We start from the raw sequence: 72,089 nt of genomic DNA, 5'->3' as shown, positions 1-72,089 counted from the left end.
GCTGACAGGCTAAGAAATGCTACTATGCCGAACGAGGTAACTTCAATAATGCAGGAGGCGCTCGATGAGCTTAGGCCGGAAAGAACTGCCAGAAGTAAGGGAGTCTACTGATGGTGCGAGGAGGTAGGGAAGCTACGTAGCAAGTGCCTTACAGCAAGAAGGCGACTGCAGATGTTAACAGGTGGTACAGAACACGAAGTGGCTGAACGAGGCAATGCAGCATTTCACATGGCAAAGGAGTAGCTCGAGTCAAAATTGGCAGAATGGAAGAATGTGGCATTGGTCATGGCTGGCAGAAGAAGGCTTGACCCTCATCGTTTTCCGAGTCGGTGAAACTGATGTTTCGACCTCCAACAAGGTTAAGTACCTTGGTGTTTGGTTGGACAGGCGGAGGATTTTTTTGAGCACATTCGGGAGGCGGTTAGCAAGGCTAGGAGGACAATTGGTGCCGAAACAAAGCTAATGAGGAATCGTGGCGGCCCATCTACCAGCAAGAGCAGACTCCTCGCTTCTGTGGCGTGGTCAGTCTGTTTGTACCGGGCTGCCGTATGGATTAGAGCCGTTAGCCGCAGGCGGGCCAGTGAGCTCCTAGATGGGCTGCAGAGAATGCTTGCCTTGCGGATTGGTTGTGCGTGCAGGACGGTATCCAGTGAGGCGGAGTTTGTCATTTCCGGAGTGTCACCCTTCAGTCTCATGGTGGAGAAGCGGGCTATGAGACAGCGGGGTACTTGGCCGAAGACGCGCGTACATGGCTTATCAACCAGTGGCTGGAGAGATGGAAAGAGTCGAGGACAGGTGAATGGACCAGATCACTCATCCTAGAAATTAATGTCTGGATGAGGAGGGTTCGGAAACCTGTCTTATGAACCGACACATTTTTTTGAGTAGCCGTAGCTGCTTTGGGGCATATCTTCATAGAACTGGGACTGGCATAGGGCTTCTCCCCTATGCCAGTATTGTGGGGTCGTTGACTCCTCAGAACATGTTGTGCTATGGGGTGGGCCATGGCAAAATGTAAGGCGCCCAGCAATGGATGAGTTTGGGGAGTTAAGAATCGGGAATGTATTCCCTAAGATGCTTGCCTCGGAAGCAGCGTGGAGGGGTATAACTGTCATGGTTGAAGCTATTGTGCGTGGAAGAGAGGCAGAGAACGGCGAGTAGGAGTACCTCTCACGGATCGCAGTTGATGAAGTACTCTTTTTCGGTCGGGGCTTGTATTTTATTGTTGTGTATTTCGTTATTATGCTTGTACTGTATATATGTAGATATATATAGTTGAACGAGATTAGTTTCTGTATGTATTAAGTGTATTGAATTTTATGTATATAGGTGATGTTGCATCGTCGATATTATTTATGTGTTTTGTGTATTTTATTAATCATGCCTACATGTATTATGTAGGCGAGTATTTGGGTCAGGGCTTATGTTGTTGTGAATTTTATTGTTTTATTGTTGAATATAGTATGTTTGTCGTAGTGGTTGGGGTAAAGATACTACCGGTCTTTTTATGTAAGAAATTACTTTCGGGAGTAAGTTAAGTTGTTAATCCATGTAAGGGGAAAAAGAGTGGAACATAACATTTTCAGTACATGAAAATTTTACTGAAAAATTATTTGCAACTGTTTGGCTAAATATTATTCGTATTTGCCGAGGTGGTGACCTCTTGCAAAGTGGAGACTGAGTTAAGCTTGAAAAGCGGGTCCGGTCTCTACCTGTACAACTGCAAAAAGAAGAACAAAAAATCTTGAAGAGTAGCAGGCTCAACTGGTAAACCCACTAGGTTGGTCTACTGATTAACTCGTCATCCCAAAACAGTTGATTTCGAAGTCAAAAGTTCTAAGGTTCAAATCCTAGCAAACGCGGCAAGAATAATTTTTTTACAAATTTGAATACTAGATAGTAGTTGCCACTAGGATACCAGTGTTCTTTGGTGGCTGGGATTTAATTAACCATACATCTCATGAATGGTCGACCTGAGACTGCACAAGACTACATTTACATTCATACATATCATCCTCATTCACCCTCTGAAGTAATACCTTACGGTAGTCTCGGAGGCAAACAGAAAAAAAATAACCCTGAATTAAACGTTTACATATAATATATATATATATATATATATATATATATATATATATATGTTGTTTATATTCTAATATAACAAAACAGGCATATAACAAAACAGAATTATAAACGAGTGTTGCGCTCTAAAGTAATAAAACATATTATTACATTTGCTATTTAAAAATTAAAGAGATAAAACATTTATTTTAATAGAATGTAATAATATTAAAAATTCCTATCTTAAAAAACAAAATTTATAAAAAAAAACGAATAATACACGTGTAATAACATATTATAATAAATTATAATATGAAAAACAAGTTTAAATTTAATATTATATTATCATCTAATACGAAGAGGATAAAGCAGCTTACTCTTTAATATCAACGCATCACTTTATATTTAAATGACTTGAAAATAATGACGTGATATTTAATAATTAAAGGTCCGATGTTTACTTTTATATAAAAGAGGTCATGGTTTTAAATGGACTTTTATTCAAAATCGGTAATAGATCTTTAATAATTAAAAATAAATTGTTTTTATTTTTATGTAAAGTATCTGTTTTTGAAACCGAATGAATTATTCAGTTTTAAGGGGTTGTAAATGTGTAAAACCCCCCAAATTACAAAACAGTTTATTTCATTATATTTTTGTACTAAATGTTTTAGGTAGATTTCATAAGAAAGCTACAGATTGTAATGGGCACCATGATTTGACTTCCGGAAAATTTCGACATAATTTCACGTTTCACATCCCCCAGACTCCAAAACTACCGTTAGCTCAAAAATATAATATATATATATATATATATATATATATATATATTTCACTTTCTTGTGGATATGATAACTGCCGTAAGTTTGCGCCAATCACTTTCAAATATTTCCTTAAAAATAACTCGTCCAAAAATCTCGGTCGAGTTCGTTAACGGCCAAAATCGGAGCATGGGAATGATTATTGGGGGGGGGGGGGCTTTTTTGAAAAAAACAAAATATTGCTACAACTTTCTTGTAAAATAAAATATCGAATTTGTTTAAAGTTCCTACTATTCTTTGGTTAAGGCCTAAAATTTATTTAATAAAATGATTTATTAAAGTTTTTTGTTATCACCAACCATTGGCCTAGGGGTGGAAAAAATTGAGTTTTGAAGACAAAAAAAACATCATACCTCCCTCAAGAGACATAGTATTGAATCGGTTTATAGTGGTCTTTAGTCATCTAAAATTTGTTTCTAACCTTTGTTTGAAAAAGTTTTGATATGACCAACCCTTACGGCAAAGGATGACCAAATTTTTGCTGAAATTGTAAGAAAATGGGCTTTTCGAATGCTAAACATGTAAAACTTTTTTTCACATGGAACCATTTTCGTATTGAGTAAATTTGAAGTTTTTCTTAATTTTATGGTGGGAATATTTTTTATCCCCTACTTAGCACCGGTGAAATCTACCTCCGCCTTCCGGAATGCCGAAAGGGATATTTTTTTATCAAAAGAAATAATAAAATAATAATGATTTTACTATACTGTAATTTATATTAGGTAGTATTTTGTAAAGGAAACGTAAATATATTAACCAATCATTTACATATTATGCATTCTTTTGTACTTATAGGTACTTATATAATTATATTATACCAGATATGTTTATTTTATTATATAGGTACTTATATACTTCTTTTGTATAAGCATCTATAATTTAGAGATAAAATAAATTATTATATTTAATTTAAGATTAAGCGTGTTACAAGGACATGAATTACCTAAAACTTTTTATTATTTAATTTCATACCACTTCATTTTTTTAAACTTCTTATTAATGAAATAACTTTTTCATATTTTAGTATTCAAGTAATCTTTATTTAAATTAAATTTTTTAACTTATTTAAATAGAATTTTTGCTAGAAAATTATTTCTTCTAGAACAGAATTATTTACGAATTATTCGCATCATTAATACACAAGTGTTTACTTCTCTTAATGTCAGAGGGAGTACAGTATTTTGATGCCGGTTTCTACGTCAGAGGGGAATTGGATGTAGCTACTATTAGGACGGTCGGCTACTACCACTTCCCTCTTTCAGTCTACGTGGCTGAATTATTCATGTTCTTCTTAAACTGGGGAAGCGCCAGCGTTAGATCATTAAACTTTCCTCCATTTTATTTTAAACTAGATATGTTAGTCAGTGATTAATAAAAAAAATAAATAAATAAAAATAAAATATAGTTTTCATAATGAAACAAGAATTTAATTTTGGAAAAAAAGTAAAATACTTCTAAATGAATTTTTTCCTACATTCTTCCAGAAATAATTTTCAAAATGATTCCTGATCACAAAAAAATTAACTATAAATAAAAGTGAACCATCCATTTTAAAATATTCCTTTCTTTTTCTGTTTTTAGCCTCTGGACTCACTGTGAGATATTACTTCAGAGGTTGAATGAGAATGACACGTATAACTGTAAATGAAGTGTAGTCTTGTAGAGTCTCAGATCGACCATTCCTGAGATATGTGGTACCAAACAACACCGGATCCACGATTTAGCATTCAAATTCTTATAAAAGTAACTGCCTTTACTAGGATTTGAACATTAGAACTCGGTTTAAATTCTGAACCATTTAAAGTGAAAGTAAAAAACCTTTAAATTAAAATATGAATTTTGTAAACCCTCTATTCTACTAGTTATTATACTATTTTTTGCGAATGGTTTCTTATTAACAAATAAGAAATAAAATTATTGTGCGAAAATTTTAAACAGTCTAAAGTAGAGATATATTACTAAGTTTTTTATTAAATAATTAATTAATTTCGGAAGCCGTTTTCCAATGAAAAGCCGGATTATTTATAAAAATTTTACCCAAGAGCACTTTGGGTAATACTACACTCAAATTTCACTTTTTGGCTTATGAGAATCAAGATTTTAGCGTGGTATGATTACAGGGAATAAAATAAGATTGTAGTTTTTTATCAACATTATTGTTTTAGAAATTTTCAAAATAAAGGTTGCTATGAAATATACCTCCCCTATGAATCATGAGACCTTGCCGTTGGTGAGGGGGCTTGAGTGCTCAGGGATACAGAGTAGCTGGACCGAAGGTGCAACCATATCGGAGAGGTATCTGTTGAGAGCCAGACTAAGGAATGATTCCTGAAAGAGGGCAGCAGCTCTTTCAGTAGTTGTTAGGGGCGTGAGTCAGGACGACTTAAACGGCCGTATCAACATCACTCAGTCCTCTGAGTACTGCGCAGCTGAAAGCAATGGAAAACTACAGCTGTTTTATTTTTCCAAGAAAATGTGGCTCTGCATTTTCAAAAGCAATAATGGAGGCGCCTTCCTTGGTAAAATATTCCGGAGGTAAAATAGTTCCCCGTTCGGATCTCCGGGTGGGGACTACTAAGGAAGGGGTCACCAGAAAAGTAAAAAATAACATTCTACGAGTCGGAGCGTGGAATGTTAGAAGCTTAAAAAAGGTTGGTAGGCTAGAGAATTTAAAAAGGGAAATGGATAGGGTAAACGTGGATATAGTAGGAATTAGTGAGGTTCGGTGGGAAGAGGAAGGCGACTTTTGGTCGGGTGACTTTAGAGTAATTAACTCAGCGTCAAATAATGGGCAGGCAGGAGTAGGTTTCGTGATGAACAAGAAAATAGGGAGGAGAGTGGAGTATTTCAAGACGCATAGCGATAGAGTCATTGTAATAAGGATAAATTCAAAACCTAAACCGACAACGATTGTTAACGTCTATATGCCTACAAGCGCCCATGATGATGATGATGAGGTAGAATGTGTATACGAAGAGATTGATGAAGCAATTAAACACGTAAAAGGAGATGAAAATTTAATAATAGTTGGAGATTGGAATGCAAGCATTGGAAAAGGCAAGGAAGGAAATATAGTGGGTGAATACGGGTTGGGCAAAAGGAATGAAAGAGGGGACCGACTTATAGAGTTTTGCACGAAGTATAATTTAGTAATTGCCAACACCCAATTTAAAAATCATAATAGAAGAATATACACTTGGAAAAAGCCAGGCGATACTGCAAGGTATCAGATAGATTATATCATGGTTAAGCAAAGATTTAGAAATCAACTCGTGGACTGCAAAACTTACCCTGGAGCAGACATTGATAGCGACCATAATTTGGTGATAATGAAATGTAGATTGGGGTTTAAAAACCTGAAGAAAAGGTGTCAGATGAATCGGTGGAATTTAGAGAAGCTTGAGGAAGAGGAGGTAAAAAAGATTTTTGAGGAGGACATCGCTAGAGGTCTGAGTAAAAAAGATAAGATAGAAAATGTAGAAGAAGAATGGGAGAATGTTAAAAAGGAAATTCTTAAATCAGCAGAAGCGAACTTAGGCGGAATAAAGAGAACTGGTAGAAAACCTTGGGTTTCAGACGATATATTGCAGCTGATGGATGAACGTAGAAAATATAAGAATGCTAGTGATGAAGAAAGTAAAAGGAACTATCGGCAATTAAGAAATGCTATAAACAGGAAGTGCAAACTGGCGAAAGAAGAGTGGATTAAAGAAAAGTGTTCAGAAGTGGAAAGAGAAATGAACATTGGTAAAATAGACGGAGCATACAGGAAAGTTAAGGAAAATTTTGGGGTACATAAATTAAAATCTAATAATGTGTTAAACAAAGATGGTACACCTATATATAATACGAAAGGTAAAGTCGATAGATGGGTGGAATATATTGAAGAGTTATACGGAAGAAATGAATTAGAAAATGGTTTTATAGAGGAAGAAGAGGAAGTTGAGGAGGATGAAATGGGAGAAACAATACTGAGATCTGAATTTAAGAGAGCATTAAAAGATTTAAATGGCAGAAAGGCTCCTGGAATAGACGGAATACCTGTAGAATTACTGCGCAGTGCAGGGGAGGAGGCGATTGATAGATTATACAAACTGGTGTGTAATATTTATGAAAAAGGGGAATTTCCGTCAGACTTCAAAAAAAGTCTTATAGTAATGATACCAAAGAAATCAGGGGCAGATAAATGTGAAGAATACAGAACAATTAGTTTAACTAGTCATGCATCAAAAATCTTAACTAGAATTCTATACAGAAGAATTGAGAGGAGAGTGGAGGAAGTGTTAGGAGAAGACCAATTTGGTTTCAGGAAAAGTATAGGGACAAGGGAAGCAATTTTAGGCCTCAGATTAATAGTAGAAGGAAGATTAAAGAAAAACAGACCAACATACTTGGCGTTTATAGACCTAGAAAAGGCATTCGATAACGTAGACTGGAATAAAATGTTCAGCATTTTAAAAAAATTAGGGTTCAAATACAGAGATAGAAGAATTGCTAACATGTACAGGAACCAAACAGCAACAGTAGCAATTGAAGAACATAAGAAAGAAGCCATAATAAGAAAGGGAGTCCGACAAGGATGTTCTCTATCACCGTTACTTTTTAATCTTTACATGGAACTAGCAGTTAATGATGTTAAAGAACAATTTAGATTCGGAGTAACAGTACAAGGTGAAAAGATAAAGATGCTACGATTTGCTGATGATATAGTAATTCTAGCCGAGAATAAAAAGGATTTAGAAGAAACAATGAACGGCATAGATGAAGTCTTACGCAAGAACTATCGCATGAAAATAAACAAGAACAAAACAAAAGTAATGAAATGTAGTAGAAATAAGAAGCCGTAATAAAAAAGGTAGTCGGACAAGGATATTCCCTATCACCGTTACTTTTAAATCTTTACATAGAACTAGCCGTTAATGACGTTAAAGAACAATTTAGATCCGGATTAACAGTATAAGGTGAAAAGATAAAGATTCCACGATTATCTGATGATATAGTAATTCTAGGTGAGAGTAAAAAAATTTAGAAGAAACAATGATATTCATGGATTAAGTCCTACGCAAGGACTACCGCATGAAAATAACCAAGAACAAAGCGAAACTAATGAAATGTGGTAGAAATAATGTAGATGAACCACTGAATATAAAAATAGGAAGAAAAATGATTACGGAGGTAGGAGAATCTTTTTATTTAGGAAGTAGAATTAGTAAAGTTGGATGAAGCAGGAACGATATAAAATTTCGAATAGCACAGGCGAAACGAGCCTTCATTCAGAAATATAATTTGTTTACATCAAAAATTAATTTAGACGTCAGGAAAACATTTTGGAAAGTATATATGTTTGGAGCGTACTTTGTATGGAAGTGAAACTTGAACGATTGTAGTACCTGAGAAGAAAAAATTAGAAGCTTTTAAAATGTGGTGCTATAGGAGAATGTTAAAAATCAGATGGGTGGATAAAGTGACAAATGAAGAGGTATTGCGGCAAATAGATGAAGAAAGAAGCATTTGGAAAAATATAGTTAAAAGAAGAGACAGACTTATAGGCCACATACTAAGGCATCCTGGAATAGTCGCTTTAATTTTGGAAGGACAGGCAGAAGGGAAAAATTGTGTAGGCAGGCCACGTTTGGAATATGTAAAACAAATTGTTAGGGATGTAGGATGTAGAGAGTATACTGAAATGAAACGACTAGCACTAGATAGGGAATCTTGGAGAGCTGCATCAAACCAGTCAAATGACTGAAGACAAAAAAAAAAAAAAATGAAATATCATCTTCGTTACCATAACACGGTATAGATCTTAGTCCTGTTCCGGCATCCTAGCGCTTTCTCTATTGTTCTCTCTCCTTCTTTCATAACGAAGCATAGTTAAGAGTCTGTTTGGGAATTCTTGAATCCTCCATTCTTCCTACATATTCCTTTCATTGCTTTTTTGTTATTACATCAATTATGGAAGTAGTATAGAAATGCCTTCTAACATCCACAATGGATATTCTGTTCCTTCTGGTTACACCTTTAAGGCCATTTAAGGAAATCATTTTGGTGGCCTGAATAAAGCTTAATTCATTTTTACTTAAAACCCAAGCCTCAGAGCGATATAACAGATAGAATTAGGGATCGTGAACTTCTCTACCTGTGAGTAGGTACAGAAATGGTCTTGTGCAACTTTAACATTGTTTCTTTTGTAGCATTTCTCCTTATAATTTGATCAGGATCTTACTTGATGATCAAATTCTAATTCCTGACGATGAAGAGAACTTGTGATAATCCATATTTTTTTTCAGAATTGTTTGTCAAGATTATAATTTATTTATATCTAGCACAAAGAATAAATTCAAAGCATCTTACGAAAAAATAATGTGAAATTGAAGATAGTACTTAACGGCTCAATTATTGAGCGAGGCGGTGATTTCAATTGCTTAAGTTCTCGACTAATTTTTTATAAAAAGATTGTATACAAAAAGATTGGTCATTTTCAGAGTATATGTGGAAAAATTACTAGGAAAATGGCGAAAAAACTCGCAAAAACCCGGATATTTTAAATTGTTATTGCATTTCAAACTTTCTCGTCCGATAATGAAACATGGACTCTTACAAAGAGGCTTAAACAAAAGTTGGAACCAGCTGAAATGCGATTTATACTGAGAATAAAGATTGCACAAGAGAGGAGTGGATTAGAAATGTAGATATCCGGAATGACTTAAACATAGCATCAGTGAGAATTGACTGTTACCGCAGAGAGTGGAAAAATCATCTTCAAAGAATGTATAACAGTTGAATTCAAAATAAAAAATGATTCTGGAGTAAGTCTAGAGAAAAAGGTTTACAAAAAGCTATCCCTTGAAGAGAAGAAGAAGATAAGGTTAGTTTTCTATAGCAATTAAAATAAATTTAATTTTACTAAATATATTTGTATTAAAATTGTTAATATTATGCGATTGAATTGCTAACATTAAATCCACAGGACATCTGGAAGGGAAGATACCGAGAATGCGTCCCTAAGTTCAGAGTCTTTTTTTAATACTTTCTATCTCTTATATGTAAATAGAATTATTATGAGGAGAAATTATCCTGACAAGATTTTACGAACTTCCCATGAAGCTCTCGCTACTTAAATTGTAAAAATAATGTGGTCAATATATATTCCATATAACTAAATTATTAAGTATTTATACGACGCACATTTACACACATTAAAAACTCATTATAGTTTAAACACCCGCTATCATGTATAATGAGATGAGTTAAAAAAAGTTACATTAGCCACTGTAGTTAATCACATAGTTCCACGAATATTTAAAATTTATAGTTTTAAAATATCTTACTCTTTACATCATTTTTACAACTTAAAGATTTTCGCAATAATCTACTCCGCACACTATAACATTTTACCAGTTTCAAACTTTATTTAAATATTTAAGTTTTTAAACTGAAATTTCATAAAAATTTATCTTAGAACTTCAAAATGTTAAATTTGAATCGCTTTACATTTTCTCTGTGATAATGATAGAAATAAATGATTTGGACGGTTTTTTAGCCTTGACTGGTACATGGCACTGAAACATTGTGTCTTAAGTTGTGAGGTCTTTACTAGTAGAAATGTTGATAAATCTTTATTGTTACCAGAAAAACTGGGAATAATAAAGAATGCTTATTATTATTATTATTTTATTCCAAAACCTCTTTATAATTTCAACGTTATGTTACTAGTGATTTTTTTGCAACTGGATACAGAAAACCAAAAGTTTTGTAAAATAGTTTTATACAGAAAAAAGAGGCAACTTAAAGATAATTTTGACTTCACTTCTAGAAACCAATCCATTCAACTAAATTTAAGATGTAATTCTTTCTTCTTTGTTCCTATGCGTAAATTTTCAAATTCAGCCGTTTATCTAGCGTTAATCATGCAAATCTCATCTATCTTTTATAGTAGTTATTCAATATTATTACTTTGGAAGTGGCACTCAACAAACTGATATGGTTGGAATTAGAAATATTAAATAAAAAATTATTTTGGTTTGTTCGTGAGAAATATTTTGGATTCCCTATCCTTCGTTCATCTTACAATACTTGTCAGACTAACTAGTAGGGAAACGCCTACTAGTTGGCGATGCGTACAGGCAATTCGATACGGTTGAACACACATTGTTTAACTGTTTTACATGGGAGGAGGCTAGGAGGGAAGTGCTGGCTACTCTTGGTGCCATAACACCGGATAATGTGATAGAGATAATGTTGCATAGCCCTATAAACTGGAACCTAATTGGTAGGATGGTGGGTAACATTTTGAAAAGGAAGACGATTTCGCAAGTTGAATAGGAAAGGGTGGTACACAGTACGGTAGTGTAGGGTGTGGCTGGATAGCCTTGTTCATGAGGAGTGCGATGCTGAGGTGTCGCACTTCCGATGAGTAAACGGGGACTCCTGGGGTTAGTAGGAAGGTAAAGCGTAAAGACCGAGTCCCGATCGGAGGTCCCCTGTTTGGAGGACTTCTGATTTGAGGTAGGTAATTAAAGACCGAGTCCCGGTTAGGGGACCCTTGATTTGAGGTAGGCGATTGAAAGGACCTAGTCCCGGGTGACCGGGTGGTACCCCATGTTGGGAACGGCATAGCCGATTCCGGCATGGTCGCCCGGAAGGTTAGAGGCAATGGCACCCCTAGAATCGAGTGTGCTTCCGCGGCGGGCCCGGGCCTAGGGGAATGGGAAAAAAAGCCGCCTAATGACACTCTATATGACTCTCTCCGATAAAGTGAATTGACCTTCCACAAAACTAAGGCTCCACGAGGCGAATTCCTGCTAGACCAAAAGGGACTAACACCGAAAAGCCTTCAGCGGATAGATTGAAGGGAAGTCACATCGAGTGAAAGACGCACGTATCTTGCTAATCTCCTAAGAAATAACCCGAGTAAAAAATACTTTTCACAAACAAGACCTGCAAAGACACAGCAGCAAAGGACTGATGCTCAGGATCTGCAGTAAAAAGAGGGATAAAACATCCCTCGACATTCTTGCGTTCAGTTTCCCTCGTGAGTAATTAAAAAATAATTCGTTTCGTCGCTATTGAATCACTGTTCTAAGAATTAATGAAAATATTCACGTCAAAGGAACACTTTCACTTAATCAAGGCTAAATTTTTAGATTCGAATTTCGTCTATTTTATGTATAAAATGGTAGTGGCTTTATACAGTAAGCCTACATTTTATTAAGGATACAATTAAGTTGGCAGCATTAAAATAATGATGATTTACTTTCGGATCAAGTTAATTTTATTTTATTAATGGCTGGCTCTGTGTACACAAACGTCTACCAAACCGACTCCAGATTCTCTCTTATCCATTCGTTGACATATATAGACATCGTATGTATGTATTTGATAACAAAATATCTTATTTTTTATAAGTAAAAGCAAAGAAAAGTCTCATTAGCGAAAAGAAAATCCCCTTAAAACCAAGTGTTATACGTAAAAAAGTGTATGCAATAAAAAGAAGCTAATAATAATTTTGACTTCACTTCTAGAAACCAATACATTCAACTAAATTTTAAATGTAATTCTTTCTTCTTTGTTCCTTTGCGTAAATTTTCAAATTCAGCCGTTTATCTAGCGTTAATCATGCAAATCTGACCTATCTTTTATAGAAGTTATTCAATATTATTACATGTGAGTTACTTTGGGAAACATTTGTCTTTCCCATCAAAATTTGACATGATGTGTTTCTTTGTTGTATTAATTTTATCTTAATACAACATTTTGTAAGCTCGCTGTTAATTCGTAATTTCATTCTGCTGCAAATATTTTACGTAATCTTTTGAAATACGGGAAGGATACTTCTTATATTACTTTTAGAGTTGTTTTATCTCATTCAGTTCCTCCTTTATTTTTAGTCTATCAATAGATTCATTTTTTCTATGGAAACACATTGTAATTTAAAATTATTGTAAGATTATTAAACTTTCATTAAGGAAATTTCGTCCCGCTTTATTTTTTTTATAAAAGGAATTAATTCTACACGTCTTAATTTTTGATTTTTTATAAATATTTTGATGACATGTAATATGCATTAGAAGAAAAATATGTGAAAAAAGTAAATTACCGATCTACAAATAAGTGAAATTTCAGCCATTTGTGAGATTAGAAGTAGCTTTTGTAAGTTAGATAGACAAATTAAATTTATCACTACGTAATTTCCAGTGCACTAGATGTAAAAAAAAGCTCTTGTTCCCTGTTTTATTAAATTTATTTTTTTCACGCATTAAACTAATTTTACTCTTCCAATTTAATCAATGTTATGCTCTGAAGACCATTAAGTATATAAATATCTAATTCATTTTTATCTACAAAAAGTTTCTCTGGTTATAAAAATATCTAGGGAGATGAAAGACCAATAGAAAAATTTAATTTGGATTATACAGGTCGCCGACGCAAAATTCCTATCGATTTATACGGAGGTTTTTTTACTTGAATTATCTGTTTATCAATTTCTGGAATATAAATCGGTGAAGAAATGTGGCTGCCCTTATATTTCGATATATTAAATGTCCCTGGAGATTTCAAACCCTTCTGGGGCGTTTGCCATCTTAAACTCCATGTTCCTAACGAATTTAATGTCAACTGATTGAATCATACACACAGTTAATTACTGTCATAAATTTTAATAAAAAAAAATTTAATCAAATCCCCTGTGAATTTTTATAAAAATGAAAAGCATAAAATCTATTTCTGATCTGTTGATAAATTTCTTTAGTGTGACGGTAAAAAGGAAGATTTTTCACATATTCTATGTTAATGATAAATCCTTCTGCTGCTAATGAAGTTAATAAAACAAAGATATGATTACGGTATACGAAAATCAGTTTTATCTGGACGTCTGAACTTTTAGCTGAAAAATATTAATCTATAAACATTAAGCTGATGATTTGAAGCTGACAAATTTTCCTCTACTAATTTAACAAACAATTTTCCTCTACACTTTCAAATAGATATTCTAATAATTTTATGAAACACATTAAAACCCGATTAAAGATAAAATATTACTGAGTTGATATTTTATTTATAATGTATGACCGGTTTATAAACTTTACTCCAACATACACTTTTGAATGAAAACAGAACCAGGTCTTTATTTTTGGTTTGCTTCGCATTTCTCCTGCCACCAACCCATTCAGTTGCCCTAAAGCATAACACCAAATGTCTGTGCCAAAAACGGCAACTGAGCCTCGAATAGTTTAGCGACTAGTATCTAACATAGCTCCTAGAGCTTACCTAACAGCGTTGTGCCATATACCATCGGCTTACGTATCCCAACCGTATATATAAAATATATATATATATAATTATGGTTTCAGGCTGAATTTATGACAAGGGTTAAATTTTTGAAACAGTTAAACTTTATTTATTTTTTCTGAAATTCAAATTTACTGATTCTTTTTACAAATGTGCTTCAGTTTACATATTTATATATTCCTTCTTTTAGTGATTATAAGCTCACGCCCAATTGGAATATATATATATATTTTTTTTTCATGGTGAGGAGGTGTTTATTTTTGTATAAATGAATTATTTGACGAGTAATCGGGATTCAAACTCGGAATCCTCATGTTCTTTTATGATGATTATTATTTTACTATCAAAATGAGCATTCAACTTTTCATTCTTTTATTATAGGTTTTTCGAATTCTCCCTTTTCGAATTTATATGTAAAATTTTAGTTACAATAGAAAGATCAGTAAAAGTTTTAATTCATCTATCAACAAGAACAATCTTTATTAATTTCAAAATTAAATTTCTGGTAGAATTGAATTATTTTGCTCCATGAAAATATTAAAATATTTCCTACACAATCATAAGATAAAAAAAAAATAAAATTAAGTAATGAAAAAAAGAGGAATTTCATTTTATGAAAAATTATAGATTCTGATGAATTAAAAATATCCTTACATATTATCGGTTTTCTTCCTGGGAAATTCAACCACTTAGAGACTTATTCTTAGCAAAAGAGGAGTAAAAGACCAGAGTGAAAATGATATTTAACCTATAATATTTTAAATCCCGTCAGAAAATAAAGTACCCGTGTTATCGGCTTAAATAGCAGGTTACATTCGATAAAATACCAAATTTCTTGATTGCTGGACAGCATTTCCTTTGGGATGGCGTTAGAATAAATACCGCGAAATGGTATCCTTGCTACAATAATTAATAACCTTACTTTTACTTAAGGACAGATATTGAACTGTTTTATGTATTTTTTCTAAATTTTATTTTAAATTATTTGTTTTTAATTATCGTTTTATACATGATTTTTTATGTAATTTGACTAGGAAAAATTTAAGACTTATTCAGAAATCAAACTCAAGACCATTAATCTAGAAGACAATGTATCACTCGCTAGAACGAATGTCCGGCTTATCTGATTAGATAAATAATATAATATAATTAAATTTTTTTAAATTTTAACCATTATTTAATAACTGTCAAGAAAGTCTTACTTTTATCGCTAAAAGAACTCTTGTTATTTATATTTGAATAAAAATAAAATTTGACGATTTTTTCCTTTTTCTTTGCTTTTTATTTTCCTGGTATCATAACTCCAGAGGTACGCTGCAAGTAGAAAAGTACGGTAATCAGTGAAAAAATGGGGTATGAGTTTTTTCATTTTTAGACGTTTCATGATTCAGCAACCCCATAAAAAATAAAAATGGGGGTTAATATTCGTACGTACGTATATGTGTTAGTGTGTTTAAAGCTTAATAACTTTGACTGGATAAACCGATTTTGATGAAATTTTATACAAACTTATGTTTACGAGAAAATTTTTGGTTAAATATATCCAGCGCTGTGGAAGGGTTTTTAGAGGTTAATTTTCTCAAACTTTTGCAAAACTAACCTATTAACATAACATATTATATATTAAGTTCAGTACTTGGATACATGCGTATCGTACCATTTAAGAATAATAAAATTGCCTCAAAATTCCCCTACCTTTCCCAATAATCGAAAAAAGATATACTTTTATTTATTGCAAATTTAAAAAAAAAAAAAATATCTTTTTAGGCATAGTAATGGTGTAAGCGACACCCAAAAAATTCTCTGGGATCAATATTGGGCGTGGGAAAGCCGATCAAATTTTTAAAACATCGATTTCTTTTTTAATTTTTCAAAAATTTTTTGATTTTATTTAAACTTTTAATAGTATTAAAAATTTAAATAATAAACTTTAATAAAACTATAATAAAATTTTATCATAATTCACCCCATCGTCCAAAAAAAAATTAAATAACTTTTTATTGGTTGTAAATCTTTTAGTGAAATATTTTTTAGTTTCGCTAATTTAACATATCAAAAACCCATCTAGGGCACTTTAAAAATGTGTGAACCACATCGTCATCTTGCTCACAATATCTAGGGATCTCCCTCCTTCTCTTTGCGTGGAGGTAGACATTGAACCACCAATGTCCTGTCAGCCACTGGGTCGTCCCAAAGTCCACCTCTCAGTGCCCTCTGTTTAACCAGGTCCTGATGTACGGAATTAAGCGATGGGTTCATCTGCCCTGTTTTATTTTATGTTTATAAGAATAAAAAAAAAAAATCTTGGAAAGTTGTTTTGGAGCGGGAGCAGAAAAAATAAAAAATACCGATGTTTAATTATTAAAACATTTTTGGTATATTTAAACATATAATGACAATTTTACAATAAAACTTCATCATAAATTACCGCCACCCCAAAAAAGAAATCTTACATAACTTTTTCATGTGTAATTATTTTTCCAAAAGGGGAAAAATATTACATAGATATATTATATTACATTATTATTGGATATATTTATAGATAAGAATAAATAATATACAATACAGGAAAGTATTACAACTTTATTATTAGGTGTTTTTTTTTTAATTTTAATAATTTTTTAATGGTCATTTTTATATGGTAGCTTAAAACTAATATCATTAGGGTCTTTTAAATTTTTCTTCAATAAAAAAATGAAGTTTATTTAATTCTTTATTTAGTATTGTGGGCGGAGATTGGAATGCTAAGCATCCTCTCTTAGGATCTCAACTAATTTCGCCTAGAGCCAGGGCTCTGATCTTCGGATTGCAACCTGCCTACCTACCGGCCATCGAATCCTAATCCTAACGAGATCCCCGACCTGTTGGACTTTTTCGTATTCTCGGGAATTTCGTGGATATACAACGAACTTGATAATAACTTCGATTCGACGTCTGATCACTCAGCTGTTTTGTTAGAAGATTAAAACGGCTACATGTTCAGGACCTTTTTTTTCATTACCGTTTTACGTTGGAGAAGGGACAATCTGTTACTAGACGCCCAGTAGCTCGTAATACTGGGTGTGTAGGGTTTCCCGCCTATGCGGGGAAAAAAAATGTAGGGGAAAAAATCCTCTTCCCCTACAGCACGTGATGATGGTAGCACCACATGTTATGCCATCATCACCATGCTTGTCTTCGGGAACTCTCGGAATTGTTCTCAGGTGATGGCTTTCACCATCCCTCGGGGGCACCCAGCAGCGACGATCCTGTTGGTTTTTAATAGATAAAAAAAAATATATTGTTTTTTCATTATTATACGAAAATTTATTCAGGTCTTTCAAGTTTTTTGGTAGGCTTAGTTTAGTGATACACTCTGATAACTGAAACACTGCCATGAAACCTGTAAGAAATGTCAAACCATAAATTTCTATTTTAAGTATTTTTAACTAAAAACGTGAAAGAATGACACATAGTCAAAAATAATTTATAAAACTTTTTTTAAAATCTAACCTCTAATTTCTATTTCGTTTCTTAAATGATCATGTAGATACTGTGAAAAGATACATAAAAAATACCGGGTTTAAAAGTTACATTCTATGAATCAAATGAATAAATTAAAAGGTAAATTAAACTAAATTATTTATTTATATTAGGAAATTTTTCATATTTACGATATTTTTACAAAATACGTTCAAAGTGAGCGCCCTGTGCAGAGTTGCAAGTTTGCGTTCGACAGATCATATAAGAGTAACCTTAACAAAACGTTGTTGTCAATACCGTTGATTTCTTGTTGAATTTTCGCATTCAGATCATCGATACGGAGGGGATTACAAACTTTATTCTTCAAATATCCCAAAGTAAAAGATCGCAATTAAACAAATCGGTGAACACGAAGGCCACCATTCTCTGCTAACCGTTTATTATTCTGTAAAAGTAGCACAAACGCGTGCTAGTGAATCATTTGGTGCGTGACACGTTTCTTCGTCTTGTTGGAAGAAGCTTTACTCTTTTTTCTATTAACTGAGTGTAGAATTCTTCAAAAATTGTACGTTATATTTCTACATCGACACTCCGGTCAACAAATATTGGCTCTTCTATACGATACTAGAAACTGCACCATACACCATACACCGATTTTCTTATTGTGAAATATTGGCACTCAAACATCGTGTGAGCATATTCAGACACAAGACATGTTTTGGTTGTGCGAATTAACGTAATCAGAAATAAAACAGTGCCTTGTCTGACATAAAATACAACATCTAGTCTGTCTGTCCATCAACAATGATCTTAAAAAGCCAGTTGCAATATTTAAGACGATTTGGTTTGTCTCTTCTCTTAAGTTATTGCATTGTTGTTACACGATACGATTTCAAACTTAAATCATGAAGGATCTTACACCTAAGATGAGTATTTACACCGCTTTATTGTGGTAACTAAGTACAGATTTTTTCGGTTTGGCTGAAGTTCTTATTTGAGTATCGGCTATGATGACCTTTGGTTTCCGAATGGAAGGTCGTTTTGTGTTTGAAACTAATAAAAGAAAACTAAGCACTGAAAATAAAAAAAAATCATTAAGAATAAAACCCCTAACAAAAATTTACGTGCATTATAAAGCCAAAACAAAGATCATATTTTATAAAAAGAAGGAAAAGAAAAGGACCAAATGGATAAAACAAAATGAATTAATAATAACAAACTAATCACTAAGTAAAGGAATTCCTATCTATACAAGCTAGATGAAGCTACCCTATACTCCAACTGATCTGCTAATTAAAGCGTAGGGTAAAAAACGCTGTTTTAAACCAAATTATGTTTGCTACTCTTTGCTGGGTTACTGACATTTTGAAATATTTGACCTATTTTTTGAAAATATTGAGAGCGCAACTTCCGCTATAGCAACCATTTCTTCGATTGAATGAGACATATAAGAAAACACAAATGAAAAGAACGAAGTATACTGCACTGAACAATGAACAGTTTATTATTTCAATAAATTATAGTAGGAATATACACAACTGCCGGCCTCCTGGCGCGAGTGGTAGCGTCTCGTCCTTTCATCCGGTGGTACCGGGTTCGAATTCCGGTCAGGCATGGCATTTTCACACGCTACAAAAACGACAATTTTTCCTCTGAAGTAATAACTAACGGTGGTTCCGGAGGTTAAAAAAAAAGGATTATACGCAATCAATAGTGATGCTAGTAGTTGCAGCGTCAGTAGTAGTAGCGTTAAAGGTGTCACAAACAATTGCAGTTCGAATCAGCTCGATCCGGTTTAATTGCTCACCCTCTATAAATAAATATATAAATGACAAAAATATATATATATATATATTTTTTTTAATAGTAATAATAATAATAAATTTTAATTGACAAATAAACAGCATTTACGAAACACTATAAAACAAATAGATTTGACTTCGTTTTTGGAATAACAGTAGACATTTAAAGTAAAATTGCAAACATTAATCCTTTAGAAAACTACATCAGAGAGCGTAAATTTAGCTTATAAGCATCTAAACCACTTATTCAGATGTCCCGCTACTGCTCTTATAGGTCGGATAGATCTCAAGAAAGAAAAAGTTAGCATGATCCTTACACAATTTAGATATCTTTGTCCATGAATAACATTTGAAGGAGAGGATAATTTTTTACAATTTTCATGATTGAAAACTTTTAAAAAAGAATTGTTAATACATTTAAAACTAAAATAGGTTATTGATTGTTGGTTCTCTACCGTTGTCCAGCAATCAAGTTTCTGTATCTCTGTCAATAAAGTTCCTCATGTATCTAATTCCTGTTTATTATTTCTATTTAAAAAAAACGAAACTGTTTCTAGAGGCTATTTTTGTGATAAATTTCAGGCAATGCTGGACTACAACCGATTTCTTGACGAGTAATCCTCTAAGTTAAACAAAAATTAACCTAATTTTCCTTATGTATTAATACTTGTTTTAATAACTTAAATATTATTCTTATATTTCGAAATAAAGAAATTTTAAGATAAATTGGGTGTAAACAAACGTGTAGAAATTATTTTGGTAAAAGAATTAGTACGTTATGACATGTTTGAGACATCTAAAGGTTAGTTAATCTGGTAAAGAGAGGAAGCGTAGAAGGTATAACTGCAACGGGAACAACGGTTAGAATAAAAAAAGAAAATATTGTAATTAAAGATGTAGAATGTAAAAAATTATGTTGGAATTAAAAATTAACGCTTAACAAAGAAAGAACAACAAAGTAGCGTAATTAATAATGTTTAAAAAATAATAAAAGTTGAATTTTAATAAAATATACAGCGAAGATAAATGATTATAAATTACGGTTTACATTTAATTTTTTTTCTTGTACTTAAGTGATTTACTTTTTTGTTAAAATACTACATGCTTTTCCTGTTTAGCCTCCGGTAACTACCGTTTAGATAATACTTCAGAGGATGAATGAGGATGATATGTATGAGTATAAATGAAGTGTAGTTTTGTACATTCTCAGTTCGACCATTCATGAGATGTGTGGTTAATTGAAACCCAACCACCACCAAAGAACACCGGTATCCACGATCTAGTATTCAAATCCGTGTAAAAATAACTGGCTTTACTAGGACTTGAACGCTGGAACTCTCGACTTCTAAATCAGCTGATATGGGAAGACGCGTTCCACCACTAGACCAATCCGGTGGGTTGTTAAAATACTACTGTCTCTCCTTCGTAATAACGATTGTTTGTAATTCATTTTTACAAGCTAAATAAGAAATTGTTTATAATAATAATAATTACTCTGAGCGACTAATTAATCTCAAATATTGAATACATCATAGCTATCTGACTGAACCAAACCAAAGAGTTTTTATAACTGACTGAAATAACTATTAAAAGAAAAATAGCCAAAAAAAATGGAAAACTTTTATACCAGAATTTCGCGAAATGTACGAGGACAATGATAAATATCGATTTCTTGGAAATGAAAAGCTGGGGTTTTTAGATTATTTTGCGCATCTCCAACAAGAAAATGTCTCATTACTTTTCACAAATTTTTTTTAAGAAGAATTTCATGAATGAAATAAAATTTACGTAGAATTTTTAAAAATTAAAAATTTTATGTCTAATAGAAAAATATTACTTAACAGTGTTAAAATAAGCAAAATCTTGGTTGTTTTTAAAAGCAATCCACCGGGTTGGTCTAGTGGTAAACTCGTCGCAAATCAGCTGATTTGTCGAAGTTCTCAGGTTCAAATTCTAAAGGTACTAAAGGTTCTAAAGGTACTTACTTTAATCCGGATTTGAATACTAGATCGTGGGTACCGGTGTTCTTTGGTGGTTGGGTTTCAATTAACCACACGTCTCAGGAGTAGTCAATCTGAGTTTGTTCAAGACTGCAAATTTACCGGTACAGTTACACTACACTGATAAGTCGCTAATAACTTTAATTGTTGGTTGTTAATTAAAAAAAAAAAAAATGTTATTAAGTGAAAATAAGCTTTAAATCATCGGTATAACATGACTATTTAATCGTTTGTATTTTAAAACACTAAAGTACGTAAGCATTCATCAACGAGAAAAAATGTTATTTATGAATTTATTTTTATCAAATATTACGCAAAAACTTATAATAAATATCAATTCATACTTCTTTCAAATTTTATTATAAAATAAAATAATAATATTAATAATAAAGTAGTACATTTTGATTTGTAATGAAGTACGTTCACAAAAAATTTCTTTGAAGTAATGTTTTAAAAAACCGACACTCTATATAGAAATAAATAATAATAAAAATAAAAATCACAACATTAAGAATAAAAATTATCAGCAAATATCAAATGTACGACTCATGAAAGGAACTCCCTAATAATTTTATTTTGAAAGAAGTAACGAAAAAAAAATGAAACGTCGTTCATAATGAAAGGAAAATAACGAGTGTATGATGAAAGCTGATACTGGAGGGCGCAAACATCTTGACAAAGTGGCAACCGATTTAATCTGGCCCTCGTTTTCTCCTTTGGAGCACCTCCACCAATACCCGTGCGTCACAGAATGAGAAGAAACGCCCTAAGCCGATCAATACATCAGTGAAATTTTTCCTGTTCCTCTGTATGGAATTGTAAGATGTCCTTTCTATAATACAGGAGCCGTTCGTTAGAATGTCATAAAGCCCATGTAACAAGGTATATATATTGTACGAAAAACACGCCAAAAAACAGAAAAATATAGTGAATTTCCGTTCATATTACAAAACACATTTTTCTGGAACCACAAATATCTTAATAAAACATTCGTCTTAAAACTCGCTGTAAAGTACCTATAAATTTATAATAATCTATACAATAAAAGAAAAAAATAACTTGTAAGAGTATAACATTTCTACACTTTATAAGTATTTTTTTTAATAAAACTTTGTTTTTTTAAAATATATTAGTATGAATATTTTAATTCATGAAATAAACTGATATTTCACGTATATTAAACGTATATTTCAAATAAGGTTTTACATGAAAATTTAATCTGAACGTAAAAACGAAATCGATGAATTACAAAACAATTTCATTGAATAGCTCAAAATTTAATTAAAATCATATTATCATTAAAAACAAAAAAACTGAAAATATTAATAATTATAATTTTTATATCTTATGGATTTTAAGATTAATTAGTTTAGAGACCAAAGTTTACCCGATAGCTTCGTAGCTGAAGGTTGATTTTTCAATCACGGCTCTTTTTGTAGGATACCCCTCAATGAACCAAATACCAAAAGACACAATGAGTTTTCATGATCCCGCATCATAATCGTCACCTAACAGATGTTTTTTGTGTACCCACTTTACTCATGATCAAGTGTGAGGAGTAGAGATATCTGGTGTGAGTGGTATTCTTTTTATCCGTGGTTCACTACCTGCGCACTCTTTAGTCCCGCTCATCCAGGACTTGGATAGAAATGTGAGTGTGTCTAATTAAGAAAAAACTGTTCAGTAAAACCCTTCTCCGAAAAGATACAAACTGTCTGTAGTATTATATTTGTTAATTCAAGCATTCAATTTATAAAACTTACAATTAAATAATAACTAATAAACTTACAATTAATCCAATGAATGATTTATTTTTTAATAAAAAAATAAAGAAACGAAACAAAAAAAAAATGTATTACAATATTACTATAATTGCTAGTTAAATAGTAAAGAGTATTTCAAGATACCGAAAACTCTTATAAACAATATAATAAAATAAATAAAATTTTAACTATGTTGACTTATTTGATATTTTGAAATCCTTAAGTCATCTAGGGCAAACTAGCTTAGCTCGAGACCGGTAGAAAACAGCCCCTCATTTTTATAATGAATGTTTCTGTAACTTCTAACAACCATTGATCGGTAGGGCAGGATGAATTACTATTTAGAATCCAATCAGAAATTATACATTTTTCCCTTGTAAAGATATTGAACAATAAAAATCTTTAAAAGATTTCAAATATTTCGATAAATAATTGGTGTTTAATTGCATTTTAATTAATTTATAAATACAAACTTGCGATCTTTATTCGGAAGATTCTGAGTTCGAATCTTGGTCAGAAACAGAATTTTACATACGCTATAAAATCTCCATTCTAAATTCTCACGTACAAGGTTAGGTTCAACCTTATTGGTCAACAAAAATATTAAATTTTTAATGTATTAAATTCTATAAATTCAGCAGTTGACTTTTGGATTACTTTTAAAACCTTAACTTTTTACTTTCGACGAGAATGATCAATAATTAAAAAAAACAAACTGTTTTTGAAAGCTTAGAAATTTCCTTGTTTAGAATTTGTTAATAATATTAAGAACGAAATTCACGAGATAAAATTATTTACAGTATCAAAATTATTTTAGAAAAAATAATCCGGACCGTATTTATAAGAAAAAATTAATATTTCATATACGCGTAAAATGTAATATAACATCTAATTATTAATTAACAATAACCTGCTCATACAAGTAAATTTATTTTTGCTCAGTACTAATGGGTGTACTAATAAACTTCCCGTTTATTCAAATCTACTTTTAACATGACTTCTTTATAGACTTTGACGATTAACTACAAATGTAAAATTACTATATAAAATAATAAAACTAAATGAAATTTTCGTTGATATATAATGCATATATAAATCTGTATAATGTACTCTGCAACTTATTAACTGTATTACTTAAACCTTTCATTATTAAAACTTTCATTATATTTATTAATGAAAATAAAATAATAAATCTAGTAAAAGTTAAAGATAAATGTAACGTTAATGATACTTTAACGGATTTTTGGTAGATCTGCATAAACACATAAATAAATAATCTTTTATTCTAATCTGTACTTAATAATACATTATAAAGATCACTTCATTATAACATTTCTATACATTGGGTTGCTTGGCATTTCTCCCGCCACCACTCCATTTGGTCGCCTTAAGCATAAGACCGAATGTCTGTGCCACAAACGAGAACTGAGCCTCGAACACTTTAGCGACCAGTATCCGAAATAGCTCCTAGAGCTTATCTAACAGCATGAGCGGACTAAGAGCGGTGCCATACACCACCGGCTTACGTGTCCCAGCCACTCATTTTTTATATATTTGCTAAAATGGGTAGGCGCACCCGTCAACTACTAAAAATATATATATAACATCCATAAATTAAAATTTAGTTCGTCTAGACAGGAATTTGCTGCCACGCCTAGGTCGCTGAATGCCAGCAAGTACCTGTCCACCACATTAAAGCTCTTGGAGCCTTAATTGGCTGGTGGTAGCCATATATCTCTAGGTTAGCTTCACACAGCAGTGCGGTAGAAGTCTTTCTCCTTAGGTAAACTAATCAAGTCGGTTGAACAAAGCAACCTCATCTAGGAACTCCCACACTGTCCGATTATGCGGCTCTCGCTACATTGACCGCTTGTGAGGCCAGTTTTCTCCTTGACCTCTAAGTTCCAGGGTGGCCCCCTCCACCACAAGAGTAGGGCAGTCCAATATCAGGTGTTCATTTGATTGGACCTTCCCGCAGAATCACAGCTCATCAGCCGCAAGGTGGAACCGAAACGGATATTGTTTTAAATTAACATGGTTGGTGAGCACCCGGGCACCCGTTACCCCTTAAAAAAAAGCATACCATCACCCAGATCTTGTATAAACTTAAACAAGGATCTTCCCTTAGTCGTGGTGTCCTATTCCAGCCTCCATGCTTCCATCGCGAGGTTCTGCAGCCTCTTCCGCAGGCGGGATATGGACAACTGAACGAAATTTAAATCCGGTGCATTGTGATCATCGTTCCGCTTCGGTACTGGCCCGGCTTCAAACCGCATTACAAATACCTGGCCTCCCGGCCTCTTCGCAATCTCCACATGGCTGCCCGAAACTTTCAGCAATAAATCGATTGATAGAGCCTTTCCCAAAACGGTAATAGCCTCTTAGGAAGTTTTTTTTTTTAGAAACACCAGTGCATACAATTAAGGCTCTGGGCTGGGCACTCCTTAAATTTTCAACAACTGCTCTATTCATATACAACGTATGCGCCCAAACGGGCGCCGCGTATGAGGTCTTGCTTTCGAAGACACCTCAGTACACCATGTATATTTGACGGCCCATCATTATAACATACGAGATCTGTAAATAAAGTAACGAGACTAGTTCAGAAAAACTTTTTATTTACAATTTAATTAAACATGGACTCTGTTACCTTTGCATTAGTTCCCTTGGGAAGCCGCGCAATGCTCGAAACGGTTTTCCCACTCTTCACAGCAATGTTGGAACTCAGAAACCAGAATCTCCTTCAGTTGGTCGCTTACATTCTTTTTTATGTTTTCTACTGTTCCAAAATGGTGTCCTTTGAGGTGTTTTTTAAAGTCAGGAACAGGAAAGTCTCAGGGACTCAAGTCAGGTGAATAAAGTGGTTGAGGAACTATAGGAATGTTTTTCTTTGCCAAAAATTCATTAATTGAGAGTGCAATGGGACAAGGTGCATTGTCATGATGCAAAACCCAGTAGTCTTTGATGGCTGGTTTCACGAGGGTATCTCTTTTCTGCAATCTTTCAAAAATTTCTCGGTAAAAATATTGATTTCCAGTCTGTCCTGTAGGCAAAAACTCTTTATGGAAAATGCCATTACCATCGAAGAAAAAAAGTAGCATGGTTTTAATTTTTGCTTGTTCATTTTTGCTTTTTTGGGACGTAGTAAGTATGAAGTGTGCCATTTTTTTTCTGGAGTTGTTTTTCTGACTCAAATATCCAAGATTCATCACCAGTAATAAAATTTTTTAGAAAATCAGTATCAGTTTTAATTCACCCTAGATCGTGGTACACTTCCACCCTGTTGTTTTTTGTTCAACAGTGAGGTTTTTTGGGACCAATTTTGCACAAACGTTTTTCATATCCAATTCGTTTGTCAGAATTTCATGGACTGCGGTACAGTTAAAATTCAATTTTTTTATAATCATTCTGACAATTAATCGCCGGTCGTACCGTATCAAGCCACTGATTTCCTCAACATCGTCGTCACTTTTTGACGTTATCGGTGTTCCAGAGCATGGATCGTACGCAACTGATTCCCGGCCATCTGAAAATGCTTTAATCCACCTAAAAACTTGAGCTCGTGCAGAGCGTCATTTCCATATGCCCTTTTCAATTTTGAAAACGTTTCAGTAGCATTCTCACCACGTTTAACACAAAAGTTGATTGCACAACGTTGCTCATAATTGTATCACTAATTTTTGTAACGCACAACAAACACTCGTTTTACCAAGTGTGTTTACGTCTCACGTGGCAAAAACGGACTAAAAATATTAATACCTAATATAAATAAGCTGTTTGTATAACCATATATTTACTAGTACTTTTACAGTGTTGCCACTTTGGCTGCCAAAAAAACAACTTTATTTACAGACCTCGTAAATTAAAAGCTGACAACGATGTTATTATACTTTCCTGCATTGGTTATTTATTTTTATATAATTGAGAAATAACGACATAAAAATAAACCAAAAACTATTTTAAAGAAACAAAAAAAATCGATACTTTGCCCGGCTTCCCACCAAAAAAATCCTTTTTTTTGGCCGTTTGCATTATTAGTTTTTGCATTATTAGCTTAGGAAATCATAAAAAAGATTCGGTTAAAACAATATGCAACAAATAAAAACATACTTTTACTATTTTTTATAAATGGTTTTTGTACTTTATTGCATTTAAAAATACAAAACATTTACTTAAATTTTATACATCATTTACTACGCAAATAAGAATAAATAAGAATGTTAGTATATAACGTTTTTCATAATCTACATTTATACTTTACACTCATACATTTACACTTTAATAAAAATTATAAATTATTAGAAATTTATTCTTCGATTTTTCATTTTCGCCTTAATATCTAAAACAAAGATATTACTACTGTTAATCCTGATCCATCCAATAATTCAATCACTTCTAGATCGCAATTTCAATTTAATGTCTTTACGCACCAAATAAAATACTCCGCTTGGGAGACAGATTCAGAACATTTATTATCATAATACATCGCTAAGATTCTTAGTTCATTCACTTTTCTAGGACTGAACCTGACAAAAGAACCTGAAAACCTTTTGAAGATTCTTGGAACTCCGTCCACCTTCCTACCCAGGTGTTTGAAATGCGATAAGCAAGTGCTGGATTTTTGGCTTGTCGGAAATCCCCAATAATTAATTATTTTTATTAGTATTGCGTCAGAGTGAGCGCGGCGCTCACACGTCGAGTAATAGCATTCTCTTGCAGAGTCGAGTAACGCGGGTTAAGGTAAATAGACGGGTATTAATAACTAGGGACATGATTATGTACCCAATTTATCTCAAATTTTATGAAAATACTTTTGAGATGTTATACATTACGAAAATGTAAAATACTAAAAATGGATTAACTTACTAGATTTAATCCCTGAATGATAAAGTCTAATAACTTTTGGGCGATGGGAGACTGCATCCCGCATCGCCAGAAATTTTTGTGGGGGCTATAGCCCCTTTAGCATTCCGCTCGCTATGTGCGTGAATATATCTTTCTTAGCTACAAAATTTTTAATTAATATTTGTACAACCGTAAATCTTAAGTTGTAAATTAATCAATTGTATAAATATATATATATATATATATATATATATATATATATATATTTCATAGTAATTAATTATTAGAATATAAAGATTTTGGATAATATATTATATTTTAAATACAATAATAAAAAAAATCGGCCTTAGAAGAAATATTTTTAACAACAAAATTATTTACTCGTAAATTTACTTATTGTGGATAACAAGATATTTATTTGTGTATAAGTATATAAAACGTTTATGCAGTATATCGTATATTACAGGTTTCAAAAAACAATATTCAAAATAATAGCGGGTCATCAGACAGTAATTTAAATATCGTCCAAAAGAATATGTAACAGCAGTTACGTTACTTATCATAAAATAGATTGATTGTAATTTAACATTTAGTATTTGAATCTAATTTTCAAATTGCCAGTACAAGGTCTCATAAAATGACTTCAAACGCATAAATTTACTCGTTATTCTGTTAAATAAACAATTGTACTTTTCTATCTAACGCTTAGCAGAGCCGTAGGTGTAGAAGGAAAAGTATTGTAATCGGTCCAATTTGGGCATATGCGGTTTTCACGGGATCTTTACGTTTTGACACCTAAGGAAAGCACAAAAACTAGATAGAAATTATCCGGATGTTCGTACGTACATGTGTATGTACGGTGTCGCTCTATAAAATCACCTTATATCTCCAGAACTACATGACCGATTTTGACCAAACTTGGTCAAACTACTTCTATATACGGGTTATTGCTGTCAGTAAATGTTCAACTTAAAATGTCGAGGGGGTGAAGCTGTAGAGCAAGATCAGTATCTCGAGGTTTCGCCTAATAAAAATCTTATTGTTTTAGGCACTTTGTTAACAATTGAAAAATAATAATATTTCAAAAAAAAAGTTTCCAAAAATCGCACCCTATACCAAAGAATGCTCAAGTAAACTACTGGCTAAGTGGGCATACTGCGTCATTAGTATCCCCGCTAGAGTGCTACCCTAGCACTCCACAAGGAGCGCTAGGGTAGCACTGACGTACAGCTGCTGTGGCCGTCTGCTATGTTATGATTCACAAGTGAGTCGTAGAATTACATAAATGAATAATGTAATTACATAAATGTAATAATCTATTTAAAGTGGTTGCAAGTACCGCCATACCTGCTCAAATGAAATACCGTTTGCGCGCGCGTTTTAGATGAATCATTGAATTAAATTAACAAAAAATATTATATTTAAATGAAATGATAAATATATTAAATTTAGTTGTATCTGTATCTGTGTGTAAACCGCACATCAGAAAAACCCTGCGTGACGAGAAAGTCCTGCAACTCTGTTGTCAGCTTTTTACTTCCTTGTACGAAATAAAGGAAGTATTGTGATCGCGAAAAATTATGGTTTTCAGATTTCAACTGATATATATCCACTTTGACCAACCCTGAATCCATTTCGGCTAGTTTCGGCGTGACATCTGTACGTACGTATATATCTCGCGTAACTCAAAATCGATTAGCCGTGATGCTGAAATATTGGATTTAGACTCTTGTAATAACTAGTTGTGCACCTCTCCTTTTGATTACAATCGACTGAACCAAAAGTGCCCAAAAACCCGTAAATCCAAAAACATTTGGATTTTGGACTTTCTCTTAATTGCAGTAATAAGCCATCATTGAGAGCTTTTCAATAATATTTCATAAATGGTACTTATTTTCATTGGTTCCAGAGCTATAGCCAAATAAAATTTTAATTAATGAAATATTTTGATCTCACAAGGGGAAGGCACATCAGTTCGAATCAGACTTCATCTCCTTTCTTTTTTTAAAATCTTTTTGTTAATTTAAATACATGCTGATTTAATAATAATTATTAACCTAGATTGTAAAACGTTTTTACGATGAATAATAATTCACTAATAACAAAAAAATGAAAAAAATATCATAAGTTATTAATGAAATAAAATTTTATGTACTTTTGCTTTTAAAATAATGTGTACACACTTGTATGTAATTTACTAGGCGTACAAGGAAGTCATCTGATGTCCACATCAAATTATTTTACAAACAATTTTATATTAAAAAAAATTAGTGTTTGAAAAAAAGGAATTTGAATTTGAATTAGAGCAGATTTATATTTTTTTTATTTCACAGATTTAGATAATATTTTGTAATTACGGTAAACTCTACCAGGAAATATGATTTAAAAATTATTTTACCTTCATAATATTTTATTTAACCGGAATTTATCATATTTTATTTATTTTCAATTTAAAGGTTTTTGTGGTAAACTGTAAAAAAAAGAAAAGTAATAAATTCCTTACAAACTAGAACTGATACATCTATTGCTTTCACTTAGCAGTAAATAAAAATTCTACAAAAATACTCGTATAAGCATTTAACTTTTTATTTCATTGTTAAACAACAGTTGGAGACCAGTATCAAATAGTTTTTTAAATTTTAAATAAATTTGTCGTTTATGCATATATATATGTTACAGTCAAAGGCCGATTTACAGTCATTCCTAGGTTTGACTAGTCAAACCTGCAGATTGACTAAGCTTCGTAGACAAAGCTGAAAACAGACTTTTTCTTTCGGCCTCTGGCTAAAACGCTTTTAGGCAATCCTAGGAGCGACCAAATCGACCATTCAAAGTTGAAAACTCATCAGACAATCAGGTTTGTCATTAAATACTTAACTGACAATGTTTTTTGTCTTAATTTCACATGTTTATTGTTGAATCAGTAATGTTTTTTTATTTCATATATCTCCTGGTATAAAATGAAAAGAATAAATGTAAAAATCGGCCTTTGACTGTAACAAATACAACAAACTAAATTCTGCCTTTAAAATTCCTAATAAACTGTAATCGACCGATTAAAGCTCGCCTTTATGAGAGCCAATAGAGGAAAATTTCGGGCAACATTCACTCTACATTATTTCTGGTGGCAGATATAAGAGTGAACGTTATGTTTCCAAAAATACGCCTGATTATTTTTTACTAGGAATGTGACATTTCTTTTTTAATTCAAATATATTTTCATGAGCTCTACAATTTTTCCAATCTAATATACTTTTTCGAAGTATTTGTAATTGCTCAGATATTTGTTTGTTCGAACAAATGCAACAAAAATGAAATTTATTATTGAATAAAGTGAATTTTTTATATTCGTTAATGTTATATGTAGTGTTATATTACATTAATAGAGTTTGGAGACAATTGGACAAATTACAATAGACATTCACTTTCTTTCAAAGTGTAATAACAAAGGCAATATATTAGCTTTATTATAGGGTCCATTGATATTTGTTTGTTCGAACAAATGCAACAAAAATGAAATTACCGGATTCTATTAAAAACGTTCTGCAAACTGAAGAAGATTTAGATAACGCACTTGAATCAGTAAAACAACATAACAAAGAATCTGACTGTGAAACCTCATCGGTAGAAGATACAATGGATAATGTAAACGAAAATTCTTTGAAGAATAAAAATTAAGAAGTTGCAGGAGCATCATCAAAAGAGCAAGCTTCCGTATCTTCGTCTGTGTCAGATGAGAATTTGAATGTGAGCACACAAAAAAAAACCGTGTATTATTTTAACCGACTTTTACATTTTTTATTTATTTTTTTATTTTATTTGCAGAAAACGATTAACCAGTTTCTTTTTTTTAGTGTATGGTGCGCTGCATTTGTCAAAAGGAGAGCTTTGGAGCACACAATTTTAAAAAATGTGGGCAAAATGTTCATATCATGTGTTTCGATAGTACACTCACTTCAGATGGGGAATACGGAAGTGAAGTCATTTTCATTCGATGTGCAAAAAAAGTACACATAAATATAAACAAGGAAAGAGCTATCGATGGACTTAAAGCTCAGGCTGCTGTGATGAAGCAAACATCTCAAAATAAATTTCCTACGGTAGAGGCTGGAAAATCCGTCACTATTATTATCGTGAGTGTCGACTGGGGTAAAGGAGATTCTCGAAACGTCCTCGGTGTAGTTTTAGAGAAAACAGAAGAAGGTTTTCATAAGCTGGGTACCAAACGAGGAACTATCAACACACGTTTCACAAGGAACCAATTCCTGGAATGCAAAGAGACCATCATTAATATTAGTGATGTGCCTGATATTGAATTATCATTAAGAAACAAGTACCAAGGATTCAATGTTCGGAGGTAAGGGATTCATAAAATGTAATTGCAATAAAAGATGGAATTCTAAAATGAGCAAATGCAAAAGATTAAACGTTTTGTGCAACTCAAAATGTCATAAAGCGACTACTTGTAACAATAAGTAGAGTTCAGCGTCCTAACTATTGACAGTTTGCTTTTCAGTTGATATCAAAAATTAGTTTGTTATTACTTAGAAATATAAGTCGATTGTACTAACACAGAAACAAAAGTTTCGTTGAATAAATGAGATACTAACAATTTTTTACATTTATTATTTTCATTTTATACCAGGAGATCTATGAAATAAAAAAACATTATTGATTCAACAATAAAACATGTGAAATTAAGACAAAAAACACATTGTCAGTTAAGTATTTAATGACAAAGCTGATTGTCTGATGAGTTTTCAACTTTGACTGGTCGATTTGGTCGCTCCTAGGATTGCCTAAAATCATTTTAGCCAAAGGCCGAAAGAGAAAGTCTGTTTTCAGCTTTGACTACGAAGCTTAGTCAATCTGCAGGTTTGACTAGTCAAACCTAGGAATGACTGTAAATCGGCCTTTGACTGTAACATATATATAAATGAATGTTTGTTTGTTTCTCTCTTATGTGTTCCTATACCATTCATCCGATTGCGATGAAACTTTGGTGAGTTGTACGCACGCCCGCAAAGGTTTCTGAGTTAGTTTTGACCCGCTAGGTGACACTGGGGTCGAGATATTTCGAAAAATTGTATTTATGGTCCGATTTGGTTCATTTTCAGAATATGGGTTACATGGAAAGAAATGACTGCAAAAAATTGAACTCCTAGATAGCACTGGATTAAGATATTTGGAAAAATTGTATTTATGGATCGATTTGGCTCATATTCAGAATATATATTAGTTACGTGAGAAGAAATATTTTTGCGAAAAATGGAAAAGAGAAAAAGGGAAATAGGGAGAAAGGGAAAAAGGGAAAAGGGAGGAAAAAAGGAAGAAGGGAAGAACGGAAAAAGGAAAAAAAGGAAGAGGGAGAAAGGAAAAATGGGAAAATGGGAAGAAGGAAAAAAGGGAAAGGTTAAATTTTATGAAGTTTCGTAATGTTCAGTTTTGCAAATATTCATTTGTGTTCATTTAATCTATATGTATACATATACTCAAAATAAATATACACTCAAATCTAGCAGTAGCGAAGCATTGCCGAGTAACAAATATTTTTATGAGACTTTGCAGTCGTAACAACCTTAAATGATTAAAATTTTATTCATGTACGATGATACCTATTAGTTTTGTTTAAGGCTCATTTGTGTTATATTTCTTGAGACTATCCGACTTGCATAAGAGGCGTGGTGGGCGTATTAATTAGAAGTTTACATGCTTTTAAAGGTATTCGCTCTTTGTTGCCATTCCCTAACAACAACAGTTTGTAAATTTTACTACAATGTTTCGTAATTATTCTTTTCTTGTCAATTAATATTCATTATTATTATTTTTTTCTTCGTTTATTCGTATGTTCTTCTTTTTTTATGAACTAATTTCGCAGTGTTTACAGCTGTTCACTTAAAAATCGCAATAGACATCTAGGTTTAGCTTTTAATTACATTTCTATAAAGGGTTTTTAAGGGTAACTTTGTTTCTCATTTTATTAAACATGGTTATATGTTTTACTTTCCCGTTTATTACACATTAGACCTGTAAATATTTTGTATTATTTATAACCAACCAAGTAAATACCAATTAGGATTCGTTTTGCGATAATTAGGTCAAAAACACAATAATGTTAAATATGAAATGTCGTTGTACGTTTATTAATAGCGTTTTTTAATTTAAAAATTTATAAAACATTACAGTAAGCGTAATTTTGTAATATAATTTTTTAAATTAAATTAGTTATTTTTTATGTGCACACCGCTACAATTAAAATAATGTAATACAAATCAAATTATAATTTAATTAAATTCTATATGTTTGACTTTTAGAAAGGTGTCCAATTATAATCTTTTAGATATAACATTTTATAACCTATCAGATTACGAACTACGCGTAACAGTTATTTTTGAGGAGTATTAATTTTGTTTAGTATAGCCTCAAATTAAATTTTGTGGTTGTAAACCCTCTTTGAAGGGTTTAAGGTTTATGTTGTATTTATCTTTCTTGAAATATTTTTATTTAACTAACCTCTAAAAACGGAGTCCAAATCTGGTTTTAAGATTATGTGAAATCCGGATTTGAGGTTTCACTGGTTTAGATGTTTTAATAAGATTTACGCAATGAAATTACTATTTCATTCCGCTTTCTATTGCCGGTCTTCGAGGCTGATTGATAACTTCTCTACCTTCTATCCGGTAAGTTCTGGGTTCGAATTTTTTCTTACGGTATTTTTTATACACTACAAAATTTATACTATTTCATAAGTTACTGTAACTGGCCTCCTCTATGAATCATGAGACCTTGCCGTTGGTGAGGGGGCTTGAGTGCTCAGGGATACAGAGTAGCTGGACCGAAGGTGCAACCATATCGGAGAGGTATCTGTTGAGAGCCAGACTAAGGAATGATTCCTGAAAGAGGGCAGCAGCTCTTTCAGTAGTTGTTAGGGGCGTAAGTCACAATGACTTAAACGGCCATATCAACATCACTCAGTCCTCTGAGTACTGCGCAGCTGAAAGCAATGGAAAACTACAGCTGTTTTTTTTTCCAAGAAAATGTGGCTCTGCATTTTCAAAAGCAATAATGGAGGCGCCTTCCTTGGTAAAATATTCCGGAGGTAAAATAGTCCCCCGTTCGGATCTCCGGGTGGGGACTACTAAGGAAGGGGTCACCAGAAAAGTAAAAAATAACATTCTACGAGTCGGAGCGTGGAATGTTAGAAGCTTAAAAAAGGTTGGTAGGCTAGAAAATTTAAAAAGGGAAATGGATAGAGTAAACGTGGATATAGTAGGAATTAGTGAGGTTCGGTGGGAAGAGGAAGGCGACTTTTGGTCGGGTGACTTTAGAGTAATTAACTCAGCGTCAAATAATGGGCAGGCAGGAGTAGGTTCGTGATGAACAAGAAAATAGGGAGGAGAGTGGAGTATTTCAAGACGCATAGCGATAGAGTCATTGTAATAAGGATAAATTCAAAACCTAAACTGACAACGATTGTTAACGTCTATATGCCTACAAGCGCCCATGATGATGATGAGGTAGAATGTGTATACGAAGAGATTGATGAAGCAATTAAACACGTAAAAGGAGATGAAAATTTAATAATAGTTGGAGATTGGAATGCAAGCATTGGAAAAGGCAAGGAAGGAAATATAGTGGGTGAATACGGGCTGGGCAAAAGGAATGAAAGAGGGGACCGACTTATAGAGTTTTGCACGAAGTATAATTTAGTAATTGCCAACACCCAATTTAAAAATCATAATAGAAGAATATACACTTGGAAAAAGCCAGGCGATACTGCAAGGTATCAGATAGATTATATCATGGTTAAGCAAAGATTTAGAAATCAACTCGTGGACTGTAAAACTTACCCTGGAGCAGACATTGATAGCGACCATAATTTGGTGATAATAAAATGTAGATTGGGGTTTAAAAACATGAAGAAAAGGTGTCAGATGAATCGGTGGAATTTAGAGAAGCTTGAGGAAGAGGAGGTAAAGAAGATTTTTGAGGAGGACATCGCAAGAGGTCTGAGTAAAAAAGATAAGATAGAAAATGTAGAAGAAGAATGGGAGAATGTTAAAAAGGAAATTCTTAAATCAGCAGAAGCAAACTTAGGCGGAATAAAGAGAACTGGTAGAAAACCTTGGGTTTCAGACGATATATTGCAGCTGATGGATGAACGTAGAAAATATAAGAATGCTAGTGATGAAGAAAGTAAAAGGAACTATCGGCAATTAAGAAATGCTATAAACAGGAAGTGCAAACTGGCGAAAGAAGAGTGGATTAAAGAAAAGTGTTCAGAAGTGGAAAGAGAAATGAACATTGGTAAAATAGACGGAGCATACAGGAAAGTTAAGGAAAATTTTGGGGTACATAAATTAAAATCTAATAATGTGTTAAACAAAGATGGTACACCTATATATAATACGAAAGGTAAAGTCGATAGATGGGTGGAATATATTGAAGAGTTATACGGAGGAAATGAATTAGAAAATGGTTTTATAGAGGAAGAAGAGGAAGTTGAGGAGGATGAAATGGGAGAAAAAATACTGAGATCTGAATTTAAGAAAGCATTAAAAGATTTAAATGGCAGAAAGGCTCCTGGAATAGACGGAATACCTGTAGAATTACTGCGCAGTGCAGGGGAGGAGGCGATTGATAGATTATACAAACTGGTGTGTAATATTTATGAAAAAGGGGAATTTCCGTCAGACTTCAAAAAAAGTGTTATAGTAATGATACCAAAGAAATCAGGGGCAGATAAATGTGAAGAATATAGAACAATTAGTTTAACTAGTCATGCATCAAAAATCTTAACTAGAATTTTATACAGAAGAATTGAGAGGAGAGTGGAAGAAGTGTTAGGAGAAGACCAATTTGGTTTCAGAAAAAGTATAGGGACAAGGGAAGCAATTTTAGGCCTCAGATTAATAGTAGAAGGAAGATTAAAGAAAAACAAACCAACATACTTGGCGTTTATAGACCTAGAAAAGGCTTTCGATAACGTAGATTGGAATATAATGTTCAGCGTTTTAAAAAAATTAGGGTTCAAATACAGAGATAGAAGAACAATTGCTAACATGTACAGGAACCAAACAGCAACAATAACAATTGAAGAACATAAGAAAGAAGCCCTAATAAGAAAGGGAGTCCGACAAGGATGTTCCCAATCTCCGTTACTTTTTAATCTTTACATGGAACTAGCAGTTAATGATGTGAAAGAACAAATTAGATTCGGAGTAACAGTACAAGGTGAAAAGATAAAGATGCTACGATTTGCTGATGATATAGTAATTCTAGCCGAGAGTAAAAAGGATTTAGAAGAAACAATGAACGGCATAGATGAAGTCCTACGCAAGAACTATCGCATGAAAATAAACAAGAACAAAACAAAAGTAATGAAATGTAGTAGAAATAACAAAGATGGACCACTGAATGTGAAAATAGGAGGAGAAAAGATTATGGAGGTAGAAGAATTTTGTTATTTGGGAAGTAAAATTACTAAAGATGGACGAAGCAGGAGCGATATAAAATGCCGAATAGCACAAGCTAAACGAGCCTTCAGTAAGAAATATAATTTGTTTACATCAAAAATTAATTTAAATGTCAGGAAAAGATTTTTGAAAGTGTATGTTTGGAGTGTCGCTTTATATGGAAGTGAAACTTGGACAATCGGAATATCTGAGAAGAAAAGAATAGAAGCTTTTGAAATGTGGTGCTATAGGAGAATGTTAAAAATCAGATGGGTGGATAAAGTGACAAATGAAGAGGTATTGCGGCAAATAGATGAAGAAAGAAGCATTTGGAAAAATATAGTTAAAAGAAGAGACAGACTTATAGGCCACATACTAAGGCATCCTGGAATAGTCGCTTTAATATTGGAAGGACAGGTAGAAGGGAAAAATTGTGTAGGCAGGCCACGTTTGGAGTATGTAAAACAAATTGTTGGGGATGTAGGATGTAGAGGGTATACTGAAATGAAACGACTAGCACTAGATAGGGAATCTTGGAGAGCTGCATCAAACCAGTCAAATGACTGAAGACAAAAAAAAAAAAAAAAAACTGTAACTGGGGTTTTTCTTGTAGTTGTTAAAATAAATATATAACCTGAAAGTACAACAGTATTTTGTATTTTTGACTATTATTCTAAAAAAATAATACTTGTAAATTTTTCTTTTTGCTGTTATTATTATTTCAACCCTCCGGGTTGATCAAGTGGTAAAGTCATCATCCCAAATTAGATATTTATTAGCTAATTTTTTAAATCGAAGATCCTGAGGTTCATCTCATAGTAATGATAAGTTACTTTTATACTGATTTGAATATTAGACAGTGGATACCTTTATATTTTGGTTGTTGGGGTTCAGTTAACCACACATATCAGGAATGGTCGGCCTGATTCTCTACAAGACTACATCTCATTTACATTTCATACGTACCACCCTTATCTTATTGGGCCATGGAGGAGGATTGCTTAGTATTCACATGTTGAATAGATTGCAACTTACGCGTTAATAGCAAAAAAAAAATTCTTCTTTTTCATTTATTTATTTAATACATCTTAATTATACTATTTTCTCCATCTATTGATTATCATTCATTATTGATATAATTTGTTTGTATTTACTTTTCTCCTGATTCAAGTTCTAAAATCAGTTTCCAAATTATTTCCCTTTCCTCCTGAATAATCTGTATTCATGTATATATATATATATATATATATAATTATTATTTTTAGATTGTTATAGCACAATGATACATATCCTTATGTCATTCTGATAACTGGATTAATTACGCTCTAAAATAAAAAAAATTTCGAAAAACGTAGTGCAAAAAATAACACATATTTCCGTATTTTAGAGAATTAGGTAACGATCGGTAGCAGTTTATTTATTATTTTTCTTAATTTCGTTTGTTATTTTTATTGAAGTGCAGGTTTTTTAAGTTTCATGTCTTGGAAAGTTCTTTGTTTACACGTGTCGGTTTTTATGCCTACTATTTTATATATAAGTTAAACTGAAAAAAATGTAAAATAAAATGACCTTAAAAAAGAGTAAAATGGACTTAAAAATATCACACTAACAATTAAAAAAATGAAATATCTTCAGATTAAATTTTAAATAATACTGTTTTCATTTTATTTTTATTTAAACATTTTGGAGGCGGTTCACAATTAAAGAATAATTAGGCATTCTTTTTAGTTTTCCACCTATTTCTTAAATAATATTAAAATTGCTAAAACTTTATAAATTGCCAGAAAATATAATATTATAATAATTATAATTCTTAAATTGCCCAAAAATTATATATATATATATATATATATTTTTTTTCTTTTTAATTTTCCTTGTTATTTAAATTATTTCTTAATTTTTGTGTTTATAAGGGAGGTTTAAGAAAACAAATTCATATCAAAAGATGCTTTTTTTTGTTGGTCAATTACGAGTAATGTATCATTATATTACGCCATAAAAGAAGTAGAACACTGAAACTGAGAACATAGCTAGAAAAATGGTGTTAATTTGGCAGTGTATATGCTACAACTACCCAAATCGTTTTCCTCGTACTATAAAAAGAAAAATAGAAAATTTATTTATTTTTTCATAAGAGAATGGTAATAGGAGCTTTTATTTGAAAAAATGTAAAGAACGTGGAATTTTCTGCAACAAACTCTAAAACTTAAACATACACATGCCAAAGATGAAGACAAGTGCCAAACACTTACAAGCATTTTTGTTATTAAATAAAATTGTCTGCATTTAAAAAAAAAAAATATAAAATTCATAAGAACTATTATTACATATAAAATTAAACTGATAAAAATTATTATTAATAAGACACTGACTGCAAAATTAAAAAGATTGATTTAATCTGATGAAAACTGAAATGAACTTAAAAAACTATATGCATCATAACCTATGAGATTCAGTAGTTTCCAAAATAAAGTAAATGTAATCTTAAGCGAAACAAAAACACGATTGGGTGTACAAAAAATAAAAATAATGGTATAAACAATTAGTAGATTGTAGTTAGAGGAGCGTAAACAATTGTGAAACCAATTCAATTTGGTGATAAAGATTAGTAGCCAAATGAAAAACAAAAGAAACATTTTATACCCGTTATAAAGGTATTAAAGTAAATTACTTGTTGTAATAAACCATTCGTTGAGGTAATTTCAATAAAATCTATATCCAGCATGTTAGTATTACTTTTTAACTTCATTTATTAAATTAGAGGATCTTAATAATTCACCGAATAAACTATAGTAGGAGTAAAACTACTTCATGGTGGTAACTATTCGAAGCATATGTACAATCAATAAAAAGGTTTTTCGTTTTTTAAACGCTTTTTAAAAATAAACACAACGGTATACTGAAAACAGTTTCAGATTTACGACTTCATCTGAATGAAATGAAAATCACCTGAACATTTAAGAGTTGGTTTCAAAAAGATTCAGTGCCTAGAAAGATGTGCAGATCTTCCTTAATGTATATTCCACATTAAAAATTGATTTAAAAACTCCATCAGAATTTTATAGTTATGAATTAATCAAATGTGGTTAATTTTTACTTTTTCACCGACTTTTTGAGGAAAAGTACGGTATTCCTTTCGGTCGCAAGTTGGGTTTGGAGGGTGAAAATGAATTTTCTTTACATTTTGAGGTATGAGGAGTACAAAAATACTAGTATCTTAAAATGTTATTGCCTTATATTTATACATACATAAAACTATGTATAAAATTTGTGGCTCGAAAACTACTAGACGAATTCCGTTGAAATTTAGATAAGCTTTAGTAATATATATTTGAGTTTGTGGATGTGGAAATTAGATGAAGATTGGTTGAGTCGTTCTTCAGTTACGCTCAATTTAAGGTAGACATCAAACACAACCTGAATTTGAGGTTATTAAAAAATCATTATCCCTTTTCTCTTTAACCAGTTGGATTGGGCTGCAGATCGTAAATCTCCTCTAAACTCACAATTTCTAGCATTAATTCTTAAATATTTTCTTCTCTTCTATCCACTTTACCACGGCTTCTTTTACTCAATGTAACCGTCTCTTTCTCGTTATTGCTCTAGATCCTCTTCCGATTACATAAAAATAATAAGCTTTCTTTAACTACTCTTCAAATTGACATTATTTGTGAGGGCTAATACAATTTTATTCTATCTTGTTTAATTTTTTCTGTAGTACTTAATGTGCTAGGGTTTTTCATAGTTCTGCATTACTCGATTACTTTTTGTCTTTCCTAACATGATTCTTAAAATATTCATCTGAGTCATCTGTATTTTACTGTCTTCTCCTCTTTAGTTTCCAGTATTATGAACCATATGTTAAAATAGAAACTTGGTAATTCGTGAGCATTATCTGTTTACATAACGTAGGTACTTCCTTACCCCATCTTAAACTTCTGACAGTTTAATACATTTCTTCTTTGTTATTTATCCTATGCTACTCATTTTTCGATTGATCATCTCATTGTCGAATATTTTGCAAATTATATAATTAAAATTTTTCATAATTTGGAATAATTCTCCCTGTATTTTTAGGTTTATTTTTTAATTTCCCATCCCCCTAGGCCCGGACCCGCCGCGAAAGCATACTCGGTCCTAGGGGTGTCATGTATTCTAATCTTCCTGGCGACCGTGCCGGAGTCGGCTATGCAGTCCCCGGCATGGGGTACCACCCGGTCAGCCAGGACTAGGTCCTCTCAATCGCCTGCCTCAAATCAGGGAACCCCCTTGGGGAACCCCTAACCGGGACACGGTCTTTAATTGCCTAAATATTTAATTGCTTTAACTATTTAAGGATTGATGGTAGAGAGACTGAGTTTAGTGGATGTCCACGATATGCAGCCCAACCCAACTGGTTAAATCACAAGTCCCTCAAACAGGGGACCTCCGATCGGGACTCGATCTTTACGATTTCCCTTCCTATTCACCCCAGGAGTCCCCGTTCATTCATCCGAAGTGCGACATCACAGCATCGCACTCCTCATGAACGGGGCTATCCAGCCACACCTTACACTAGCTCACTATCTACCATCCTCTTCAACTTCCTCCATCGCCTTCCTTTTCAAAATATTACCCACCATTCTACCAATTAGGGCTGTGAAACATTGCCTCTATCACATTATCAATATTATTATTGCACCAACAGTAGCCAGCACTTCCCTCCTGGCCTCCTCCGATCTAAAACAGTTAAACACAGTGGTCAACCGTGTCGCATTGCTTACAATACATGTACTTCGGCGACCTCCTCCTCTTATCACAGAAGAACTTATTAAAGCAGCCATGGTCAGTCAAGAATTGCGTAAATTCATAGTTGACTTCACCATGTTTCCTGGCTTAATCTGCGGCATTAGCTTCCTCGTCCAGTTATCCACCTGACTACTGGACCACCTCTGCTGCCACTTATTCAACATTTCCCCTTTCCCCTACTTTTCGATTGCCCTTCTGGTCTTTCCACCATTTCGTCCGCTATAAGATCCCACGGGGGCATCCCAGCTATCACCAACGCCGCCTCGGCCGAGACTGTACGATACGCCCTAACTGTCTCAATAGTCAAGGGCCTCTGGAGGCTTAACAATTGGTTTTGGGCCTTCTTGTTCTTCAACGTTCTTTTCCATGCCGGAACCGCATACATAACGACGGAAAAAAATGGCAAATAATATAAGTATAAACATATATATGTGTTTTGGCATGTTTGAAGCTTAATAACTTTTGACTTGATAAACCGATTTTGATGAAATTTTTGTTTGTGGGGAAATTTGTTTATAAACGTTTGGGGTCAATATCACCATGAGGTGGGGTAGATAGTATCTTTGGGATCAATTTTCTCCAAATTTTGCAAACATAACTCATTTTATATTAAACTCAGTGCATGGGTACACGCTAAATTTACCATTTAAAAAAAGATTTAGCCCCGAATTCTCGCCCTTCTCCAAAAATCGAAAAAATTACCTTTTTATTTATTGCTTATTTTTAAACCAAATTTTTTTTGTGTTTTGCTAAGAATCGTAGTGCAAGTAGCCCCAGAAAAAATCCCTTTAGAGGCAATATTTGTGATCGGAAGTTTTAAAAATATCGATTTTTTGAATTTTTTATAATTTAGATTATTAATAACTAGATATTCAATTTACTTCAGATACATAAATAAAAATTGACCAACAATTACAAGAAAAATTAAGTATCTGAAAATTAAAAATTTAGAATGTTCAATTTGCTTAAATAGTAATTTGGCCAATTTGATACCGCTATCCATTACAGTTCTGACCTTTTTATAAATTATTTATTTATTTTATACATTATTACTTCTGGATAATGGACTGCAGTTTCTATATGTTATAATCTTCCTTGACTATTTTTACCATCTAAATTTTCTTCTAATTCTAAAATAACTAGATGTTAGTATGATACAGCAAACGAACCTACTTTCGTTTCATGTGTTATGTCCAAGTTTCCACACTGAATCTCAACTACTGGGTGGGTTACAAGTAATAAAGAGCAAAAATAGAGATTAGTTGTAAATAAGACTTCACTCCAGATATATTCACAACAACAAGGAGGAAGCAACAGTATATGGTCGGAATAATTGTGTGGGGTTATACATGCTAAATATATTTTCTATACTAAGAAATTACTTTATCATGGACACTACTAAAGAAACTCTGTCGAGTTGGAATGGTAACCGGCCTAATCGGATAAGTACCATATACCAACGATGACTAAGGCAAAAAGCTTACAAGTTAGAACCCCGAAATAATTTTAAAAGAAGGATTTCTGAAGAACGGTAAAATCTTTTAAAAATTTTTGAGCTTGAAAATCCAAATCGAAAAAGCTTACTAGACTTTAAATACTAGGTGGTTGAATAGAGTGGAAAAGTAAAAGTTTCATATATATTTTGTGTTACCTTTTTATTCAGTTTGAAGGTGTCTGCTTGGGAAAAATATTCTGCATCTAGCTCCGAGTATGATCACTGAAGAAGAGTTCATAAAAAATGAAAAAGAAAAAAAACATGAATTTCGACGTTATTTGAATCAAATTTAGGAATATCAGATATTCTAATTAAAGAATTTTAATAAGAAGGTAGGTTTGAAAACTTAAAATAAGAAATGAAAAGGATAGATTTAAATGTAATAGTAATTAGTGAGGTAAAATTAGAGGCAATGAGCAACTTGATTTATCAGGAAAAAATAAAATAATAGAATACTTAGTATAAATAAAAGAAAATGGAACGCATAAATAATAAAAGTATGAGACAAGGTTCTGTTATTACAAATAATTAAGTAAGAAAATTATTTTATTCATGCTAGATTCAAAGCTTATATATCTATTTACTTCTTCAGTAAAGATGGAGAAAGAGAAAGCATACAGAAAAAATATATTAATCATAATAAATAATACATAAGAGATTATTAGAAAATTAGATCACTCTATAGGAAAAGGTCGAGGAAGGAAAACAGTTGAAAGGTATGGACTCGTAAGGAATGAAAGAGGAAGAAGTTCTTAATAATTATGAATCAGACATAAATTAGTAACTACTAAAATTCTTTATAAAAATAATAAAAGCAAAAAATAGATACTGATGAGACCATGGAGACCATGAGACAGGAAGGAAGCTTCTTTACTGTATATGTATTATGTATATCTATATATATTCAAATAGCTATATATTCATTGACAGAAATTTGAAAACAAATTACGGATTACAAAATATACCAGTGAGTAGACTTCGATTCTGATCATAACTTAGCGGTTATAAAGAAAAACTTGATAATAAAAAAAATAATTGAAAACAAAGAGACTATATCACCCACACCAAAAGAAAGTGATGTTAAGTTAAAAGTCTGAAAAAAACGTAATATCGGTATAGAAGTTACTACATAGATTTTTTAGAAAACGAATAGGTAAAAAGTTACAAGGGGCAGAGGAGATACTAAGTAAAAAAGTTGCAAGGGATAATGAAAATCTTTTGAAAATTGTCTGTTTATATGTTTTTATCTATTTTGTGTCTTTAACAGTATTTTTAAAATGTTTTTTCCCACATTAAAAAGACTTTTGTTTCTGTTTAAATGCCGTGTTTATTTCTATTTTGTTTTAATTAAATATCATATTTATTTATTTAATTTTTATTTATTTTCAATTGACGTTTCTTAATGAATGTTTCCATGTTTAAATTCTCTATATACATTTTTTTAAATAAAGTTTTATTTTTATTTTATGACAGTAAATTCACGTTAAACTTAAAAATAATGTGTTTTTTGATTTCAATTTTTTTTTGGGTATATAAAAATATTTATTGGACAATGCTTAAGATATATGGCTTTTACCAATTATTATTAAAAAAGCTTTCATCTAAAGATCATACAAAACTATGAATTTTTGTTGATAATTTACATTCTAATAGTTTCAGTTAGCTTCATTTTATATTTGGAGTAGAAACTAGGGCTAGCAGTAAATTGAAAACAAAAATTTTACGGATCCATTTTTAAATGAAATTTTTTTATTACTTTAATCAGAAAAAGTAGAGAACTATAAAGTTTAGTAGGAACTTCCTAGATAGATATATAAAACTATAATAATATTCTGTACCGATATTATTAAAAAAAATTATTAAAAAATATTCTACAACTCAGTTAAATGAATGGTTCGTAAATACTTACACTACACTTTCATTATGTATGATGACTATTAAAATAACAAGAGGATACTGTACCCTTCCAGAGATGGCACGTAAATTTTTTTCATTCATAGAATATATCAATGATAAATAACATTAAAAGTGGAAATTATAAAGAATTATCGTTTTAAAGATAAAAATCAGTTGACTGTTAATTTTTTTCTTTTTTTTTATTATCATAATCCTAAAAATTATAATAAAACGTTATATATTCAACAAAATATGACCTTATTTTGTAATTTTAATAATACAGATAATAGGTTACCATTAATTTTTTTTAAATAGTAAAAAACAAAAAATAAGTGAAGTTAATGTCAGGATTAGTGTAGATCGCTAAATCGGTTACGTCTTAAACTTTTCGTAACAGGATTAGTGTTTGTAGTATTATTAATAAAATATTTAGTAAAGGAATGTAATGAAATGTTAATGAATAACCATGGAGAAATGTCAGTTTGATTATGTATGACCCTTCACTCTCAGAAGTTACCGAAGATGATCTCAAAGAAATGATAATAATTAATGCCATTTATGTCAATCATATGGAAATTACATTCTACAGAACATTCAATGACTGAGAACTACCATTTAAATGCTATTCAAGCTCACGTAAGCATGATATTTTAAATAGAATTATTAAGGTTAATCATAATTGTGCAATTGTATATTTTTTTTAAATTCGTAATCATTATATACGAAAACTCACCTCTCAAAACTAATAATTAGAATTATTATAAATTAACCCATTTTCGTACAGTTTGATTTTTTTTCAGCTCCGAAACAAATTCAACAAACAATTTCTATTTTTTTAAATTTGTTTTCTCTTTTTTTAGTCTTATCACAAATTTTTGATACAAAATTAATCGTATTATCTTATCTATAATCTTATACTTATATTTTGATTTTTTTTGTAGCAAGAGTGAGACCAGATATTAGAAAAGAAAAATTTATTTAATAATAATCCTCTTGCAATTCTCTAGAATTTTTATCATTAGAAGTAGAAAAATATAAAACAGCAATAATCAACAAATATGATGTAAAGTTGTAATCTGTATATTTGACATGGTTTGATAATAATACCGATGGTATGAATTACTTGAATTTTACGTTCAGTATAAAGCTTTTTTCAGAAGGATGAATTAAAAAAAGAACATATTTTTTGATAGGTTTACAAATAATTATTTTCATATTTTACAGATATTTTCAAAATGTATAAGTTTTTAAAATAATAAAATATTTTTTTTAGCCAACCATGAGTATCAGTTGGGAGTAAAACTAAGAACGTTAAATAAACCGGTACGGTCATGTCACGATAAATCGATGTTCTGTACGAAAAAGAAACCTCTTCGACGCTATACACTGATTGTATATGACAATGATTTTTAGCTACCTGTCTTCTTAACTAGCAATGCACCAGTGGTTTCTGCTTACTGTTAGTAGGAAAGGAAATAATAAATACTCCGCCATCCACCTACCTTCTCTTTTCTGTCCAGTCATACGTATCGATGTATAAAACATATTTATACGAACAACGTCAGCAGTATTCACGTCAACTCACCTCTATGATGTACGTCACTGTAGTCGCTTAGGGAATAAGGGAATCAGAGAGCTTATGAACACAAAATTATCATTACTGTAAAAAAATATTGATGTATTTTAAAAGAGTTTGTTAGTAAATTATACAAATAAATAACACGTTATTAGTAAAGCTTTTTTTTTAAATTATTTTTCTCTCTTTAATATAAAAAAAAATCTTTTTCACTTTATGTATGGAGGAAGAGTTTTCAATGTCGCTTTATTGAAATATTAAGAAACTTCAGCATCTTTGTAGGTAATATTTATAATCTTGTTTTTATGGATATTTATTATTTATTTTATAAGATTATCTAACATACGAAAGGTTACTTTTTTCTTGCTATTTTTTAACATTTTTTTCAGTGGAATATTAGAAATTTGTTATGTTCAAAGATAGATCAAATTTATTACAATGAATACAAAGAGTCAAAAACATTATTAATAGATATTAAAATATCAGGATTATAAACACTTCCTGGCTAGCTAGGTTTATTAAAGAAAATGAAAATGATCTGGTTTTCAATTCAGCTTAAATTCTATTGCATATCAACATACAAACCCTTACTGGCTGACAAATCTGATATCAATAAGGGATAATTTATTCTATTTATTAAAAAAAAGTTATATGATGGAATTTTTTTTTATTATCAGAGCTTTCATATCTGTAATACATTACTTTAGTTTAAATAACATTCAGAAAAACTGTTCTTTTCCCGTTGATGTTTTAAAATTTACGTAAATATTGATTTAAGTTTAATAGTACGCTTGATAAAACGAAAACTTTTCTATAACTAAATCAAATTTACTTTTAACAGGAAAATAAATAAAAATTAGAAATGTTAGAAAATTATCAATACGATTATTTTGCATTATTTATTTCTAATTTGATTGAGAAAACTCTTTTTCTCTCTATAAATGTGCAGATTTAAAACAAATTTATTAATAACAAAAAAAGAAAGTACACTTCATAACTGCTAAAATTCAATAATACAGAAAAAATTATCTTTTAGAGTAAACAATAATGTATATCATTTTTATGTAAGTTTATAAAAAATTATTGTAGATCACTTCATTTTTGGACAGAAAATTGTATTTTGTTATCAAGTGATAAAAGAACAATTTCATTTTATTTAATTTAAAACACATTATTATTATTACTGTAAATTTTTTAATTAATTTAAACACAAATGAAAAAAATATTCATTATGCAATAAGTTACATATGAAAAGGAAAAAAGTAATTTAAAAATATATGTATATTCAAGAAGTTTTGGTAAACTAATCTGCATTATTAGTGCTTTTTATCTTTTATGCGCTATTTATTATAGTTTTAATGTTACAAACGAAGCGTTTAGTTCATTCTCACGCACAAACATCTGTATGTTTATGCACATATACTTTAGTTACAGGTATGTGAAAGAATCTCAAACCAGTTTCACTTTCACAGTAGTATATTATATATATATATATATATTTGAAAGATGGTTTATACAGGAAGGGTTGAAGTGCGGTCGGTCATTAGGTTGGATTCTTGAACAGTGGGTAGGTGAGTTTCCACCAACGTACCGTCAACCCCCTCTTCATCACTTCATGTACCACCGCTAACCCCCTCACACAAGAGCCGCCCTATCGATCAGCCTTCACCGGAAGCTCACACAATCAATATGGCCTCCACCCTGCACTCGTTCCTCATTCCACCCCTTTCAAACAAAAGAATGCCAGCATTTCTTTTAGCTCTAGACCGCATCATCTTTTGTACTCAATACTCTCTTATTTTTTATCAAGTCTCCACTTCATTAGCACCGCTAAGTTACTTCAAACTGTTGTGGCAAGATAGAACTTTATTACATGATTTAATAATTTCAGATAAATTCAATTTATAAAACTACTTAACTGTAAAATTAATATCCTACCATTCCGTAATTAAATGGCTTATAAAAATTATTCTTTCTTATCCGATAATAATACTAATAATAAATTATTCATTTTTTCAAACGAGTTAAAAAGACTGATTAAAGTTAAAAAAATATAATTTATAATTATCATTCATTAAACTTTTATATTTGGGAGGCAATGGGCATAAAAAACGTAATTAACCTAATTACTACATACTAACCTCTTTCACCATCAATTACTATAATAATTAAAATAAAAAAAAACATTTATTTCTAAAAATTCTAACTAAAAATTAAACAAACCTTTATTTGCTTTATTTTCTCCGTCTAAACTAATTTATTATCTTTCTACAGGTAAAACCGGCAAGTAATAAACATTTAAAATTCAAGGTCACTGTAAACGCCTGTTTCTCCCCTCTATGGTTTACTTGTCTGTAATTTTATATATAGATTAAAATGTCCACATCTGTTTTTATATAGGAATGTTTACTTAGTATTTGGGAACCGCTGGACCGATCTGAAATGACTACTTTTTTTATTAAACTATAAAAATGATTGTAAGAGTAAATTTATATAAATTACATTATCGGGTGAGTAATAAGGTTAAAATAGAGATCATGTCGTAATATACACCATGATTTTTCATCTAGTAGTATTTTGATTTTTGTCTAAAATACATTTCGTTAAGAGATATTTACATGGTTTCTTGTAAATAAAATTGAAAAAAAATTATTAAACTATATGCTGGTGTTTTATTTATAAAAACTGAGTATTTTTTTCGAGATATCAGGAGTTTAATTTTTATAGATAGGTGGGTGGTATAGTTTTTTATAATGAGCGCTATCTGTGTAATGTATATATTATTAAAACTACGTTTATAAATTGATGAGGTTTATGTTTATGTTATTTTCGTAAAAAGAAACTGAAACAAAAGGCCTATTCCGTAATTTATACTCATTACCTTTCTTTCTGTACTCCATATATAATTACGCATGAACGATGTAACATGTTTTAATCAAACATAGGCAATTTACGCGTTTGAATTTAGAAATTTAACTATGAATACTGTATCTTCATCTGAAATATCACAATAGGTCATGCCTTTTTAACAAAATATTATTCACAGGAATGGGGCAAAAATTAAACGTACTTTCCTATGGGTAATTATTTTTTTTAAATTTAAACCCTCAAGATTCGTTTTACCAAAAAATCCAGCAAAAGTAGAAATTATTATTTTTTTTTTATGAATCTCCTATATTTTTTCCATTAGGAATGGAAAGAATGAAGCTGATTTCATTATATTTTTAACATATTATTTTTATTTACGTGCTGATGACGAATGTTTGTGGAAAGTACCGGGAAATAAAAAAAAATTACATCAAACAGAACTTTAGAAAAGATATTAACTAACAATTAAAAAAAAAAAAATATTAGTAAGAAAAGAAGAAGAATTCCCGAATCTTCCGAGGAAAGGTTTTGAAATTTATTCACTTTTGAATAGCTACATTTAGTAAAAGATTGATTTTGGACAAGAATCAAATAAAATAAAACGGTAAGTGATTTTATTGTGAAATATTAATTGAAATTTTCATTGGGGACTTTTTATCGGGTAAATATTAGGATCTGGTACCGGCAGGACTACCAAGTAGTTCAACTTGTAAGATATAAAGCAAGAGTTACGAAATATCTTGAGATTTACTAAATTGTTAGATTAGATGATATAAAAAACACTTTTGCGATAAAGTATATTTTCTTCTGTTTGTCAAATCTTAAGTGGGAATTTCATTCTCAGACCTTGTTGCAGAAGCCGGAAATGTTAACTATTAAATGATTAACCCATAATAACGTGTCAATTTTAGCTTGAATTTTTTACTTTTTTTTATGATATCATCACATAAGCTTGAAGCTTGTGCGTGGGATATGGAAATGGAATTTCGTAGGGTGTGGAAACCCCCATGTTTCATGGGATTCAAATCCGGGACCTTTATATATTTATTAATGAAACTTATTGGAAATATTTCTCACAAGTATACCAGTGTTTTCTATGTATCTGCCATTCAATTTCAAGCATTTTGTCAGTCGGGGTGTCAACTTAAGTTTTCCTGTGTCACACGTCCGTGCCATCATCTCCTTCGACCATTCACACACGGCATTCTTCATTTCTTTGTCAATTGAAAAGCGTTTTCCGCCCATATGGATTTTCAAAAGGGTGAAAACAAAAAAGGCACTTGGTACCAGGACAGGACTCTGAGCAGGATGGTTTACAATATTCCAACAAAACTGCTAAGGAGATCAACCGTTTTGTATGTGGGACCGACCGTTGTCATGAAACAGACACACTCTCTTTGTCAGCTGCCCTCCTATTTTGTTCTGAACGCCCCAACGAAGCCTTCACAGGATCTCGCAGTATAAGTACTGAGCTGGGCCAAAAAATTGATACGAAAAAGTCCCTTTTGATCTCAGAAAAATGTCACTATGAATTTTTTCACAGACCGATGCATTTTGATTTTTTTCCGACAGGGAACTAGTATGCCGCCATTGCTAGATTTTTTGAATTTTGGATTACGGTGTGTAGTGAACCACCCAGGTTTCATCTCCAGTCACCATACAGTTGAGGAATTTTTCACCCTTGAGCTTATAACGGTCGTGAAATTCCCGGGCACAATGAACTCGATTTGCTTTTTGTTCTTCTGTTAACAATCTCGGTAACCACTGCGAGCACAGTTTTGGAAAATTCAAACGGTTGGTTGTCGTTTCATACGGCACAGTTTGACTAACATCTGGACACATTTCATGAATTCGTCCACAGTCAAACGGTGATCTTCGCGAATCAGCCGTTCGAGTTTGTCAACAAACTTGACTGTCACAATCGACGGTATTTCGCTTATTTATTCATGTGGAATATTTACTCTACCTTCTTTTAAATACCTACAAAACTTTGTAACTTTACTCTTTTGACGAAAACGAAACCATTTTCTATGTTGATGCTGCTCTCCTTTTTACGCAGGAATGCCGATTTTGAAACGAAAAATTTCCCTCGGAACTACAAGGTTAAAGTTTTAACCTTACTTTACGAACATATTTCGTGCCATGCTAGCATAGAAATATACCGGCAGTTTTTATATAATATACTTGAAAACTAAATCAGGTTGTGGTGATAACAGAACTTAAAAAGTTTGGTAGAGCCGACAGCGATAAAACAACTTATTAAAGTTGTTTTTTTGAAACGCTTTTCAATTGACAAAGAAATGAAGAATGCCGTGTGTGAATGGTCAAAGGAGCCTGACCTCCCGTATCAACCCGTAAAAAAGCAGTAATTGCGTCGTTGTGGCTGCCTCAAAAAGAAAGAGATTGTTTAAACATCTTAAAAATTACAGTACAGAAGCGATATTGATCAATATAAATACAAATAATATTCAGTTCTATTAGTGATACTAGTACGTTCCATGATACCCACTGAAAATGAACGCTTACAGAATGACATATGACTGCTGAATCAAGCGTTTTATATTCGTCCTAGGTATGAAGATACTGAAATATATAATTTACAACAATAAAATAATTTTTCCGATGTAAAACAATGTGATAAATACATTGGGTCCACCTATAATGGAAAAGAAAGTTTTTACACTATATACGAGGTCTGTTCAAGAAATACGTAGACTGTTTGAATTGCTTGGGTCCAGTTGGTTCCACTCAAATCCGCTTGGCGTCGCCATGTTTGTATAGATCAGCTGATTAGAACGCAGTTTTTTGATTGCAGATATCATTACTGGTTGCTTAGCTACGGAGTTGTTTGTGAAATGTGTTTATTTCGTGTGTCGGGTTTTTGAATGAATGTCTTGAGCGAACAAAGAGTTGCTGTGAAATTTTGTGTTAAATTCGGAAAATCTCGAGCGAAAATTTTGATATGCTCAAGGCGGATTACGGCGACGTTGGTATGAAGCGTGCGACATGTTTTAAGTGGCATGGACATTTTAAAGATGGTCGCCAGTAGATTGAAGACGATGAGAGTTCTGGAGGTCCTTCCACGTCAACTGACGACTCGCACGTAAACAAAATCAACCGCCTGGTTCGGGGAAATCGACGTCTGACCATCAGAGAGCTTGCTGAAGAGTGTGGGATATCAGTTGGATCATGTTACGAGATTTTGACCGAAAAATTGAAGATGCACCGCGTTGCTGCGAAATTTGTTCCACGCCTGATGACGGACGACCAAAAAGCCCATCTCGTCCAGGCTTAACAAGAATTGCTTAAACATTCAGAAGAAGATGAAAAGTACTTGACGAGGATCATAACAGGTGATAAATCTTGGGTGTACGGTTATGACATCGAAAAAAGGTTCAATCGTCCCAGTTGGTGGGTGAAACAACTCTCAGACCAAAAAAAGCTCGCCAAGTTCGTTCAAATATGAAGGTAATGACAGTTTTTTTTTTGATGCTCAGGGCGTAGTCTACCACAAGTACCTCCCTCAAGGCTCCACAGTGAACCAGAATTACTACATTGAAGTTCTCAAACATCTACGGGACGCTATCCGGCGGAAAAGGCCAGAAATGCGGAAGAGTGGTGACTGGTTTTTTCATCACGACAACGCTTCAGCCCATTCAACCCTCAGAACTTGTGAGTTTTTGGCCAAACACTCGATCACTGTTCTTCTCCACACACCCTATTCACCTGACCTCGCTCCTTGTAACTTCTTCTTGTTCCCCAAACTCAAAAGACCTTTGAAAGGAAGAAGATTTGAGACAATTCCCGAGATTGAGACAAATGCGACGAAGGAACTGAAGAACATCATAAAAGAAGCGTTACAGGACTGTTTCCAAAGATGGAAACACCGTTGAGATATGTATGTGCGTCGGAGAGGAAAGTACTTTGAAGGGGATCCAGACAAGTAACTTCTATATAAAGTACATTTTGATTTATGACGTTAGTCTACGTACTTTTTGGACAGACCTCGTACAGCAGGTAGAGGCCATAAAGCATTAGCAGTTGTTGGTATTAATTATAATTAGTACAATCTTATTAATAATAAACTGAAAATTTATTAGTATCATGTAGTACTGAACATAAATGCATTGATACTAGCGCTTTTGTAATAAGTATTGTTGAAAATGAACGAAATTATTGCTTTGAAAATTTATCTAAACTAATTTCAATACTCATAACTTTGATTACTTTTAATTTTCTACTGTTATTATTTATTTTATTTTCTTACGTTAACTTAATAATAATTTTGTTATTTTAAGATATTTTATCGCTTTTACGGTATAAACATATTTTACCGTAATAAAGGCTACTTAATATTTCTGCTTAATAACTGAGGAATTAATTAAGAAATTATGAATTTTGTATACAAAGTTCTAAGATGTCGCTTATAAATAGCTCACTTTTATGCTCTATTTATAATTTAATTTCACTAATTAATTAATAAAATAAACATTTGCAACAAATTAAAATGCATATTAATTTTATATACAAAGTATTAACTTTACTGCTAAAAAATATTACCAATAATTTTGACAGAGAAAGTAATTGAAAAAGAGATAGGTTGTGTCAGCTTTACCAGAAATAGGAAATCGGTATAAGTACAGAACAGTATTTGGAGGTTCAGGGAAGGTTGATAGAACAGTTGAGAGAAACGAAAGGATGATATAGAAGTTTGAAGTGAGTGGATGGATAAAGTGAAAAGATCTCTATTTCATAGGAATTATAGTAGGTTGGGCTTTAGTTTAGAGTGGAACCCTTAGAAAAAAAAAATAGTTATGGTAGAAGATTTATCAATACTATTTTTAAAAAAACGTAGTTCTTTTCTGAATTTGAAGTCAACGCAGTAGAAAAGGGGTGTGTCACATTTATTCTTTAAAGAGGAATTGAATTTTAAAATGTTTTTTTTGGGGGGAAAAATATTTAGTTTCAGAATTAGTTAGAGAATAATATTTCCAACAAGGAAGTTTTTGGAGGATGAAGTACTGTATTTCTTGAATGGAAAGGATCGGGTGAAATAATGAAATATGTAAGGAACGAAATAAAATGTAAGGAAACTATAAAAGAAAAATTAATTTGGTAAATTATTTGAAAAGTTTAGTTTTATGCTTATTTATATTACTGGTGTTTAAGTTATTTATTAATGTTTATTGTAATAACATGTGAATGTATTACCTTTTTTTATTTTGCATTTAAGTATAGTTTATTTTAGGAATGAAAATTTATTTTTTCATTTATTTTTTTAATAAATTTATTTAAAAGAATTTTACAAGATACAAAACACATATAGAGACTGTCAACTTGAAACATTGTTTATATGCTGAATGCCAGTATCACTGCAAGACTAACAAGATGTAAGGGTATATATCTGGTGGCACATGTCAGCGTTCCAAACACGTGTTTGGAACATTGATTGTCAATCTGGACGTATAGCAATGTCATATGTGTAATATAAGAAAATTTAAAAGAAATATATTTATCTGATTCTACTTTTGTGATTGTAATGTTACTTCTAAATTTTTTTTATTGTTTTCTAAATAATAACATAATTTTGTTATTAGTACTATTACTATGAGTTGTTTGTTTTGCTATTGGAGCTTTAGTTTTTCTAAAATAAAAGTATACTTAAACTAAGCAGAATAAAAAAAGTTAGATTAGCTTTACTATACTGTTAATTCATACGAAGAGGCACAAGATGTGTCTGAAAGTAAACCATGGAAATTAATGGTATTTTACCGCTATATAAAAAACTGAGTTATTCCGTTATAACTCAACCCGTAAATGATAGAGAAAAAATTAAGTAAATACAAATATCAAATGTAAATGTTTTGTTTTTAACTTTATTATTATTATATTATATTACTATTATATTATTAAGTTTTTTTCCTTAGGTACCAATATATTTTCCGAAAATCTTTCAGCGTTACGGCTAGGCAAATTATTCTTCTATCTGCTGTAATTGTGAAATTAAACCATACTGAAATTTTTGGAAACCAATTTAAAGAGTAAAATTGGTTATCTATGTGTTTTTAAAAATGTGTTTTTTAAAAAATTTAATAAAAGCAGTTGTCAGAACTTACAACTCAGCAGGTTCTGAGTAAAATGTTGCAAGGCCCACAAATTTGAAGTAAAATAAAATAGTATTTTCGGTGTACCAGTTAAATTGTCAATAAAACATTATTTTTAGTTGACAATTAAATTGTCAATAAAAATTTTATTTTTAAAAATTAAAATTTTTATCTTATGAATGATGAAAGATCGGAGAAAGCATGGATAAAAATTACATATTTCCCTCAGTTCAGCGACAAAGTAGAGGATATTTAAAAAAATCATAAGTTTAATAATATCATAAGTGGCTACGTCTCAGAAATTGACCTCCATCAGAAAATCGCTAAAATAAAAGCTAACCGGTAAAAAGGGCGGTTATTTATAAATTGATTTGTAAAGATAATAACTGTAATTTAGATTACCTAAGGAAAACTAGGAAACTTATGCCTAAAATTTACAAAAAGGAGGATTTGGCACATTATAAATATTGAAAACTAGGAAAATTGGCTCTCCCTAGCTTTGCCTAAAAACTGGTCAATTAAAATTAGCTTACTGAGAAATTAGTTTTAAAATTTTTGTTGTAAACCAGAATTAAATTTACTTTATTAACAGTGAAGTTAATTGTTGAACAAAGATAGGGAATGAGTATCAAATAGCCTCATTGATATTTAAAATAGCTAAACACTTATTTTTGTGAAAATAAGATTATTAAATATTTATTCTAGCACCTTAAAAAATTGTTCATGGGAGGAGGAGTTTGCTCTTTGATTGGTTTAAGGTTTATGCTGTCTTTATCTTTCTTAAGAAAAATAAGTTTTATTTATCCCAACATATAAAAGAGACGCGCACCAAATCGGCCTTTCATCCCTGGGTACCCGAGTTGGAAGACCACGAATAGGCACGGCATTTCTCATCTGCAACAAAGTTTCATTTCCATGTTCCCAATTCCCATGCTTCAAAACTTTTGTGGTAAATTAATTCATCAGAAAAAAAAAGTAAAAAAAAATTGATAATACGTGTAATAATTACAGGTTATTTAACATTTAATATTGTTTATTATTTTTTGGGTTTTTTTTAGTTTATTTTTTTTTTTGCATTTTTACTTCCTTTTGAAGTAAAAGTATTTTTACTTCAAAGTATTGTGATCTCGAAAAATCTTGGTTTTCAGATTTCAACGGAAATTACCCATTTTTATCATTCCTGAATCGATTTTGACTAGTTTCGGCGTGACGTCTGTGGGTAAGTACATATGTATGCATGTACGCATAACTCAAAAACGATTAGTTTGTTGAAATTTTGGATTTAGACTGTTGTAACATCTAGTTGTGCATCTCCCCTTTTGATTGCAATCGACTGAACCAAAAGTATCCAAAAAAGCCCAAAATCCCAAAAGGGTTGCTTTTTGGACTTTTTCTTAACTGCAGTAATAAGCCCTAATTGAGACATTTAATTGAAAATTATAATTTAGAATAGTATTATTTTCTTAGAAAATTCTTATAAAAATTATATATTTATTTTTTAAAAAAAATTATTGAATTATTTGACATAAATAAAATACATTTTGGAATTTTATTCTATTTAATGTGATTGTTGAAAAATATTTTTCGCTTGCGTAATATGTATGTGTATTACTTGCGTAATATGTAAATTTCTGATGTGTATTTCAGATTTCTGGAATGTTGTATAAACAAAAGTTGATAATAATTAAAGTATTCCGTTTAGTGAACTTCTGTATACTGGTTACAAATATTAATTTTGAACTTACGATGTATAATAATCAGTTTTTATTGTTGTATTAATTGGTAAACAATTTATTTACAGAGTAATCAAGGAACTTTTACTCGAACCTAATATTTCAGGTAAGATTGTTGAATTAATAATTATATAAATATTTGATGTTAATAAAAACCAATATTTTGGCAACTGTGTAACTGTTCACTTTTATTAAAGAATTTGAGGATCGTATCTCATTTTCAAATGAAATAAATTTAAATAAAGTTCAGCAAAGATGCATATATGTAATTGAATAGACGTCAGATTTCTTTGTATTTTCTTTAATGATTAATTGATCATATAAGCTTGAAGTTTACGTCGTATGAATAAAAATGGAAATTTTGTAGAGTATGAAAAATTCCATGACTGACCAGAGTTTGAACCCGAGATCTCCAGATAGAATCCCAAGACACTATCCGCTACGGAAATACTATTATTATTTAATAATTTTCACTAATAGTTTACATACGTACATCACGAAAGAAAAAGCTTGTTTTTAAAGAGTTGTCTTATACCGCATGATAAAAAACTCTTGAGTAGTTCTACGTAAGAAGAACACATTTTGGTTAATATAATTTGGTTTTAATTTTTTTTTTTTTTTTATTTGGTTTAATGTTGTTTAACAGATACCGAAGTTAAAGAAACAAACAAAAAAAAAAATTTTTTTTTTTATGTATACAATTTTTTTAAATAAAAATCTATGTAACATTTTTATTTTTAACTCTTTTGTGAAGGTTAATTAAATTTAGTAATACAATTTTGTTAAAAATGTATCAACTGTTATAAAACGTGCCAAAAAATTAAATTTTCAGTCACTTTGATTTTCAATGAAATAAAAATAGTATAATTTACTTATAAAAATTATCTTATAAATTTTATTAAATAAAATTTCTTACTTTGATTAAAACAAATCCGTGAATGGACATCTCTTGTAATTTTCATCTCAGATACAACATCATGCAATACGCCCGTAAATCTTTCTCTTCTATTCCGTTTTTTAAAGATTACTGTTTTTCGTGCATTTTATTATATTTTCGTACATCATTTTAATGATTTGTACATTGTAAACCCTATTTTCTTATTTTATATATTGTATGAATTAATAAAATTAATCAAACATTTTATTTAAATTAAAATTAGTTATATTTGGTGATTAAAATATAAACCCAGAGTTTTAAACTTTAATTAATTATAAATTTAAATGATGGATAATTTTATTTTATAATACATATTAATAATTTATTTGCCACTACAGTGTTTAGTTATTTCGTATTTTGTTGATTTATGAGGTGATTTTAGTACCTTTCCATCTGTTTATACGTACGCTGACATGTGTTGGTTGATCAATGGCAGTTTCAGCGAAAATAATGCGGTTAACAAGCAACAGTTATAATGATGACCTCTAGAGATTAAAATTATTGAGTGAAAACTGTAGAGTTACTCGTAATTACGAGTATATTCTGATTAGAAATTTACATTTAAAAGTCTATGAGTAAATTAATAAATTTTAAAAATACATGTAACATTTTTAAAAACTTGTAATTTAAGTGCTATATTATTATTAAATACAATAAAGAAATATAGTGCTTGTTAAAAAACGAGGAGGAAAAAGGACATTCTCAGGAAAAAAATTGTATGTAGGGTTTTACATAATAACAAATTTTTAGCTTTCAAACATTTTTATCTAGTACAGAAAACTTCATTCTTAATGTTCATTCTTTTTAATTTTAAAAATATTTTACTTCATAAAACAAGGTTTATCTTTACCTAAAGAATCTAGAATACCCAAAAACGAATTGATCTAAAAGGATGTTTTTAAAAATTGTTGTGTTATGTCAGCATTGCCAATTTCCATGCTAATTATTCTATTTACATTGTAAAAGATTTTGAAGTTTAACAAATAATAAATCATGTTTCTAAGAACTAGTTTTCTACAGTCAGTATATATATATAATTTTTTTATTTTTTTATTTTGTCTTCAGTCATTTATCTGGTTTGACTCAGCTCTCCAAGATTCCCTATCTAATACTAGTCGTTTCATTTCAGTATAACACCTACATCCTACATCCCTAACAATTTGTTTTACATATTCAAAACTTGACTGCCTGCACAATTTTTCCCTTCTACCAACACCTCTTCATTTGTCACTTTATCCACCCATCTGATTTTTAACATTCTCCTATAGCACCACATTTTAAAAGCTTCTAATTTTTTCTTCTCAGGTACTACAATCGTTCAAGTTTCACTTCCATACAAAGTACGCTCCAAACATATATACTTTCCAAAATGTTTTCCTGACGTCTAAATTAATTTTTGATGTAAACAAATTATATTTCTGAATGAAGGCTCGTTTCGCCTGTGCTATTCGAAATTTTATATCGTTCCTGCTTCATCCAACTTTACTAATTCTACTTCCTAAATAAAAAGATTCTCCTACCTCCGTAATCATTTTTCTTCCTATTTTTATATTCAGTGGTTCATCTACATTATTTCTACCACATTTCATTAGTTTCACTTTGTTCTTGGTTATTTTCATGCGGTAGTCCTTGCGTAGGACTTAATCCATGAATATCATTGTTTCTTCTAAATTTTTTTACTCTCACCTAGAATTACTATATCATCAGATAATCGTGGAATCTTTATCTTTTCACCTTATACTGTTAATCCGGATCTAAATTGTTCTTTAACGTCATTAACGGCTAGTTCTATGTAAAGATTTAAAAGTAACGGTGATAGGGAATATCCTTGTCAGACTACCTTTTTTATTACGGCTTCTTTCTTATATTCTTCAATTATTACTGTTGCTGTTTGTTTCCTGTAAATGTTAGCAATTCTTCTTCTATCTCTATATTTGAACCCTAATTTTTTTTAAATGCTGAACATTTTATTCCAGTCTACGTTATCGAAAGCCTTTTCTAGGTCTATAAATGCCAAGTATATTGGCTTGTTTTTCTTTAATCTTCCTTCTACTATTAATCTGAGCGTTAAAATTGATTCCGTTGTCCCTAAACTTTTCCTGAAACCAAATCGATCTTCTCCTAACACTTCTTCCACTATCCTCTCAATTCTTCTGTACAGAATTCTAGTTAAGATTTTTGATGCATGACTAGTTAAACTAATTGTTCTGTATTCTTATCATTTATCTGCCCCTGCTTTCTTTGGTATCATTACTACAACACTTTTTTTGAAGTCTGACGGAAATTCCCCTTTTTCATAAATATTACACACCAGTTTGTATAATCTATCAATCGCTTCCTCACCTGCACTGCGCAGTAATTCTACAGGTATTCCGTCTATTCCAGGAGCCTTTCTGCCATTTAAATCTTTTAATGCTCTCTTAAATTCAGATCTCAGTATTGTTTCTCCCATTTCATCCTCTTCAACTTCCTCTTCTTCCTCTATAACACCATTTTCTAATTCATTTCCTCCGTATAACTCTTCAGTATATTTCACCAATCTATCGACCTTTCGTTTCATAATATAAATCGGTGTATCATCTTTGTTTAACGCAGTATTAGATTTTAATTTATGTACCACAAAAGTTTCCTTAACTTTTCTGCATGCTTCGTCTATTTTACTAATGTTCGTTATTCTTTCCACTTCTGAATACTTCTCTTTAATCGATTCTCCTTTGGCTAATTCGCACTTCGTGTTTATAATATTTCTTGATTGTTGATAGTTCCTTTTACTTTCTTCCTCACTAGCATTCGTATATTTTCTATGTTCATCCATCAGCTTAGTATATACTCTACATCCAAGGTTTTCTATCATTTCTCTTTGTTTCTCCTAAGTTCGCTTCTGCTGATTTAAGAATTCCGTTTTTAATATTCTCCCATTCTTCTTCTACATTTTCTACCTTATCTTATCTATGATATAATCTGTCTGATACCTTGCAGTATCACCTGACTTTTTCCATATGTATATTCTTATATTATGATTTGTAAACTGGGTGTTAGCAATTACTAAATTATACTTCGTGCAAAACTATAAGTCGGCCCCTCTTTCATTTCTTTTGCCTAGCCCATAATCATCCACAATATTTCCTTCCTTGCCTTTTCCAATGTTTACATTCCAATCTCCAACTATTATTAAATTTTCATCTTCTTTTATGTGTTTAATTGCTTCATCAATTTCATCGTATACACACTGTACCTCATCATCATCATGGGCACTTGTTGGCATATAGACATTAACAATCGTTGTCGGCTTAGGTTTTGATTTACTCCTTATTACAACGATTCTGTCACTATGCATTTTGAAATACTCTACTCTCTTCCCTATCTTCTTGTTCATTACGAAACCTACTCCTGCCTGCTCTTTATTTAAAGCTGTGTTAATTATTCTAAAATCACCTGCCCAAAGTCGTTTTCCTTTTCCCACCGAACCTCGCTAATTCCTACTACATCTATATTTAATCTATCCATTTCCTCTTTTAATTTTCTAATCTACCAACGGTTTTTAGATTTCTAACATTCCCCGTTTCGACTCGTAGATAGTTTTAATTTAGTTTTCCGGTGATCCCTTTCTTTCCTCATATACTAACATAAGCGTTAACAAAACTTGAAACCCGGAAAAAATTGATATGTTAGTTTTCTTGACTCATTTCCTACACAGATAAACAGGTAAAAGTGTTTCATAAATTCATAGTTACAGCTAGTGAGGGTGTAAAATCTAATTTCCTATAAATTCTTTGAAAATTTGAAATATTTTTTTCAATTTGGTATTGGATCATATTTACAATATTGATATGAGATACTCATGACATAATGACTAATATGTAATGAGAGTAGTCGTCTTTCTTCCTGAAACATTATTTTTTCCTTACAACGTTAACCATGTAGGTTGGTAACAGATGACCTCTTGACCCTTAATCAGATGTTTAATTGAAATTCACTGCCAAAAGGAAGAAAGAACAGGAATGAATCCATTAACAATGCCAATGGGCTTTTCAGTTTGTATTTACAATAATAAAAACAAATAAAAGAAGATATATTACAGTTACATTACGACCAGCGCTACTTTCTAATTACGTGCAAAAATAAATAAACTTCTGCTATAAATAATTAAAATTCAGTTTTCGTGAAACAATAAATTACACACATTGTCTCCAAACAATATGAAAAATTTAATACGAACTTTTAATATACCATTAAATACTCTTAATATTTAATCATCGCCCCTCTGTCGATACCCGTGGCGAAGACGTAGAGACTCAGCCTTTCATCCGGAGGTCTCGGGTTGGAATCCCGGTCAAGCATGATATTTTTTATATGCTTCAAATTTCCTTCCTCATATTCCCACAAAAAAGCTTATTTTAAGCTTCTCATATGAAATCATTCATCAGTTAAAAAATATAATAAAAAGAACATATTTTTTTGGCTAATGTGTCAAGTCAATTGTCAATAATGTACCTATGGTTCAAAATAAAGGGACTGTTGAGATGGATTATTAATCTTTGCGTAGAGCTTACACTTATGTAATGCTACCTTACCTTTGCTAAATAGCTGATGGTACTACTACGGAAGCCACCAAACACTTAACATCAATTTAACAGTAATTGAGTTTTACCAGAATTTTAATTCATAAAAAAATTATAACTAACAGTAACTATTTTACATAATAAAATAATTTATTTCATGCTATTATAAAATGAAATGATGACCTTTATCGAATTATTTGGTATTGAAGTTTATATAAGATTTTGAAAGGTAAGGTTACTTCACGATTCAGCTACTGATTAAAACAGATTCTATACAATATAGTAAAACTTGGCGATAAAGATCCAATGCGCCACACGGTAAGTGGCTCGGCATCGCATTTCAACCCTGTTTTTACGATCAGACATACAACAAAAGACCATCCTTCTTTTGTTGAAGGGGATGGTATTGATACAACCACTCCAATCACGGGTTCCGCCCCATTAGCAGATTTAAACCGCCCTTCGGGAATCCACACCTCAAACTTATTTATATGCACTAATGCACTATACGAACTAAAAACATATCTCTTTACATAGTATCTCCACCCATACAAACAATACACCTAACAGACATACTTAGACACATATTACGAAACACAGACGCATACATACGTATATGCTCATTTTCCATTCGCACGTGTATAATCTGACTGATGTCTTATAATCTGACTGAGGGGTTTCACTTCTCACGGCAAACAGTTTAATATATGAAAGTTTATATACAAAGCTCTTGTTAACTGAGTTCTAGTTCATTCCTGCTTCGGCCAACTAATAATATACCAGGATTGTCATAATGTCGTTATTAATTCTATGCTGAAAATTGATTTGCATAGCTACGCAGAGGAAAGGCAATAAATTTACACACAGATCTTGAAATCTTACATCTTATTAGATCTACTTAACTGAAACTACAACTTAATTTCGAATAGGATACCGTAATAAATGAAATTTCACAACATAATATATTGAAATTGCTTTATATTGCAATAGTATATGTATATCATACAGTTTTTATCAACTGCTTATTTAATAATACCATTTTTCTGGAGTTAAAATTAATATGAAAGAAAGTAATTTTTGTTACGGTATTCAAAATTTAATTTTTTTTTTCTTAAAAAATTGACTTTTTCGCATTAAATAATACTGAAAATTATAAATACAAAAAAAAAAAACCAAAAAAACGGAGTACAAAAAATATACAAAATCATTTCCTTTGTGCTATATTATTTAACAAATAAATTGATTTCTTCAAGCTCCCACTTGGTATTTAAAATTTCATGACTATAACATACTTTATAGTATGTTATAATTTTGTAGTACTAATTGACTATAACATACTTTATAGTATGTTATAGTCAGTACTAAAAAATTACGAATATAGGTATGTTTTACTGCACGCAAATTTGGACGGAAAAAAGATAATAAATTGGAGTTTGGAGAGCGGAAAATTTATTAAATATTCTACACATACCACCTGTTCTGTGATGTCGGGAATTTTATTTTTGTAAATGTTTGATAGAAACATTTTTTTGAACTTATTCTTCCAAATAATTACAAATGGGTCTTTATAGTTCCAAAATACCGTTAGCATTATTTTACCTGCTGATGAATAGGTTTTGAACATTATCCTAGCAGGTTAACTTATATATTTCCATTCTGAGTCCTGACGTTTTAATTTTGCTCAAAATGGATGAATACACTTCTCATCACAAGTTTAATAAATTTTTATTTTCCGCCAAAATCTGTTGTTTAAGTTCCGTAAAATGTGAATTCGTATGTTTTTATGATTTTGAATCGACTATCTCAGAGCCTACCTTGAATCACACTTAGGGGTGATACAGCTTATCATGGGTAATGGGATGAACAGTGTCGATAATCCCACTACAAATTTCAGTAATTTCCTAATTTTTTATGAGTCTGTCCTTGGGAATAAGATCAGTAATGAGATTTTACAAAGTCAGTCGACACTTCCAGTGCTCTTCCGTTACAATGAAAATCGGTACACTTGTTCTATCCAATTTAAACGGTTTGATCCACATATCAAAATTTTCATAATTAATACACTTTTCACCATACTCTTTTAATATCCACGAATGAGCTTCAACCGTTTATTTTAACACTTAGAAAATAAAAATCTTATCACAGTACGTTTTACTTCCACGGTACACGTTTCGAGCAGAGCAGTCATTTTTAAACAAACAAAAGAGGTTTTAATAATGAAAATTCTTTTTGAAAAATTAATATTTACTGTGTGAAGGGGGCTAACTTGAACGTTAGACAGTTTCATTTTACTCTATTAAATAATTTTTTTTACTGTTGCCATTTTTCACTTTAATTGAATGAATGACCCTCTTATAATCCTAATTGCCAACATAGCAATAGGGAGTCGATGTTATAGATCCAATGATTATTCTTCCTCACATTTCTTAAAAAGCGTCTGTAAGCTGCATAACTTTGATTAATATGGAGGAATCCCACTTTGCAAAAAGTGACTTTTAACTTTAACATTTATTCATGTCAATGTCTCGCATATAGAAATCAATTTCCAAATTTCAAATATTTATGGTAACAAACTTTGGAGATTTGAGCAATAACTAAAATTCTTTACCCTCACTACATACTTTAAATTATTCTTTAAAGTGTAAGATTTAGCACCCAAAAATCAAAATTTTATACTAATTTGTAACGATTAAATTACATTATTAGTAAAAACTTATTATTTAGTTAATTAATGTTTATGGGAGGGGTTGGTATTTTGAAAATATTTTATCGTAAACATTAATTATACGTTATAATAAATAAATAAATATGGAAAATACCTTATTTATTTACCTTTAAGACATTAACTGGTTACAATATTTCAAACTTTTAATTACCCAATTCTTCGGTAGATTTAAAAAATAAATTATAGCATCAATCTTATATTTTTGGAGGTCATTCTACCAAATTTCAAATATTTACTTAAACATAATTCGGAAATATGAAATCTAATTGAATTTCATTATCTTTCTCATATCTTTATGAAATTCATTAAAATGGGGTTTCCTTAAACGTCTTTTAGCTAATAATTAATAATTGAATCACAATACGGTCATTAAAAACCGGCTTTAATTAAAATTCGTGTATTCGAAATATTTAACGGAATGGAATGTCTTTTTGAAAAAAATACTTATTTCAAAAGTTTTATGTGTTTATTACCCATTTAACTAAGTTATTGCACGCGCACACAAAAAAAACAAAAACAGGATTTTTACTTAAATTTAAAATAAGAAATTCCATTTTAGCCAATGTAAAACTGAAAATCAGTTAATTTCGGTATTAAAGTTTTCCTTATTTATAAAAAAAATAATGATAGGAAAAAAGTCATTACCTCTCTACGAGTAGTAATAAAATTCAGTAAAAAAAGTTAATATATTAAAAAACACATACCTGGTATTTTAATTTAAATAACATAATTAATTTAGAAATATCGTTTGTATCAATCAATACGAAACTCTACTTACTTTTCAACTTTTAATATCTCTTTAAGTCTGAAATACAAGCAATAAAATCTGATGAGAGTTATTAAATTTTGTCCACGAATAAAATTTCATGAAAAACCTACAAAATTGAAATATACTTACTACAAGGATTGTTTTGATACACCATTTAATATAGAATCTAACAGTATTCAGTAAAAACACGGCACTGTATTTCATATAAAAAAAATCAGTTAACAGAATTTAAATATCTCTACGATATCGGATATCAATGTCGACTTTACCTACAAAACTTTACCTACAAATGTTCATATCAATGTTTATCTGTTAAAAATGCTACCCGCTAATGTAAACAAAACAAGCTTTCGTAAATTCAGAAACTGATCAAACACAATTAATAAATAAAATATAGATTTTTAAAGTAAATACTAAAATATTGGATGTATTGTTATAAAACCAGATAAAAGGTTATCAGAAATTGAGGTGAAACAATCATATTTTCGGTTAGTACTATTCTGCTAAATATCATAAAAATAATAACAGAATATTACTTAATTTCAGACTCTTGTAAAATCTAATACTTCCGCCTTCCCATATTTCCGCTTAGACAAAGTTATAAAATTAAAAAATACTAAAAGGACTCCCTTAATTAAAAAATAATTTTTTTTCATTACCATTTTGTTACAATTTTTAAATCTTGTACAGCACATTTGTAATTCTTTTAAAATTTGACGCAAAAAAGTAAAAAAAAAAAAAAAAATATTAAAACAATAAGTCTCAAAGATTGCATTTTTTCTCGTTTTCGGTGTAATATGTTTTTAATGTTTTTTTGACATTTTTTATTTTTATGAGTTTTTTATTAGGATGAATTTATTTTTCAAAATGCTTAATTGAGATCACTGCAAAGCATAAAGAATTATTGAAAAAAATGATTTTTTTTCATAAATATATTTCAGTTAGAGTAAGTAAATAAGGTTCCAAAATTTATACCTTAAAATATAATAAAATAGTTTAAATAAGTGAAATTTTGTAACAAATAGTATCATAGTGAATTCACACGCGCAAATAAAGTACAAATTAATAAACGAGTAAGTAAATTTAGCTTTTAATTTATAGGCTACGACTATTTAAGAATTATTTAAGAATTAAACGAATTTTTAAGTTTATGAACAATAAAAATTCGCCAATATTTTACAATATAATAAAAAGATAATTTTAACCACAGTGTTAAAAAAAATACATCCATTTAACTGTAAAATATGTGAAGGATAATCACTTATATGTGCCATTGTAGAATTTAATTATAAATGCAAGTCATGAAACTTAAATACTAAAATGATGGAAAAGTTTTAAGTTACTAAGAGAGAAATGGAGAGCAGTGTGCACGGAATAACAAAAAGGGAAGGCGATGAAGGAAATAATAGTAAGAGAGATTATGAGAAAGAGACGGGCGTAAGCGAAGTGAAGTGAGAAAAACAGAGTTAGATAAAGAAAGGAGTCTTCGTATTGTTGGGAACAGATCGGCTAGAAATTGAGTTGATCTTGTAAATGGAGAGATATAGAGAGAAATGTGTATACTTTGAGGCTCCTTCAAAGGAAATTGAAGAAAATTATTCAATTACTAAATTAAAATTAAGTGTACACAGTATTAATAGCATATAGTAAACAAATAAATAGTCGATTGTAAATTAAACTGTGTATATTCTTTCTTATTAGATACTGTATGTATTAAAACATCCTACTTTTTAACTCGATCTAGTTCTTTACATCGAGACAAAAAGCCTTATGTTTATTCAACAAAGCTAACTACTCTTTGCTAGTTTAAAGGAATTAATAAATGTGTCAGTATATATATCATTATTTTAATTGTACGTACTATAATTTATGATTAGACTGTAATTTAATCGTTACAAAATTTAATAGAAACAGGGTAATATGGAATGTAATAAAAATATATAGCTTGACGTAAAATAAATTAATTTTAAATATACACACGCGCATATATATATATATATATATATATATATATATATATATATATATATATATACACGTATATATAAACTGACGTCGTTATAATAGGCGGATTTTTTACCTTCATTACTCTTTTCATGTTAGAAAATACGCTCCCGGACGTTTGAGAAAGTTAATATCAGGAAGTCAAATTGCCCTTGATTAATGTAAAGCACATATGAACGAAAAAAACGGAAATTTTTCAAGATAGATCAAAAATAGAAGCCGTAAAATTTTTTAAATGATATATTTCATTTAAAATAAAACTTAAAATATTAATTGTTGTTTTGGTACTACATTTTACTTTCCTTACAGCAGAGTTGAGCAAATGAATGCGAATTCTGACTAATTCACAATTAGAAGAAAATGTTTCACAATTAGAAGAAAATGATGCTTCTACAGGTGGATACTTCGATTTGCCAAACAATTATATTTACGGGTGAGGTTATCTCTCTTAAGTAAATTAAAATTTCATGAAAGTTATCAGTAACTCTAATAATAATTCGATACACTGTATATTTTGATGTGATCAATGATAAATTGTAATGCTCTAATATCATTCCGTATAAAAATATTATATATTTTCCAGAGAGAATTTTCACAATTCTCTTTGTAATTGTGAAAGATTTTATATCGTAAACCTCGAAGAACTTTGGATGTAGACATTTTCGTTTCATAACGCATCTTTGAGTAAATTTTCTAACAGTTTTGTTATTCACTCCATCAAGAAAAAGGAGTGAATAACAATAACTTAGAAACATTTTTGTTGACCTTGATATCTTCTTCTTGATGATACTCTTTAGGTTTTGGCTTACCCAACTACTAAATTTGCAGGGATGATAGAACTACTGTTCAGTTGGTATTTGTTTAATATGGCGAAGATGATTAGTTAACATCTTTAATAGGGACTATCTATTTAATTAGGCTTCCTATCTTGTGGCTATCCAAAAGAGTGAACTGGGATTGAGTTCTTTACGGGTAAAACTAAACCTCATATTACTCTTTACCACTTGAATACATCCACTTAAAAATGTTACAATTTACATGTCACAAAATCCTTCTTTTATTTTATCAATTTTCATAATAAAAATTAAACAAATGTAAAACGTTAACATTTTTTTTTTTTTTGTAATTCTTCGGATTGTCTTCTTTTTCATTCATAAAATTAAACAATGCCTTTTCCTTACCAATTTTTTCTTTAGATTTCACTGATACCTTTACCATATTTACCTTCAACATATTTTCTTTCACTTCTAATTTCCATTATTTAATTTATTTAAAGTACTATGAATGCGGCAGGATAATGTATTAAATTACTTAAAATATCTATTTATTATTATAGTTTCAAAAAGTTAATGTATTAGATTAATAGTAAAGCTTACATAACTTTCAGTTGGACACTTACGCTTGTGTTCAGTCCTCTTACCAAACAAATCAGATTTGATATATACATTTTTCAAGTATAAATTCTTTACGTCCATATAAAAGTAATATGTTGGTCATCTAAGAGATTTTCGATGTTGTATTTCTATATCTTAACGTTTGATTTTTGAATGGTAAGATTATTGTTAGACTTATTTAGTTGAAAGTTTGTTTCCCACGCGTACTTACTGTCATATGAGTCTTCAACTTTCAGATATTTTAAAGAGTTAAACTCGATTGCTTTACTATGTACAACTATATTGCCTTTTGTATTATTTATACTATATCAATAGGATAATAGCCGTAAGAAACCTCAAAGAAGAGAGCACCCAAGCTTTAAAATATCGTAGTCATTTTCAATATTACGAGTAAAAAGATTAAATGTCAGATATACAACAAAAAAACTGAAGTTTGAAGTGCCTTTCTTTTCTCTAAGTCGAATATGTTTTTGCATATCAGAATGCCAAATAAAAATATGCAAACGATGTACATCCCTACACAAAATACATACGTCTGCCCACAAAAACGTTCGGAAATGTAGTAACTGTCAGAGAAAAAAAAACTGAGATTTGTTAATCAAAGGTTTCTTATAAAGATAATTAATTTAAAATGTAATGTACATCAAAATTGTTACTTTGATATTTAGTATTAAATGATTTTTTAAATCTGAAAGGATGTTTAAATCTATGATTAATATAATTTGTTTGGGGTTTCAAGAATTTTGTAATATTTGTTTATTTTATCTTTAGAAATGCAAGACAAATTGAGAGAGAAAATTGTAATAAAAATTGTTTGAAAAGTAGAGGAAAAGTAAAACCAGAATGATACTGAATTATTAAATACTCGGACCTTTTTAAAATTTGTTAATTTCCTATCAGTTAAGAAGTACATTTCGATTATTTAATTTATTTAAAGTAGAAAAAATATACAAGGGATCTTAATGCATTTAATCTCTTTAAATGTGTAGTTACGCACGAACATATATAATATGAATTATCACATGATCTACAAATCATACTGGAATGGTTGCGAAAGTATTATTGGTTTATAGGTAGAAATGAAACGGTGTAGTATAATGTTGCCGATTGAGAACGAAAGGGATCAAAGAACATCGTGCTTTTTGGCCAGCAAAAGAGCTTAACTATAGTCACGATCAATCGTGATTCTATGATATTCTCACTATTTCAAATATTTTTGCAATTGTAAATACAGTAATAACAACTGACCACGTGAAATTTTAGTATACTTCATATTGTTTCTAAACTTCCCATAATACATACCATTATAAATTATAAAAATATTTAAAGGACGTATTAAAAAAAAAAATTTGATACTATGTTGTGGACATATTATTTTTTATGTCCTTATGTCCTTAGAAAGAAAAAATCCACGCGCTGTGTATGACGAATCTATTTATTATCCAAAAGATTTTGTGGAATTTAAAAAAAAAGTAAATAGATATAGACTATTTTTAAAAATGCTTGCAAAATGTAGCATAACTTACTCTAATTTGCTCTTGACAGGTTTCTGTTTTAAATATGTCATAGGGTTTTTAAATATTAATAGTTTATTAGGGTGGAATAATTACAGTAAAAGTGCAAAAAAAATATCAAAAATTTCAATAAAAACATATGGGCTCCCATTTGACCAAATGACGTTTTGATTAATTATGCAGTAATAAAAATATAATTTATAAAATAATTAAACTTCTTAGTAAA

The sequence above is a fragment of the Lycorma delicatula genome, chromosome 3, assembly GCF_047948215.1.
Source record: "Lycorma delicatula isolate Av1 chromosome 3, ASM4794821v1, whole genome shotgun sequence".
In the NCBI taxonomy this organism is placed as follows: Eukaryota; Metazoa; Arthropoda; class Insecta; order Hemiptera; family Fulgoridae; genus Lycorma; species Lycorma delicatula.
Note: the sequence above shows the minus strand (reverse complement) of the source record.